This window comes from Syzygium oleosum, unplaced genomic scaffold, assembly GCF_021117445.2.
Source record: "Syzygium oleosum isolate NSW1041296 unplaced genomic scaffold, Sole_v2.1 Sole_v2.01, whole genome shotgun sequence".
NCBI classification, from domain to species: domain Eukaryota; kingdom Viridiplantae; phylum Streptophyta; class Magnoliopsida; order Myrtales; family Myrtaceae; genus Syzygium; species Syzygium oleosum.
In genome coordinates, this window is record NW_026607485.1 from 22,174,750 (window position 1) to 22,235,241 (window position 60,492).

At 41.3% G+C, this 60,492-nt stretch overlaps 2 protein-coding genes and 1 pseudogene across 5 annotated transcripts in view; all 3 read left to right on the forward strand.

Annotated features, from left to right (window-relative positions):
- The window catches only part of LOC115690664 (putative calcium-transporting ATPase 13, plasma membrane-type), a 3,661-nt gene extending 1,748 nt beyond the window's left edge, over positions 1-1,913 (forward strand). Inside the window, exon 2 of the mRNA XM_030617096.2 lies at positions 1-1,913. This exon is cut by the window's left edge and continues 422 nt beyond it. Within this exon, the coding sequence (XP_030472956.1) occupies positions 1-1,885 (1,885 nt within the window). The 3' untranslated portion in view covers positions 1,886-1,913.
- Positions 1,914-18,911: 16,998 nt separating this feature from the next.
- Positions 18,912-30,837, forward strand: LOC115690637 (putative calcium-transporting ATPase 13, plasma membrane-type; annotated as a pseudogene).
- Positions 30,838-48,362: 17,525 nt separating this feature from the next.
- LOC115690676 (protein argonaute 10) lies at positions 48,363-58,309 on the forward strand. 4 transcript variants are annotated; one of them, XM_030617110.2, is made up of 22 exons: positions 48,363-48,693; positions 49,743-50,284; positions 50,677-50,885; positions 51,125-51,274; positions 51,352-51,485; positions 51,600-51,709; positions 52,015-52,121; positions 52,239-52,377; positions 52,465-52,581; positions 53,807-53,914; positions 54,000-54,071; positions 54,381-54,503; positions 54,655-54,814; positions 54,904-55,025; positions 55,201-55,338; positions 55,434-55,576; positions 55,681-55,743; positions 56,171-56,234; positions 56,333-56,468; positions 56,552-56,625; positions 57,458-57,584; positions 57,699-58,309. In XM_030617110.2, exons 2-22 carry the CDS (start codon positions 49,838-49,840, stop codon positions 57,896-57,898), a joined length of 2,943 nt encoding a protein of 980 aa, XP_030472970.1. In that variant the 5' UTR covers positions 48,363-48,693; positions 49,743-49,837; the 3' UTR covers positions 57,899-58,309. The 4 variants fall into 4 exon arrangements, with proteins under 4 accessions (XP_030472970.1, XP_030472972.1, XP_030472971.1 ...); XM_030617112.2 differs by lacking the exon at positions 48,363-48,693 and adding an exon at positions 48,907-49,103; XM_030617111.2 differs by lacking the exon at positions 48,363-48,693 and adding an exon at positions 49,110-49,496.
- The last annotated feature ends 2,183 nt before the right edge of the window (positions 58,310-60,492 follow it).

Consider the following 60,492-nt stretch of genomic DNA (forward strand, 5'->3'; position numbering starts at 1 on the left):
GCCGCTCGCGGTAACCCTCACTCTTGCATATTCAATGAAGAGGATGATGGCAGATCAGGCGATGGTGAGGAAGCTTTCGGCCTGCGAGACGATGGGGTCGGCCACCACTATTTGCACTGACAAGACCGGTACTCTGACTATGAACCAGATGAAGGTGACTAAATTCTGGGTCAGCCAAGACTCAGTTGCGGAAAACGGGCACTCCTCTGTCTCCAAGTATGTCCTGGATTTGATTCGGGATGCGGTTGCTTTGAACACTACGGGCAGTGTCTATAGGCCATCTTCGGGAACAGAGTACGAGTTCTCGGGTAGTCCCACCGAGAAAGCAATTCTTTCCTGGGCGGTTTCGCAATTGAGCATGGACATGGAGGAGACAAAGAAGAGCTGTGAAGTCATCCAAGTCGAAGCCTTCAACTCGCAGAAGAAGAGAAGCGGTGTCCTAATGAGGAAGAGCATTGACGACACATTCCATGTTCACTGGAAAGGAGCGGCAGAGATGGTCTTGGCGATGTGCTCAAGCTTCTATGACGAGTCAGGGATAGCGAAAGATTTGGAGGAAGAGGAAAGGATGAGATTTGAGCAGATTATCCAGGGGATGGCGGCAAGCAGCCTCAGGTGCATCACTTTCGCTCATAAACAAGTCTCCGAGGAAGCGATCAAAGAAAGAGAAGACGGGAAGAAGATCCAAGAGGACAACCTGACATTACTAGGACTTGTCGGTATTAAGGACCCATGCCGTCTCGGCGTGAAGAGTGCGGTCCAAGCCTGTCAAGACGCAGGAGTGAACATCAAGATGATAACGGGAGACAACATCTTCACTGCTAAGGCCATAGCCGCAGAGTGTGGGATTCTTAAGCCCGAGGATGATGCCTTCGGCGGAGCCATCGTGGAAGGAGTGGAGTTCCGCAGCTACACACCTGAGGAGAGGCTTCGGAGAGTCGAGAAAATCCGTGTCATGGCGAGATCGTCGCCTTTCGATAAGCTCCTGATGGTTCAGTGCCTGAAGCAGAAAGGCCATGTGGTTGCCGTCACAGGGGATGGGACCAATGATGCACCAGCCCTCAAGGAAGCAGACATAGGGCTTTCGATGGGCATCCAAGGCACCGAGGTTGCCAAAGAGAGCTCAGACATCGTAATCCTCGACGACAACTTTGCCTCCGTGGCGACGGTGTTGCGGTGGGGGCGATGCGTCTACAATAACATCCAAAAGTTCATCCAGTTCCAGCTCACGGTGAACGTCGCGGCCCTCGTGATCAACTTTGTGGCCGCAGTCTCCTCCGGAGACGTCCCCTTGACGGCCGTCCAGCTCTTGTGGGTGAACCTGATCATGGACACACTCGGCGCCCTCGCCCTTGCCACAGAGCGGCCCACCCGGGAGCTCATGGAGAAGCGCCCCGTGGGTCGGACCGAGCCGCTCATAACCAATGTCATGTGGAGGAACCTTCTAGCACAAGCAACATACCAAATAGCCGTCCTCCTCACTCTACAGTTCAAGGGTCAATCGATCTTCGGTGTGGACGAGGCAGTGAAGCGGACGCTGATATTCAACACGTTCGTCCTGTGCCAGGTCTTCAACGAGTTCAACGCGAGGAAGCTCGAGAAGAAGAATGTGTTCGAGGGCATTCACAAGAACAAGCTGTTCCTCGGGATCATCTTCGTGACGGTGGTCCTCCAGGTGGTGATGGTTGAGTTCCTCAAGCGGTTCGCCGACACAGAGCGGTTGAGCTGGGGACAATGGGGTGCATGTGTCGGGATCGCGGCGGCATCTTGGCCTATCGGTTGGGTCGTCAAGTGCATTCCAGTCCCTGATACACCACCAATCTTCAGCTACTTGGGATTGAAAAGCAAGAAGCTCGGGAGGAAACTTGTGCACAGAGAACAGTAGCAACACTAATTGGGTTTAACTCGATTCTTTTTATTGTACAGGTATATTGAATTCGTTCTTGATGCAGCATGATTTTTTTTCTTCTCCATAGAAAAATAAGGAATGTGTAATTTTTTTTTTCAAGGAATGTGTAATTCATCTATCATCTTTCGGCACGGGTCAAAAGATCGAGCTCGGCTTATCTGGGCTCGGTTTGTCGGTCCAGCCTTGTAAAACAAATTGAATCGAATCAGATTGAATGGCTTGGAGCCTAAGCCTGAAACTATTCTTTTAAAAAATTTTCATTTGTACATCTCATATTTCAGATTTAAAACAAGATAATAAACACAATATATTGTGCATTGACAGTTTGCTTCTTATTATGCTAGGAAATAAGGCTGCGTTTGGTCGTCTGGATTTCTAAACAGGATAGGACTGGATAAGATAGGATAATAATTCCTGGGATTTCTTCATATCCTATCCACTATTTGGTGGACTACAGATTTAAAGTCGGATAGGATAATTTTTTTTTTTTTGCTATTCACGGGTCCGGAGGAGTTGGTGAAGGAAAAAAAGCCGAGAAATTTTTTTGGTGAAAGCGCACAAAGTGTGGGGATGAAGATGACGGCGAGTGGAGCGTAGGGTTTCTGGAAAAATAGACATTAGAAATCCTATCTCAGTCTATCCCAACCCCCTTCGGATTTTCTTATCCGGGCTATATCCGGTCTATATCCGACCTTATCCTATCCTGGACCACCACCAAACACAAGATAGGATAAAACATATCATATCCTGGCTTTTATCCGGTCGACCAAACGCAGCCTAAGAGAATTGCCTTGGATTATGAACAAACCATGTTGTGGAGTAGTTGTCGTGCAACCTCAGATATGAGCACGAAGAAACGATGAATTCCACGACACAGGTCACCTTCATATTGCCCAAATGACCAAATCAGTATGAATCACGTACATAGACTATGTCAAGGCAAGGAACTAATTCATAATGCATATCGATCATATTTCTAATTAACTCAATTCAAGTCGGGCCTTATTCTCATAATTTGGAATGCAGAAATAACAACATCAAACATACACTTCAAGTTCACGAACAAAGTCGATTGACTGGCACGAAAAGTGAGTTTAGGTGACCTGAATTTTTTGGTCTACAATTTTTTTTGTTATGGTGGACGATCATTTCTCTACAAAACTCAAGTAGTCAGCAAACAAACTCAAAAAATAAAACCTAAGTATAATTATTTATATCCATTTTCGGGACATTTGGAACTTTGCTAGGGATTGTGTGCCACCCGGACTTAAATAACACGATTTGCATGTCAAAGCGTGTGAAAAAATTTATTTTAACCATAATATATATTCAATCTTAAACTTTTCATTTTTGTCAATTGAGTCCAAAACATTTTCACGTTGGCCAATTGAATCCCTCCGGCCAATTTTAGCCGGAAATCGCTGACGTGGACGCCGGCTGTCTTATATGGTACTATCGACACTGACATAGACAACTTTTATAAAATTTTAAAAGATTTTCTGAATTTTTATTTATTTTATTTTATTTCTTTCTTTTTCCATTTTTTCTTTCAAGCCCCCACAAGGTGGCCACCCTCACCAATCACAAGCAAGGGTTGACCGACCCTCGCTGGCCACTAAGTGAGACCTAGCAAGGGCCGTGACCCTCACCGGACTTAGTAGAAAAATAAGGAAAAGAAAGAAAGAAAAAGATAAAAAGAAAAGATAAAATATTAAAAATATAAAAAAAGTTACAAATTTTTTTTAAAAATAATAATAAATTTTTCACGTTAGTGTCGGCCGTCCTACTTGGCACTACTGACATCCACGTCAGCGATTTTCCGTTAAAATTAGCTAGATGGACTCAATTGGCAAAACATTAAAATATTTAGGATTCAATTGGTAGAATTCACACTACAAAAAAACACGAAATTTGCGACGAAAATTTGCGACGAACGTTTTTCCGTCGCAAATTTGCGACGGATTACATTTTTAGTCGCAAATTTGCGATGGTTTATTTCCGTCGCAAATTTGCGACGGAATTTGCGACGGATTAATTTTCCGTCGGAAATTTGCGACGGAAAATGTAATCCGTCGCAAATTTGCGACAGAAAATTAATCTGTCGCAAATTTGCGACGGAAAAACGTTCGTCGCAAATTTCCGACGGAAAATAAAACCGTCGCAAAATCCGTCGCAAATTTGCGACGGCATTATAAGTCCGTCGCAAATTTGCGACGAAAACAACGTCCGTCGCAAATTCGTAGTTTATCAGCCCGTAATATTCCAACCCTATCTCTCTCTCTCGCTCTCTCTCGCTCTCTCTCGTTTTTCTCCATCTTTCATATGTCTGAAATCAGCAAAATCCGCGCACGCACATATTAATCTCGGTGAAGCTTTTGTACCGATAAGTGTCATAGCTAGCTTCGTGACTATTTGTCGTTGCATTGTAATTTCTGTTTTTTTAATATATGTTTATGTTTGTTTTTTTTTGTATCTGCATCACCGGTTTAACGACCGGCGACCGGCAACACCTCGCCGGCCTTTGGATGAGGCTGAACGGCCACGCCGTTTTGCGATGGAAATAGTTTCCGTCGCAAATTTGCGACGAATAAATGATAATTCTGTTGCAAATTTGCGACGGATACTATGTGCCGTCGCAAATTTGCGACGGATACTATGTGCCATCGCAAATTTGCGACGGATACCTTATTTCGTCGCAAATTTGCGACGAATAAATGAAAATTCCGTCGCAAATTTTGCGACGGATACTATTTTCCGTCGCGAATTTGCGACGGATACATTCCGTTTCCATCGCACATTAAAAATTATTAAAAAATGATTCTTAAGTGATTATTCTTTTTTGGGTATGTGCCTAATTGAAGGTCTCGCAATCCAAGTGGACGTTGCAATTCTCATCAAATTGATCACTTTCTCCTACAAATATTTCAGTCAAATATTTGGGTAAGTCTTCTTTACATTGTAATTTTTTCTATTTTTGCAATTTCATATTAATTGTTGCGTGAATAACAAAAATTATAATTTCCAAAATTTTATGGTTTTAATTAAGAACAATAGATATGATATTTTAAATATTTTACCAGAATTTTTTATTTTAATACAGACACAATGCAAAGAGAAAGGGCTTGGATGTATAATAAGAACTTACCTGGACGTTAAAGATTGACAGATGAGTTTCGTACTGGGTTGGAACTATTTTTAGACTTTGCTAGTAGTAAATATGAGTTAATGGATGGAAATAAGTTAAGGTGTCCGTGTAAAAAGTGCGGTAATGGTAAATTTCTTGTGTGTTATCAAGTTAGAGAACACCTTATTAGATTTGGGTTTACTCCAAACTATTATAATTGGACTTCTCATGGTGAACCATTTATATCTGATGAAGGATATGGAAGAAGTGACCAATTTTCAGTTAGGGAAGAATGTGGCTATTATGAGCAATTGAACCCATACGAGAGGATAGTGATTGATGCAGCTAGTTATAATTTTGTCACAGAATCAAATCATGCAAGTACTAGTTTTACTCCTACACGTGAACAAGTGGGTACTAGTCATGCTTCACAATTGGAAGATATAGGAGTAACGGGTTTTGAGGAGAATGTGTATAATGAAACTTTTCAATCTAATCGGTTACGGGATGTCTTGAAAGCAGCGAGATGAACCTCTCATGGGCGAGGTTGTGAGGACCACACTCGATTATCGGTGACAGCCCGACTATTAAATATCAAGGCGAGCATAATGTGTGCAACGGATTGCTTCAACTCTTTTGTTGAAGTAATGCGGGAATCATTGCCTCGCGATAACAACATGCCAAGTGATTTTTATGATATGAAAAAGCTAGTGGATAACTTAGGTCTTCCGGTTGTAAGGATTGATGTATGTAGTAGGGGTTGTATGATATATTGGAGAGATGATGAAAATGCAGAATCTTGCAAATTCTGTAGTCAACCTAGGTACAAGATTAACAGGAGGCCGGGTCGTAATCAGAAGCGTAAACCATGCAAGCAAATGTTTTATCTCGCCCTTAATCCCCAGATTGCAAAGGCTTTATGCGTCTAAAGCCACTGCTGAACACATGACTTGGCATGCAAATCATGAAATAGAAGAGGGTCTAATGTGTCATCCTTCAGATGCAGAGGCATAGCAACATTTTGATAGAACATACCCTGAGTTTGCAATGGAGCCTCGGAACATCAGGTTAGATCTCTGTGCCGATGGATTTGCTCCATTTGGGAGAACAGGAAAAAGTTATTCATGCTAGCCAGTTATCTTAACGCTGTACAATCTTCCACCTGGTATGTGCATGAAGACACCTTATATGTTTTTGACATTGATCGTGACAGGGCCGCAAAATCCGAAAAAGTTTATAGATGTTTATATGCAACCATTGATTGAGGAGTTACAACAGCTATGGGTTGAAGGTGTCCCTACGTATGACGTTTCTACCGATCAAACATTTGTTATGAAAGCTGCCTTTCTTTGGACGATAAATGACTTTCCAGCTTACGGAATGTTATCTGGATGGAGTACAGCTGGGATCTTAGGATGTCCGATATGTTTGGAGAGGACAAAGTCATTTAGATTAAAACATGGAAAGAAGCCTAGCTATTTTGACTGTCACAGACAATTTTTACCGCCAAGTCATCCTTTCAGAAGGAATAAGAAAGAGTTCAGCAAGAATAGGACTGAAAGAACGCGTCCACCATTGAGGTTGACTGGCAATCAAATTTGGGAGCGTGTGCAGGACTTTCCAGCTGTTGTTGAAAACCCGCACGGCACGACTTTTGCGCACGGAAGTACACATAAGTGGACAAAACGCAGTATATTTTGGGATCTACCATATTGGAAGGCCCATCTTATTCATCATAATCTTGACGTCATGCACATAGAAAAGAATGTTTTCGACAATGTCATAAATACTGTGATGGATGTCGCCGGAAAAACAAAAGACAACTTGAACGCAAGAAAAGATATGAGAGATATTTGCGATCGGCCAATACTAGCTGTGGATGCAAGCAGCATGGGACCAAAACCGAAAGCAGTTTATACATTGGATAAGGAGCAGAGGCGAGTTGTTTGTCAATGGTTGAAATCTGTGCGGTTTCCTGATGGATATGCTTCGAACCTCGGGAGATGTGTTGATTTGAAGGAATGCAAGTTGACAGGTTTGAAGAGTCATGATTGTCACATCCTGATGGAAAGACTAATTCCAATAGCTTTGAAGGAAGTTTTACCGAACTTTGTATGGGGCGCCATTACAGAATTAAGCAATTTCCTCCATGATATTTGTTCGACAGTGTTAAAAGCATCGCACATGGAAAAACTAGAGAGAGATATTCCAATTATTCTTTGCAACTTAGAAAGGATATTTCCTCCAGCGTTTTTTGATTCGATGGAGCATCTCTTAGTTCACTTGCCTTATGAGGCCAAAGTTGCAGGTCCCGTCCAATTTCGATGGATGTATCCATTTAAGAGGTAATGTTTTCTTTAAAATACAGTTCAAATGAGTTTATCATATAATATGTCCCGATAAGCTTCTTTCTATTTCAACTAGATTCTTATATCATTTAAAGAAAAAAGTGAAGAATAAGGCACATGTTGAAGCTTCAATTTGTAATGCATATATTGTGGAAGAAGTGACGACATTTGCATCATACTATTTTGAGCCGCACGTTCAATGCAAGAGGTGGAGAGCAGGCAGAAATGATGAGGGCCCCATTGATCTCAATTGCACAGAATTCTCTATTTTCAATTATCTGGGTCGACCAAGCGGCGCATGTCAGTTTCGTTACTTATCAGGCGAAGAACTTCATGCAGCCCATACTTATATTTTACTGAACTATCCAGAAGTCGAGCCATACTTCAAGTAAGTGTAAATTTGTAAATATATATTTTGCGTGTCAAATATTTGCTAATAATGATATGGTTTTTAATATTAGGATTTTCCAAACTTCAATGTTTGGACTACAACCAAATGAGTTTGACCGTTTGTGCGATGAACAATTTGCAGCATGGTTCAAGACATATGTAAGTTGCCTATGGATCAAAACCAAGTTATTAAAATTATATACATCATTTAGTTAAATATATATTATTAACTTTGCATGTGTAACCTTAGGTTCACAGTAATTATGAACACTTTGGAGGGCAAGGATTGCTACATTATCTGTCATGGGGTCCACAGTTAAGAGTTCGAAGTTGGCCAGCATATTTCATAAATGGATATAATTTTCATACTCAAGAATATGGAATGGGAAAATCCACAATGAATAGTGGTGTGTCTGTTCGGTCATCCAATGGTGACAGTTCGAAAGATGATTTTTATGGCTTGTTGGATGAAATCATAGAGATAGAGTACCTTGGACCATTAATGATGCGGGTTGTGTTATTTAAGTGCACGTGGTTCGACCCCGTCAAAGGAATGAAGGTGCATACGAAGTTCAATTTGGTTGAAATAAATCACAAGAAAAGGTATATGAAGTATGAACCATTTGTCTTGGCACAACAAGCAATTCAAGTATGTTATGCATCATATCCTAGTTTGAAACGTGACAAAGCTGATTGGTGGGCTGTATGTAAAATCAAAGCACGGAGGAAAATCGAGGAACACTGGAAAGATAGAGCCTACCAACAGGAGGAAATGTCTAACACGGTTGAAATTGAGGAATATAACATACCAACTTTACGAGATCCGTGTAGAGCAATGATAAATGTGGATCCAACTGAAATTTACGAGTTAAATGTACAAGAATGTTCAGAATCTGATTTTCAGACAGATGACAAAGACGAGGACAAGGACGAAGACGAAGACGAAGACGAAGACGAAGACGAAGATTAAAATTTTTGTCACAAAACACTACAGATGTGTAATTATTAATGCTACAAGTGCTATTTTGGTTGTTATCATTATTGTTCTTGTTATTATTATTATTGTGCTTTTTTATTATTGTTATTGTCGATTATTCTTTTTATTTTAATTGATCGTCCGAAATTTTGTCCCTAAATGCCGACAAGTCTAATATTATTAACATGCCCTAACATTTCTGATATTCTAATTTCTATTGCAACATTTGAGATGCCTAAATTTTGGATTGAAAAAAAGATGTAGCAAATTTAGGACCCAAATAAATAAGATGCTAAATTTTTGACCGAAAAAAAAAAGTCACAAATTTACAACGTTCATGTAGTATGTGCATATTTGCGCCGGACTCAAGCTGTCCGTCGCAAATTTTGCGAGAGAATTTGTACCGTTCGAAATTGTATACGGATAATTTAATCCGTCGCAAATTTGCAACGGAATTTTTTTTACGTCGCAAATTTGCGACGGATTTTTATTTCTACTGGAATTTTTTTGTCGATCGCAAAATTTGCGACCGATATAGAAAATCCGTTGCAAATTTGCGACGGAAAGTTGATTTTGCGATGAGATTTTTACCGCTCGAAATTTTCGGCGTAAAAAAAATCCATTGTAAATTTGCGACGGACTAAGATTTTCGTCGCAAAATTTGCGACGGACTAATCTGTCCGTCGCAAATTTGCCGTCAAAATTTTGCCGTTTAAATTTGCGACGGAAAAATTAATCCGTAGCAAATTTGCGACGGGAAAATTAATCGGTCGCAAATTTGCGACGGACTGCTGAGTCCGTCGCAAGTTTGCGACGGGCGGCTGAGTCCGTCGCAAAATTTGCGACGGACAGTTGAGTCCGTCGAAAAATTTGCGACGGACTAAGCTGTCCGTCGCAAGTTTGCGACGGATAGCTGGAGTCCGTCGCAAATGTGCGACGGACAACCACAGTCCGTCGCAAATTTTAGGAGGGAAATTTTGCCGTTCAAATTTGCGACGGAAAAATTAATCCGTCGCAAATTTGCGACTGACGTGAACGTCCGTCGCAAATTTGCGACGGACTTGCTCGGTCCGTCGCAAATTTACATCGTTATTACCCCTCCCCCTTCCCCGACGCCGCCCCGCCCGATCTGTGCATTCCCCCCGTCGCCGTCGCGGCCGTCGCCGTCGCCGCCCGGCCGTCGCCGCTCGTCGCCGGTCGGCCCTGAGCCCCCGCCCGTTGCCCCATGAGTCCCCGCCCATCGCGGTCGCCCCCAGCCGTCCGCATGACCCCACTGCCGTCGCCCCGCCCCGCCGGTCGCGCCTCGCCCCTGCCTCGCCGAGCCGCCCCGCCTCATCGCACCCTCGCCCGCCTCGTCGCCCGCCCCGCCTCGCCGACACCCCGCCGGCCCGTCGCCCGCCCCACGCCCGGTCGCCCCTTAGCTTCGCCTCGTCGCCCCGCCCCCGCCGGTCGCGTCCTAGCAGCGGCCGGCCGCCGATCTCCGCCCGGCCTCGCGCCATCGCCCGCCGCTTGAGCGGCCCCGGCCTGCGAGCCGGCCGCCGCCCGCCGCCCGTCGTCACTTGTCGCCGCCGCGCCGGTGCCGCCGTGCCGCCGCCGACCAGCCTGCCACCCGCCTCCCCGGTCGCCGGCCGAGGCTGTCGCCTGACGCCCGCCGCCGTCACCATTGCTCGACGCCGTCGCCGCCCCCCACGCCGTTGCCGCCGCCCGACACCGTCGCCGCCCCTAACGACGTTGCCGCCGAGCTCCGCCGTCGTTCGCCCGGTCGTGGCCGAGCACCTAGCCGACTAGTCACCATTTGAGCTCACGCTTACGCCGGGACCGCCACTGTTCTATCGGCCGATTTTTATTGTCCTTGAACCAAGTAAGCAACTCTCTAAACCCTAGTTAGTATAATTAGGTAATTAGTCGGAATTGTTTAAGAATTATTTAGGATCACTTTTCGTTGGCTAAGTTACGGGTCGATTTCAGGATTGCATGTGGCTTTGATCGATGGTCGACTGGTTAATTTGTCTATTATGTGGATGATTAAGCGTTAAATGACGATAAGGTGATTGATTAAGCGTTTTCACAGAAAATGCTTGAAAATTGAACAATTCTATAAAAAATCAAGGAAAATTACGGAAAATTAAAACAACGGTATATGTTGGCAACAAATATGAAATTTGACCGTAAAAGTTTTTTAAACTTTTTAAAAAACAAAAATTTCAGAATATCACAAAATGGCAAAAATTAATAGTGACCACCCATTTTCAATGAAATTTAGATTTTTTAACGTTCGGGGAAAAAAATATTAAAAAATTAAAAATTTCCATAACCTTATAAAATGGCTTAACATAAATGTGGTCACCCATTGTGAGGGAAATTTTTATTTTTTTAGGTGAAAAAAAATTAAAAAAATATAAAATTTCAATACTGCACAGAATTGCCTAGAAAACATATGGCCATCAACTTGCAGTGAAATGTAAATTTCTTTAGATGGCCAAAAAAAATTAGAATTTAAAAATTTTTAAAACTTCACGGAATGACTTATAATACCTGTGGCCACCCACTTTTAATTATATTTAATTTTTTTAACGTGCCCTAAAAATTATTAAAATAAATAAGGACAAAAATTTTGGAAACTTTACTTAATAGCTTAGACTACCTGTGGCCACCCAATTTTAGTATGGACAAATTTTTTTATTTCACAAAAAAAATTTATATTAAAAAATGATAATTTAAAAATGCTTAAAATTTTAAAATTTCAAAACTTTACAAAATGTCTTAGAATATCGGTGGCCACTAACTTTTAGTGAAATTTTTTTTTAGGGCCCAAATTTTTTTTTTGCAATAATAATAATTTTTTTCTTATAAAACTGTACAGAATGACTTAGAATACCTGTGGCCACCCACTTTCAGTGAAATTTAAATTTTTGTACGTTGTCAAAAAAAATTTAATCAAAATGAATGCGATTCATATAGTAATGTTTAATACCTGTAGCCACCCAAATCGTGCTCATACATTGATGTTTCATATCAAAATGAATGGGATTCATAGTATATTTGTTTGTAGGAAATTGCACGTCATAAACACTCGACATTGGCTCATTTCAAGGAAACATTTTCTCAGTCTTTCCATCAAAATGGTAAGCTTCGTCATGTACATCATTATGTGTTCGTAATACGTGTCAATAGTTCTTTACATATTCGCATAACCTTCCTACTTGTCAGTTTAAACGTGGAGGTCACATGCCTAGAAGATAAGGCTCTTCCTCGTCCTCGTCCCCGTTCCTTTCCTCTTCCCCTGTCCCGGCATCTAATCCTCAACCACAGTATGGTCCGTCACAATATGGACACGTTGGCCCTTCCTCCAACACTCAACAACATGTTACGGGACTTGGCCACATGCGAACTGAACGTTCTCCAGTTCAATCTCCTTTAGCTCCCTCTCCTTCCGTTCCACCCCATTATTCGGCGGAACAATCGAATATTGACGGAAACAGAGGTCAAGAAGATAACCGATTCTTCATATGCCCATTTGGAGATTCGTAAGTACTTCATTTTTATTTTAGTATATGTAATATTTAGGGCTTTAGATATTGATGTCAATTGAATTGTCCATGTTGCACAATATTCATATGAATGCAGATTCACGGATGCTCCGTCTGTTGTGAGGGAATTGAACAAAATAGTAAGAAACTTTTGGATGGGAGAGTATATTACTTACCAGAAATGTTCCACAAGAAGTGAAAGAAATGTGGTGGAATGAGTTCAAGGTAAGTTTTACATATTTCATTTTCTCACCAATTAAGTGTGGTGTAGTATATTGATGGTCAATAATGATGTAAAGGGACCAGAACAACTCTGTAGTTTTCGATACCTAAAGGACCAGATATTTTCCCCAACATGAACTTTACAAAATCTGTCTATATTTGTCTGGTGCATGGTTATGGATATGTAATCATCATAATAATTTTCAATTTGTGTTTTTATTCATTGCAGCGGAAGTTCAAGTGGGAGGAAGCGGAAGACAATGAAGTGAGAAGAATTTTCGATAAGAAAACAAGTGATTTTATGCGAAATGTCATGAATAGAGCGAAGAGCAAGCAAGCGAAGCCGTCTTTCTTTACGGTGACAATTGGGAGGCAATTAACACATTTTGGGCATACGAGCAGTCGGCAACTCTGTGAGCGGAATAAGAAGAATCGATCTTCTAGTTCTAGTGATAGGTCAGCCACATATCTTTGGGGCTCTATCAACATTGCGGAGCATCGCAAACGACTGGTAAGTCTGTTAAATGAGTTATAAGTTAATTTAATTCAATTACTCATGTTTACATTTTGTAGGCATCCCAATTGGGGACGGAACCGACATTTGCAGCTACATTTGAACGCACATTTCAAAAGAAAGATAAGACATGGACTGGCGATCGAGCAAAAGCTGTTAAGGTATGTAAGGTTATACTTTGGCTTATATGTAAACTATAATGAAAATCGTGAATGCTTTCAATATTTTTGGTAGATATATATATAGTGATTTTATTTTCATCTACATTGTTAATGTAGGAAAAATATGATGAACTTTTAATGAGCAGTGCTAGTGGTAGTGATGATTGTCCTGAGTCCCGGCCACCAGTTGATAATATGGCATTATGGATGAAGGTAACGGGTTGGGCGAAAAAATGGAAAATATTTGGGATGGGATCATTATCAAGGATGTACATGCCGAATAGTCCTGGAAGTTCATCATCCATTAGGACTGGTCGAAGGAGGTCACGAGGAGACGAGCAATTGACCCAAGAAGTGAATCGTCTGAATAATTTACTTGTTAAGAAGGATGAACGAATATATAACTTGGAAGAACAAATGAGAATCGTTATGCAACACCTTAACATCAATCGCAATGTCGATCCTCCTGTACCTCCAGTCAATCCAGTAGGTGATGGGTACAATGATGACCAACACATTGATGCCGAGAATGCTGCTGATGATGATGATGATGAAGATTTTCTCCGGTCTTTCTAGTTAAAATTCTCAAAATCGGGGGTAAACTTGCTTCATAATCTTGGTTTTTCATAATTTCACTCATATTCATATGTAAGAACATTTATGTTCATCCCGAAATGTATTTTTGTTAACCCTTTTGTTATTTTACACCTAGTTCTACATCCATGCATAAACGCTTTTTTTATATTCTGGACTGATTTATGTATCGACATTTCCTCAGGTCTCGACAAAAGTGACTACTTTTGGTGTCCTGCCATCGTACCAAAGCCGCGTCTTCTTCTGTATGGTTTTTTTGCGTCTTCTATGGTTGTCCCGTCTCTTAGTTCATGTTTTGACTGTATTGTAATATTGGATATCAAATAGTATCATGTCAGACTCAACAACTTTCCTTAGGTTATTTGTTTTAATTATATGTCATTGTGGCTGGTTTGTCAGAATTTATGGTTTGTTCGTTTTTCTGTTTCAATTATATATCATTGTCTCCTTTGATTGATATGGACAAGAATTTATGGCCGAAATGATATAAAAATAGCGACGAATATTTTAAGCCGAATTTTGCTATCATTAAAGTTTGTCACTAATTTGCGACGAAATTCGCGACGAATTTTCTGACGAAATTCGCGACAAATTTTACGACGATTTTGCGACGAAATTGCGACGGATAGAGTCGTCGCAAATTTGCGACGAAATTGCGACGGATTTTTGCGACGAATTTTGCGACGGACGTCCGTCGCAAATTTGCGACGAAATTTCGACGGATTTTTGCTACGAATTTTGCGACGGACAAACGTTCGTCGCAAATTTGCGACGAAATTGCGACTGATTTTTGCGACGAATTTTGCGACTGATTGAGTTCGTCGCAAATTTGCGACGAAATTTGCGACGAATTTGCGACGGATTTTTGCGACGAATTTTGCGACGGATCGAGTTCGTCGCAAATTTGCGACGAAATTTGCGACGGACGTTTTTCCGTCGCAAATTTGCGACGAATTTTTTTTCGTCGCAAATTTGCGACGAACTTGTGAATTTTCCGTCGCAAATTTTTGCGACGACCTAGTAACGACGGAAAAATTCCGTCGCAAATTCGATTTGCGACAGATTTTTTCACATTTTCCGTCGCAAATTTCGTCGCTAATCCGGTGTTTTTTTGTAGTGGATCAAAGGTTTAGGACTCAATTGGCTAAAGTGTAATAGGTTTAAAATTTTTTGGACAGTTTTCCCACCTGATATCTTCATCATTTCACAAATTTGAAAGAGTGGTGCTAGTATAATGGCACCGTTAGATAGTATTTCTAAAGATGCCGTTGAAACCGCATATTTCTTTCCGCAAAGATGGGCAAGTGGAAGTATATTTCATTTTGTCCAGCAGGCACAACTTTTCTTTCCTTTGTACTCATTGTTTCTTTTTTCCTATTATAACTTATTTCTTCTCCCATAGGATTGCATATCTTTCTTCAGTTTGATGAAATACATCTTGTACATCAAATACAAAATTTATTCAACCAAAATTAAAAATATATATAATAATTTGGAATAACACTATGACTTGTTGCGAAGCGTAAAGACGTTATGACAAAATTGATGGCTCGATATACCAACTTAGTATCGCAACCGACTATCCCGGATGCATCCTCATTTATATCTTTCTATGTCTCATCCAATTAACTAACTCAGACAAGATATGATTGACAGACGGGTCGGGTATTGGTCTAAAAGCTCTTGTCTAGAGTTGCAGTGAATACTAAATTTCCTTCGTAGAAATAACCAGGCATGAGCAAGCCCAACTAGACGGGCCAAACCTAAATAAATCGTTTATAAGATCACGCATTTGCACTTCGGACCCGGATGCTTCGTCGAATCAATGATTAGGTTGTAATCCAAACACAAGATAACGCAAAAGTTATCCTATCCTATTTTATGCCTTGTGTAAATGATAGCATGAAATCATATTATATTAATCCTATTGTAAAGTAAAATATTTTGTTCACGCGATTGGAGTTTACAATATCTTTTTGATCCCACCAAGTGGCATTCTTTTTCCTAGTTTAGTTTTTAGGGAAAAAGTCACGAAAAACCTCAAACTGTGCAAGCTGTGACATATTTGCCTTGAACTTTTTCTTGTGACACCGAATACCCCAAACTTGTATTTATGTGACATATTTACTCTTCCTCAAAGATGATTTTTCAGCTAAGATGGCGTCGTTTTTATTTCACTTAAGTCACGTGGGTATCATGTAAATACCGTTTGCTTTCCGACATCCATGCATACAGATTTTTAATGGTGCTCATTGACGGAACTTTGACGAAGAGTAAATATGTCATACAGGTACAAGCTTAGGATTTAGGGTGCCACAAAAAAAGAATTTAGGGTAAATGTATCACAGATGGCATAATTTGAGGTTTTTTATGGTTCTTTTCTTCTTCTTTTTTAATTTCCTTTTGGAGTAACTAAATACGCAAACAAGTTGTCCGGTACCCTTGGGAAAAGATGTGGTGTTGACTGCACTGTCACTCTTCCAATCCATGCGATATTAACATGCAAATAATATCAGTAAGTAGATTTACTTGAGCCCGCTTACGGTATGAAACTTTTTCACTCGTGCAAGCACGGCATCGAAATGGACCATGCCAGTCCAAGATGGTACGAGAGTTACCTATCAACACAATAACTTAGACATGGGATGTGTAAAGTCCCCCAACATCAGTGCCCCAACTTTAGCAAATTAGGTAGCCCCCACCGACCTTCCGCCAGCACGATATTCGCACCCACGCGACTATAATACGTGTTATGCTATTTGGCGGAAAATCAATGACATAATTGATGCTCAGCAATTTGAATTCATTAATTTTTTTATGAGATCAATTTACATTAGCCTAATGCTCCATACAAAATAAAATCGAGTAAACAAACACAATTTGATTCCACTCATTGTAGTGTTTTCAGCGTTGTCCTTATGTTCATGTAAAAAATGGCTCATTTTAGGGGATTTTCCGAGCCATGACTGATGTAGGATGACAAGTCCCATGTTGGTGAGCGCAATCAATTGAGTACTTGAAGAGAAATCGTGACGAACAATTGCTCAAAACGAGCAGATTCTTTAGGCATCACACCCGAAGCTTCCTAAGCATCACAACTAGGGTTTCTCAAGCATCCCACCTAAGAAAAGAATCTCCCAAAGCAAAGAATTGCTCGTCAACTCTATTCGAAATAGGAAACCTCCAAACAAGAAGCATAATTGAAACTTTCTTATAACGTTCACTTAATGAAGCCACAATTATAGGCTATCTTGTATAAATTTGATTTAATTCCTTGAGGGAAAAAAAGCATTTATCGTACGAAAATTGGTTTCATATTAAAAAAAAAAAAGGCATATTAGAATGTGGTCTATTTAGATACATTTTGGTAAATCAGCTTTAGATAAATATATATTAGGAATCATTAAATTTATACATTTTGTTATTTCAGACGTCTAAAGGTATCAACAACATTTGTTGTAAGACGATAGCGGATTTTTTGTTACTTCAAACTTTTTTTAGTAGTTGTTAGAATGATTATACATAAGATATCTTATCGAATTTGCGAGTTTAAATTCGTAGGTTAATAAATTGTAATTAAAATTTTTGGATATCTTTGTTTCAGTAGATGTTTGGGGTTATTTTCACATATTTACTACAGTATTTTACTTTAATTTATTCCCGTCAACCACAGAATTACTGAAGATATACTTGGATGGAGTGAAATTTCTTTGACATAAAATTGTTATAAGTGAAATTTGCAAAACTCGCAAATTATCAATGTCGCTCGACATGTTTTTTTGCAATTAATGGCTAGTGCAAATGCAGTGCAGAGCTTTTACCTTGGAAACCGGATAAACGAGTCGTCTAGATTTCATGCATGGTCTAGATGTTTCCGTCTCTTTCATCAAAGTAACGGAGCTGTTGGCTAGGTATTTCCCCGTTCACTATTAATACTTTGTGAATAGGATAATTAAATGTGCTTTTTAAAAAGCGTTTTCAATATGCGCACGTTCAAATATCGAAAAATAATGGCAAATTTTTCGTTTTCACTAAAACGAGAAAATAAAAGAAAAAATTCCCACGAAGCGAAGGGCCCTTAATTTCTCTTTAGTTTCCATCTGAAATCAATTAATTTTCGACGCGGCATCACTCACTGTCGCTCACTGCTCTTTTAAGATTCCATCTCTTTTGGAATGAAGCACTTTGCCATCCTTCCAATTCACGCCTCTCTCCTTTCCTTTCCATTTCATTTCGTCTGTCCCTTCGGAGAGCGCGAGGAAAGTTCCTTACGCGGAACCATCTGTCCAGAATATTGGCTAAACAACACCACCATTGCTCAACAATTTGCAATAAGAATCGAGGGTCACTTCATATCCTTATTTGATACAAGGTCCACTTCATATCCTTATTTGAGAAACCGATGGTATTTCAGGCTCTTATTTGAAATTTTCCTTAAGAATCGATACATGCAGAGCAGGTTTCAGCAGGAATATAATAATTACTTCGCTCGCTTTAGAACACGTGCATACCGTAGGGCTGTGCGTTCCTCCATCTTAGATTGGAGAGAGGAAAGTACCTTTAGCTAAAGCTTTAAATCAGCGCATTATAAGAAGGACATCACCTATAAACAAACTTCTCGAGAAATAATTGCGAGCGATGTTTATGGGCAAAAGGACACTATAAGTGCCATAACTTGTGAACGGCGCTCACTTTGGTGCCATAACTTTTTTTCGGATCACTTTGGTGCCAAGTCGGAGGAAAAACGATCACTTAAGTGTCATAACTTTTTTTTGGATCACTTTAGTGCTAAAATTTTTGAAAAACGAACATTTAAGTGCTAAAATTTTTGAAAAACGATCACTTAAGTGCCAATCTCCGGCGAGACTCCGGCGAGCCACGTCGGCTTCAGAAATTAATAAAAAAAATGCCACGTCAGATTTCCGGCAAAAAATTGTGTACGGCACCAGAGTTGGCACTTAAGTGATCGTTTTTTTCAAAAATTTTAGCACTTAAGTGATCGTTTTTCAAAAATTTTAGTTCTAAAGTGATCCAAAAAAAAGTTATGGCACTAAAGTGAGCGCCGTACACAAGTTATGGCACTTGTAATGTTCTTTTGCCGATGTTTATGTTCATCATCTACCGATCAATTGATCGAAGGAGAGATGGGAGAAAGAAAATACGACACCACCACCGTGTGTTCGGGACCGCGGGGCTAAGATTCTGATAATAGGATTCCTTCTTTGGAAAGAACGATGAGGACGATGTCCGGTTTCGAATAACCTTGATGGTTTCGGGGAAACCCGTCAGCAGACCGAAAAAGTAAACAGAGCTGGCCGCGTAAGGCAAATATATAAAGTCATGCAATCCATGATTATTCTGTATCCATCATCACTCCGCAAATTCGAACGTTTGCACTTTTCGCGGTCGACGCAAAATCAAACACCAGAGATTTTCCTTTTGTCTTGCCATTTTGCATTGTGCCACCCTGTCTCGTGATAGGATCACTAGCCTGTGTGTCTCTTCCGAGCGATGACGAGTATTCTCGGTGGCGACTGTGCCCGCTACGAGGCCTCTCTCGACTTGCCTGCTATGTGCAAGTTCGCCAAGCAATGGCGTTTGGCCTTTGCGACCATCTATTGCTTCCGAGCCATCACTACCTCCGCAAACAAAACCAAGAAATTCCCTAGAAAATTTCCTTCCCACACTTTGATTTCGATCCATGATTCGGCTCAGAGCGCTTGCTCCGATCAACCCAGCTACTTCAAGATTGATCAGTCACAGCTCACCAATCTGGTTAAGGACAAGGACCTTGGCCACCTCCAGGGATTCGGCGGGGTCAAGAAAGTCGCCTCGGCCCTTGAAACTGATGTCTTGGCCGGGATAAGCGGCGATCCGCACGACGTCTCTTGCAGGCAAAATGTGTTTGGCGTCAACTCATACAAGAAGCCGCCTGCCAAGGGCTTCTTCCACTTAGTATTCGAGGCTTTCAACGACATCACAATCATGATTCTTCTTGTCTGCGCTGGGCTTTCGCTCGGGTTCGGGATCAAGGAGAATGGGGTCAAGGAAGGCTGGTATGACGGTGGGAGCATATTCGTCGCGGTGTTCCTCGTGATCGCGGTGTCCGCCGTGAGCAATTACCGGCAGAACCGGCAATTTGAAAAATTGTCTCGGGTGAGCGGTAATATTCTCATCGATGTGATAAGGAAGGGTCGGCGGCAGCAGGTTTCCATATTCGAGATCGTCGTCGGAGATGTCGTTTTTTTGAAGATTGGCGATCAAGTTCCGGCGGACGGGCTGTTCCTCGAGGGGCACTCCCTGCAGGTATGGATGGCAATTTTTACTGGTTTGACTGCATTAGATATGCATATTAACTCATGTTGGTTTACTCCAGAAATAATTAGTTAAGTAATTGGTCCAAAGAAATGTAGAAGTGTATGATATTCACTTTAACACTGGACAGTTTGTCATTTTCATAATCTTAATTCTATGATGAAAAGGAAAAGTAATGGTTTTAAGTCCTAGCAGAACAAACTAATTGAAAGAATTTTACTGCAAAAAGTATAGTTAAAATAGAATCCATTTGTTCTTGACGGGAAGGAATTGTATCGTGTCATCCTAGCGCCACTAAATCATGAGCAACTTTTGTATTGTTAATTTAGGTTGACGAATCAAGCATGACCGGGGAGAGTGATCACGTAGAAGTGAACAGCAATCAGAATCCATTCCTGTTCTCTGGAACAAAGGTTGCTGATGGGTATGCTCAGATGCTTGTTACATCCGTCGGCATGAACACGACGTGGGGCGAGATGATGAGCTCAATCAGCCGAGACAACAGTGACTGGCAAGAGTGATCACTGGCATGAACCCGTGAACAAAAACAGGGGCAGACAAGGACCAAGAAGGGTTCACCTGTTGAGTTGCATATGGGGGACCTCCAGCTGGCTGACTGGCAACGGCGAGGCTGACTGGCTTCCCTTTGCGACCTGTAAATGCCAAAAACTCACCATTTTCTCTCTGTTTCCCACTCTCTCTCTCTCTCTCTCTCTCTCTCTCTGGAACTTCTTCATTGACTAACCCCTTTTTTTCTTTCTTCTCTATGGCTTTATAGACGGGGCGGCTACCTGCTCCCTTCCCTCTCTACCACTTGATCTTTACTCTCTGCTGTAGACTTTCGTGGCCTACCTTGCTTGGGCACCACTGTTCGCCGCCATCCGGCCAAGATGTGCAACGCACGGGGGTTCGCCGCCATCCGGCCAAGATGTGCAACGCACGGGGGGGAAAAGTCAATGCGGAAGGAGGGGGAGAAGGAAAATAGAGAGAGGGTTAGGCCGGAGGGAAAAAGGAAAGGGAAGGTGGGCTGGGCCGGCCCAGCTCGCCGGGGGAAAAAAGAAGAAAAAAGAAAAACAGGCCGAACCTCAAGGGGAAGAAAGAGAAGGCCGAGTTGACCCAACCCTAACCCGGCCCAATTCGAAATTTTTCTTCTTTTTCCTTTTTTTTTAATTTTCTTAAATTAAAGAAAATACATTCTAATAATGCAAAATACACCTAACATTTATATGCCATGCAATTTAATGAAAATATTATTGTTTAGAGGTTAAAAATTTGACATCTAGTTTTTGTGCAATAAATTTTAATTGGGTGAGCAAAATTTAGGTGTCAACAATGCTTTTATGTTTGGAGGTTCCTATTGGATGCATAGCGAGCTACCTGATGAATAGATCTTCATCAACTGCGATTGGATGATTTTTGAGTGGCCATGTAACTTTGCTTATTATTCTATTATTAGAATATTCGGTTGCATGTATTATGTTCGAGTAAATAATGGTAAGCTGGGTGAGAAGGCAAAGAAATGCATGTTCCTAGGCTATAAATAATTTGAGCAGGGTTATCGGTTATAAATTCATCTATCATCAGCAGAAAGATTACATTCGACGAGTCTCCAATACTTCTGGGTGTGAGTGTTTGTGGCGTTTATACGGATTTGGACGATGTTCAACTTAAGGCGGAGTTACAACCAAAAACTCCTAAAGTGGCGGATACTAGTGTGATAATCAATACATATGATACTTGTAACGAGGTGGAGCATATAGAGTCAAGGGTTGCTATAACGGTTGAGTTTAACAAGGTGGGTGCTCAATCTCCTAATAGCTATGGATGCAAGGTTATGTCCAAAAATCATTGTGGAATAGTTAAAAGTACACGTGGAGTTGGTGTTCTGATGAGGTTCACGGTTATGACAATGTAACATCCTGAATTTCGACCCATTTCTGGGATCCGCCGAAGTGGATATTATTTCTCATCTGATTTTAGTACGTCTCGCCCGGAGCTGGCCCCTCGCAGGATACTGACCAATGGGAAAGGCTAACTAGGAAAACGGTACGTGGACCGAGGACCCGATCGCGAATTAAGTGCAGATTTCGAGAAACGGCAGGGAAGTATTTTGGGCCAGTGTGGGCCGATCCTAGGAAGGTAACGGATTTGGTTTGACCAACGACGTACGATCGGATCGCGAGTGATTCCGCTCGACCGAGAGTACGAGTGGCGAACAAATCCCGAACCTGAACCGAATGATCGTGACCCCTGGAATAACCAATAATTCCTTGCGTTCTCCCGGTAATCAAGACCGTCACGACTCGAGTGACCTTAGGTCGATACGCGTAACCCCTAAACAGCCACCCGTCAGTGAGAGGCTCTAAAATTCTATATTGAGCAATTTTGATCGCCAAATTGGACCCGAACTTCGATGTCGAAATTCTATAGGTGTTTGCGACTATTTTGGGAGGTCGACGTCATTTTTGAGTGGCCACACACATTTGGGGTTGGTACGGTCGAAAAATGGAATTTCGACCCGGGACCGGAAAATTACCGTTTTGCCCCTGGACCTTGTACTGGGTATTCCGAATTTTGGATAATTTTGGGCAATAATTGAGGATTAAAATAAGTGAATAAGGAATTGGAATTATTGAATTACCCGTTTGCTCCTCAATTATTGGATTGGGCTAATTATGGATCGTTAGATCAAGGGCAAAATGGTCCGAGGGGTAGGATCGCGACACGTGGCACACCTTTTTGACCCATAAGACCCCTTTGACCACTCTCTCTCCTCCCATTTTCCTCCCCCATCAGCCGTGCACTCCCTCTCCCACGCTACTTCTCCTTCATTTTCATTTCCTTCTTCTCCTTCATTTTCTTCTTTGTTTGGCCGTGAGAGGCCCTCGCCGGAGGAGCTCCGCCGCGCCGCCGTGCCGTCGCCGCCGCACCACCTCGCCACCACCAGCAGTCTCATCTCTCTTTCTTCCCTTTCCTCAGCCGCGTGAGCAGCCCCCACCGTGGATCACCGTCTGCAAGCCGCCGCCGTTTGCGCCGCCGTGGAGGCCGTCCGTCGCCGCCGCTTGCGCCGCCGTGGAATCGGCTCAGCCCACCCATTTTCCCCACTTGTTCAGCCTTGTAAGGAGCTTAGGAATCCAAGTGAGTGGAAACCTTAACCCTTAATTAGGCTTGTGTGCACTTTGGACAAGTTTAGGGGTTATTAGGGTATTTTAGGAGTTAATTAGTGTGGGCTGATTTGGGGCTAAAGTTGTGGTGACTTTAATGGCCTAAGGTGATGATTTAGGGATGGTTTAAAGGCTGTGGATAATTGGATTAGTGGTTTGTTGAGCTTGGTTTGCTTGGTGATGCATATTTGTTGATTTCCGGTACGGTTACTGTTGCGTCTCCGGATTTTGTTATTTTTGGTGTGACCTGTGTGGGACGAATTTGAAGAAGTGTTCTTCATAAAAGTTGTTCCCAACATCTTTAAGTATAACATATTTTAATTTGGGAATTTTTGGAAATCATTTGATGCCATTCGGAAGTCCATCTTTGGACCGAAATAAAACTGCCCGATTTACTGTTCACCCGACCTTCGGGTCTGTTCAAATTTTTATAAAATTTTTCAGGCCTATTTTCAAAATACTTCCTTCACAAAAATTGTTGGGGACATTGGTGGCTATAACATATAAAAATTTCAAGGTTTTCCAAAATTATTTGGGTACCGAATGAGTTGAATTTTGATGGCCTGAGGGGCTGTCCGAGCGAACCGGATTTCGTCTGACTTTGAGTGTCAAAACGAGGTATTTACGGTTAGAACTGGGTTTCGAGTTCTTCATGAAAAATGTTCATCGAGATTTTTTGTACAACATATCTAAATTTCATAATTTTTGGAATTGATTTATTATTTATTTCAAATGGATTTCAGCCACTGTGTAACTGCCCAGTTTGGACCCGATTTTGTTCACTCTCGATTTTTATCTCTCTCGGACTGATTGGTGGCTGTCCACATTGAGGCGTGACCGGATTTAAAATCGACAATGTGAGTATAACCTTCTAAACCCGGTCTAAGACAGTGTACATTTTTAGACGGACCCGGTTTAGTTTATTAGTGATACGATTTGAGGAGAATTGATATTGATAGTTCGAGGCTGAGGTGAGATCGCGATTAATTTGATGGATTATTGTGGCGATCTAATAGCGAATTGGAGGTCGATAATAGGGTGAATAGTGGCTGTCCCCAATAATGGATATTCGGATTGGTGTCATTAAATTGGAGATTTATTGGCTGAATTGCCGGGTATGCCCGAATTGACTGGCTTATTGATTGTCGTGCTCAATTGTTTAATGCCATGCCGCCTGACTGCTTGTTCAAGCAATGCGGTGTGTGATTGGCCAATCATTGATGTGAATGTTATTGCCCAAGTGCGTGAATTATGTTTTGGGCCACATGGTACTAGTTGGCCAAGTGCGCATGTTATGCGAATAAGTATGGGTAATTGATTGGCTATTTGAGCACGTTGATTTGGCATGTTTGTTGAGATGCCGTGCTGAAATTGAATGCTCATGTTGCATTGTACGACATTACATGGCCACGCATTGTGTATGCCGAGAATGGGGCATGATATGAGATTATGCGAGAATGCGTGCCTGACATGAGCATGGGATCACCTAATTGCCCTGATGCGGTTACGCGGGGTTCAGATAATAACTGGCCGTGTATATGTGTGATCACATTTCGCCCTGATGCGTGTTACGCGGGGTGTGCCGTCCTCATGCACTTTGAAGCAGGACGATGCTCGGTACGTCCGGAAGACGACCATCCTGATGCGTTTTACGCGGTCTCTGGTTCGTGGCGAGATCAGTGTTGCGTCTCATGCACTTTGTAGCAGGCTAGAGACACTGGGCCAGATCGGTGTTGCGCCTCATGCACTTTGTAGCAGGCTAGACGCACCGGGCCTGGAATTGTGATGACTCGAGTCGTAATGAATAATAATAATGGAGCATGAGCCAGTGTGCAGTGTGAGCCAGAATGAAACATGGCATGATGATGACATTTGCATGCATAAGAATGCATGGGCCAATGTGCGAGTATGCAAGACTCGGTGAATGGCATGCGAGATGAACACTTTGAGTATGAGCATGCGTATGGCGTATGTGTGAAAATGTGTGCCACGCATGTGCCGTGATTATTATATCGAACTATTTAACCTGCAGGGTCAGCAAGGTAAGCGATCCGGGCTCAAGGGCCTAGGTCATTTGATTGACATCATTGTCGGTTGTTGTGTTGATTGCTTGTCAGGAGGTGCATGTTAGCCTAGTTTCGGTTTAGGAGGCCTACTCACTGAGATTCGTCTCATAGTTGTTTAAACCCCGTTTTTCAGACCCCTATTAGAGGATACCTGGTGTACCCGATCAATATAAGGATCTGGAGCCCATAGAGCAGGATCCCGAACAGGTTGGCGAGGTCGAGCAGAAGGATTCGGAAGATGAGATAATCGAGGCTGAGTCCGTGTCATCAAGATCCGATCCCGATTAAGTTTCCTAGGATCAGTCTTAGCCTCTTTTAGGTCGGGCCGGTAACCCTTTGATTGTAGCCCCACCTTAGACTGCCCCCTTGGCCACTTAGTCATTTTGTTAGTAGTGGCCGTCGACCCGCTTTTATTTGGAGATTTGTATTGGTGTATCGTGGACATTGTATATGTTTTGAAGTTCAATGCAAGTCTTGATTATTAGGCTTTTAATTGTTCGTCGTTCCTGCTACCCTTGGTCATGTATTGTTTTGTACGGGTGTTGTAATTATTGCTTCCGCATGTGCCTTATGCTCTGTTTTGGGAGTTGGGTCAGCGACGCGTCCTGGGACGTCGCATCAAAATCGACCGGTACGTGGGTTGATCGCGCTTCGAGGGGTTCAGGGCGTGACAGACAAAGTTCGAGCGATGCTTAGAATTGGAAGATGTCTGTGATGGTTAAGCCTGTGAAAGGCTATATGAGATTAGCAGCCAAGTTTGGATTCCAGTGAAGCTATTGTAACTTAGCTCAAACGTCGAGTAAAGGTGGAGATTGTTAAAAATATATCTCGAGTTTGAGCCCGAAGAGGAAACTTTCGTAATTTGAATAATTTCCTAGATTGAATCGGTTCCCTGTTTCAGTTGTTTCTTTGTATGATGAGGTTTCCCAAAAAGGGGTTTTCTATTTCGGATCAAACTCTTATCTATTTATAAGAAGGGTTTTCTTTGTAAAGAGTATCGAAAAGGAGCTTGTGTTTGTGAATTACATCCCGAGAGTTTGAAGCCAAGAAAATTTTGCGATAAGATTTTGTGTGATTCTTTCATGAGATTGAGAGATTATGTTATGAGAAATTATGAGAACTAAATACTACGTGGGTAATTGGATGTAATTGGAGAATGTGAAACACAAAGAGTGTTTAAGTGACGAGCATGTTGTAATTTATGTTGTATCGTTTAATCTATAATGGAATTCCGTACAACTCTCCCGTGAACATGGCTACACCGATGGAACCACATAAATCCGGTGTTTGATTTATTTTCTTGTGTCGTTCATTTTATTGGTTGGTCGCTTGCTTTCCGCAGCATTACATGTGTAAGGGATCAAGAAAAACTTTCTCCTTAAGCCGGTTGCCGTGTTTGCTCTGTCTCTTCGAGTTTCTTTGTTTTTGTTCGACGATCGTGACATGCACGACTCGAGTTCTTTACTTTTCGCATTATTACATCTTGTGAGTTCTTCTTACTAGGGTTACAGAACTGGGGGTTATTCCAGGAAAGCCCGCGATGGAGTTCAGTTGACGGGCTTGGGACTCCAAGGTCAAAAGATATGGCATCTGGGTCTCCCCATCTCTGCAGATCTGTTTGTCCTTTCGTTGACTCCCCGTTCCAAGCCCCTCAACTGAACTCAATCGCGGGCTTTCCTGGAAACCCGTTGGCAGCTTCCATGTCCCAAAATTACGCTGTAACCCGGCTCGCCGCTTAAGCATGTATATAAACCCCATGTAATCGAGGGGTATTGTCTCAAACCAACCTTCATTCCACAAATTCCAAGATTGCTTTTTCTGTTGCTATCACAACACGATCGAGTTTATTTGCTTTTTGTCTTGCCATTTGCATTGTGCGGCCCTATCTGTGCATCTCTTCCCAGCGACGACGAGCATTCTCAGTGGCGACTCCATCCGCTCCGAGGCCTCTCTCGACTTGCCCGCTATGCGCAAGTTTGCCAAGCAATGGCGTTTGGCCTTTGCGACCATCTATTGCTCCCGAGCCCTCCTCACTACCTCCACAAAGAACACCAACGAGTTCCCAAGAATATCTCCTCCCTCCACTTCGATTTCAAGCCACGATCAGGCTCCTGGCGCTGGCTCCGATCAACCCAGCTCCTTCCAGATTGATCAGTCACGGCTTACCAGGCTGGTCAAGGACAAGGACCTCATCCACCTCGGAGAATTCGGCGGCGTTAACAAAGTCGCCTCGGCCCTTGAAACTGATGTCTCTGATGGAATTAGCGGTGAACCGGATGACATCACTCGCAGGCAAAAGGCATTCGGCGTCAACGCATACAAGCCGCCCGCCGAGGGCTTCTTCCACTGTGTGCTCGACTCTTTCAGGGAACTCACACTCTTGATTCTTCTTGTTTGCGCTGAGCTTTCACCCAGGCTTGCGATCAAGGAGAAGGGGTTCAAGGAAGGCTCGTACGACGGCGGGAGCCCAATATTCTCAGTTTTACTCGTGTTCATAATGTCGCTTGTGAGCAGATACCGGCAGAACCTGCAGTTCAATAAATTGTATTGCGTGAGCGGTGATATTCTCATTGATGTGATAAGGAAGGGCCTGTGGCAGCAAGTTTCCATATTCGATATCGTCGTCGGAGATGTGGTTTGTTTGAAGATCGGCGATAAAGTCCCAGCAGACGGTCTGTTCCTTGACGGACACTCCTTGCAGGTATGGACGAGAATTTTTACTGGTTTGTTCGCATTAGATTCGCGTATTAACTCATGTTAGTTTCCTCCAGAAATATATATTGTTAGTATTACCAAGTTCAAGCCCAGGTAGATTAATTAGTTAAGTAATTGTTCCAAAGAAATGTAAACGTGTACGATATTCTGTTTGACACTGCACAGTTTGTCATTTTCATAATCTCAATTCTATGCCAAAAAGGAAAGGTAATGGTTTTAATTCGTAATTCTAGTCGTAGGAGAACAAACTTTGTTAAAAAAATTTACTGGAAGAAGTACACTTAGACATTATCCATTTCTTCTCGTGTTAATACTTGTTCAGGTTTCATTTTCTTTGTTTCAACTTGAGACCGGAATGCATCCTATCGTCTCATCCTAGCGTCACTAAATCATGTGCGACATTTGTATTGTCAAATTTAGGTTGACGAATCGAGCATGACCGGGGAGAGTGATCACGTGGAAGAGAAGAGCAATCAGAATCCATTCCTGTTCTCCGGAACAAAGGTCGTTCATGGGGATGCTCAGATGCTGGTCACATCAGCCGGGATGAACACACCAGGGGGCGAGATGATGAGTTCAATCAACTGCGACAGCAGCGAGCAGACCCCTTTACAGGCTCGGCTCAACAAGCTCACCTCGTCGATTAGCAAAGTCGGCTTGGTGGTCAATTTTCTGGTTCTTGTGGTCCTGCTAATTCACTACTTCACGGGAAAAAAACAGGACGAGAACTTGAAAGGGGAAATCATTCCAGGCCAAACGATAGGTGACAATATCATGAACTCCATGGTGGGCATCATCGCAGCCACAACGGCAATCGTGGAAGTCGCGATTCCGGAAGGCTTGCCGCTCGCGGTAACACTTACTCTTGCTTATTCGATGAAGAGGATGATGGCAGAGCAGCCGATGCTGAGGAAGCTTTGGGCATGCGAGATAATGGGGTCGGTCACCACTATTTGCACTGACAAGACCGGCACTCCGACGATGAACCAGATGAAAGTGACGAAATTCTGGGTCGGCAAAGACTCCGTGGCGGAAAACGCGTACTCCTCTGTCTCCAAGTTTGTCCTGGATTTGATTCGAAACGGAGTCGCTTTGAACGCCACAGGCAGCGTCTGTAGGTTGCCTTCAGGATTGGAGTACGAGTTCTCCGGTAGTCCCACCGAGAAAGCGATTCTTTCCTGGGCGGTTTCGCAGTTGAGCATGGACATGGAGGAGACAAAGAAGAGCTGTGAAGTCATCCAGGTCGAAGCCTTCGACTCGCAGAAAAAGAGAAGCGGTGTCCTAATAAAGAAGAGTGCAGATGACACGGTCCATGTGAACTGGAAAGGAGCGGCAGAGATGGTCTTGGCAATGTGCTCGAGCTTCTACGACGGGTCGGGGACAGAGAGAGATTTGGACAAAGATGAAAGGATGAGATTCGAGCAGATTATCCAGGGGATGGCGACGAGCAGAATCAGGTGCCTCGCTTTTGCTCATAAACAAGTCTCCGAGGAAGCGATCAAAGAAAGAGAAGACGGGGAGAAGATCCAGGAAGATGGCCTGACATTATTAGGACTTTTCGGTATCAGGGACCCGTGTCGTCCCGACGTGAAGAGGGCAATCCAAGCTTGTCAGGATGCGGGAGTGAACATCAAGATGATAACAGGAGACAACATCATCACCGCTAAGGCCATAGCCACGGAGTGCGGGATTCTCAAGCCTGGGGACGAGGCCTCCAACGAAGCCATCGTGGAAGGGGCTGAGTTCCGCAATTACACGACTGTGGAGAGGCTTCAGAGAGTCGAGAAAATTAAGGTCATGGCGAGATCCTCGCCCTTCGATAAGCTCCTCATGGTTCAGTGCCTGAAGCTGAAAGGCCACGTGGTCGTCGTCACAGGGGACGGCACGAACGATGCAGCGGCCCTCAAGGAAGCCAACATCGGGGTCTCGATGGGCATCCAAGGCTCCGAGGTCGCCAAAGAGAGCTCGGACATCGTCATCCTCGACGACAACTTTGCCTCCGTGACGACCGTGTTGTGGTGGGGTCGATGCGTCTATGATAACATCCAGAAGTTCATCCAGAAGTTCATCCAGTTCCAGCTCATAGTGAACGTCGCGGCCCTATTGATCAACTTCGTGGCCATGGTCTCCTCCGGTGACGTACCCCTAACGGCCATCCAGATCTTCTGGGTGAACCTGATCATTGTCACGCTTGGCGCCTTCGCCCTGTCCACAGAGCGGCCCACCAGGGAGCTCATGGAAAAGCCCCCCGTGGGCCAGACGGAGCCACTCATAACCAATGTCATGTGGAGGAATCTGGTGGGACAAGCAATTTACCAAGTGGCCGTCCTCCTTGCTCTGCAATTGAATGGCGAATCGATCTTCCGTGTGGACAAGGCGGTGAAGCGGACGCTGATATTCAACGCGTTCGTCCTGTGCCAGGTCTTCAACGAGTTCAACGCGAGGAAGCTCGAGAAGAAGAACGTGTTCGAGGGCATACACAAGAACAAGCTGTTCCTCGGGATCATCTTCGTGACGGCAGCCCTCCAGGTTGTGATGGTCGAGTTCCTGAAGCGGTTGGCCGTCACGGAGCGGTTGAGCTGGGGGACAATGGGGCGCATGTGTCGGGATCGCGTCCGCGTCTTGGCCTATCGGTTGGGTCGTCAAGTGCATTCCGGTCCCTGATACACCAATCTTCAGCTACTTGGGATCGAAATGCAAGAAGCTCGTGAGGAAAATTGTGCACGTAAAACAGTTCATTAGGTTTAGGAACGCTAATCGGGTTCAACTCGATTCTTCTCATTGTACGGGTTTATTGAACTTCTCTTGATGCAGTGTGATTAAACAAGGAATCTGCAATCAATCGATGTAATTTTTCCAATTCAAAGAGAGCACTCATTGAAACAGCAACACTACAATTGGATAGATTTTTTATTCCTGGAGAGCCACTCCCAAAGCCCGCAGCATCGTAGTCACTAGCATTAATGGTTATTAGAAGACTAAAATGGGAATCATAGGATGTGGGCTTCAAATTTGACCTCCTGCAATGGGTCGACCCGACTCGACTCGACAATTCGACCAAAGATCGAAATCATCTTCAATAAGAAGTACTGAAGTAGGGCGGCCTCCTGCTCAACTCACCCCCACTCCCGTAAGGAAGGCAGTCGACTCCCTTATACACCGGAGAAAAGGCGAAGTTTTCGGCGCACCTTTTGCGGGTCATAGGCTGTTGGAATCGACTCCTCGCTAATAGGGATTCATCCTCTCCCGAGTAGGAAATTCATACTAAACAATTATCGGCTCCGAAGATATGTGTTCTCTTAACTATTGTCCTTAGTTTTCTAAATCTGAATCAACATGGTTCGAAGTAAGGTCGCAAACTAGGCAGGCGGGTCGTGCCTAATGTGTTCTTTTGGCACGTGTCGGCAGATCGTGTTCGGCTCATCTGGGCTCGGTTTGTCGGCCCGGACTTGTAAAAGAAATTGACTCAAATCAAGCCCAAGCCCGAAACTTTATTCTGCATTAACTGTCGGCTTCGTTCAAGTGTTCGAGTATGCGTGCAACTTCAGATGCGAGCAAGAGGAATGACGAGAACTCCATAGGACGAGTCACCTTCACATAGCCAACAACGCGAAGAGGAAAACCAGGATAAAAATGTGAAGCACGGAAAGACCGAACCGGTATGAACTACGCGCATAGACAATGTCGAGGCGAGGAACAAATTCATAACGCATATCGGTCACATTCCTAATCAACTCAATTCAGGTCGGGTCTTAATCTCAGAATTTGGAATGTTAAACATAACAATGACAAACATACATTGCGCTAACTAACAGAGTCGATTGAATGACACGAAAAGTGAGTTTTGGTGACTTAAATTTTTTGGTAATAAATATCTTGCACTTTTGTCAATTCAATTATAAACCTTTCAATTTTGCCAAATTAAGTCATAAACATGTTCATCTTTTATTAATTGAGTACATCCGGCCAATTTTGCCTGAAAATTGCAAACATGAACGTTGATCGTGCCACGTAAGCAAGCCGACAGTGACGTTAACAAATTTTAATAATTTTGAATCTATTTATTTATTATTTTCTTTTTCTTTCCTTTTTCTCTTTTCCCTTCTTCCTCCTTTAGCCGGTCGCCGGGCATTGGCGATGGCTGACGATAGGCCAGAGGCGAGGGCGAAGCCGAGTAAAACAAAAGGGGTTTGCAAAAAAATCAACTAAATTAAAATCAATTAGAATATAAACGAAAGAGACAGAAAGGGCTACACACGTACGTATGTCTCCATCCCAAAGTTGCATGAAAAGACGCAAGCGCAACCCCACCACCAGTCAAAGGCAAAGGTGAAAAAGAAGATGAAAGGGGATAACGTTGGTCTTAACACGACCGCATTTGGGTCCAATTGCTCCCTAACAAAAACAAAACCAAACCCAACTTTTGTCATCTCCAATGGCAATCTAAAGCACGAAAAGCCAACCCCCCTTCAACATTTGCAACTTTTGACGACAATGAGGTGTCGAAATTCGCCGCCCACATGATCCCTATTCTTAAAAAAAAAAAAGCTCGGGATATGTTCGTCTCACAAAAAATGAATGATTTTTTAAAAAAAAATGATCGCTTATGTCGCCTACAGGAATGAATGAATAAAAAACATTTTCATCGTCCACGAAAAATGTTTAGACATATACTGTCAATGACAATGGACATATTTTTCATTAGTTAATTATTTCAAACGATACAAGCGGTCATTTTTAGGACAATATTTTCCAAATGGTTCATTTTCTGCGAAATAAATGGAGCCTTATGGTGCGTTTGTTTCACGTAAACTCAAGATTTGTAAAACATTTTCGAAAAATAATCGCATATGTCTCTTACAAAAATGGATGAGTGAAAAGTTTTTTCATCACCCATGGAAATAGTTAGCAATAAATTATTGTCGATAATAAAAACATTTTCTGTCGGCTGATTTTTCTAAACGATATAACCAATTAATTTTCAAAAAATATTTTTTAAAATATTGAATTTTCCGTTAAACGAACGCACCTTAATTTTCCTTTTTTTTTTTTCTCGTGACCATGAAAAATCTTTAAGCTCGGAAGCATTTTTGTTTCTTATTTTTTTTTCTTTACTTAAACGTCGTGTCGTTTTCAATAATCCCCCCCCCCCCGACAGAGCAAAGCCCCACGAAAGCTGGCCATCATGAACGTGAGATATCACGGTCAAAAAAAGTTCCTTATTTTTCAGCAAAGCCGAATGGCCAGTCCTCTTGAAAGGTACAACTCGGGCCTAGTTTCACACTGTACGGACGGATATGGAAACTAGGAGGGGAGGGAGGGACACATCGGGTGTAACACGAGGCCTAGGCGTTCGGTGGCAGTGCGGGGCCCCCGCGTAGTCCGGCTCGATCGGGTCGAGCAAGTTGATCGGGTATCTTCGGGACTATCACGCGGACGACACTCCTGCATCGATAAGAGACCGCCGGATCGGTGAGACCTGGAGAATACGACGAGGGTCACCCGACTCGAATCGGCATGGAATATTAAAAAAAAAAGTACATTAGGCCATGCAATTTTGACATCATTTTGAGTCGGGGAAGATTTTTTTAATTGATATTTGTAAAAAAACAGATTTGTCTGTCTTATCTCTAACTCTCCTCGCTCTATGATTTTTTGCTCTGCCTCTTATAGAGCGCGGGAGTCGAACCCCGCACCTATAATACAAGCATCCCGACCTCCTCAATTCCTTTCCCATCGGTGATTTTTAAGGTTAAAAAATTAGATTTTGGGAGGGACTTGAGATTTTGCAGGGATTGGTGGGGGCAGATCACATGGGCCCCCACAAAGCAACACTCATTAGCCCATGGACTTTGGTGGTGATGAAGTGGCCGCAAAAAAGACCACTACAAAACAAAAACACTTTTTTTCCCCCATTTTTCTAATTTTCGATTTTTTTTAAAAATGCCCAGCCTTTTTTTTTATTTTTTTCCTAATTTTTTTTTGGGGGGGGGGGGGACAGGGATGTCCCTTTGTGCCTTTTGGCAAGTAAAGAAAAAAACATTAATTTAAGGTCAAAAAAGAAAAAAAAAAAAAGAGAGAAGAAAGAAAGTAAATAAAAACAAAGGAAAGGGTATGATTAAAGGGGGAGATGTGAAAGTACTTTGTGCGCTTTAAAAAGAGTTCTGACCGTTCTTTGTGCTTTTGGGGTGTGTGTTGAAAGGGAAGGGTTTTGCTTTGGGGGGGGTGGCCTTTTGATGCCCGCCTCTACCATGTTTTTCCTTCTCGCCCCCGGAGGCGGTGGCCGGAAATGACCGAAATACCCTCCCGCGTCGGGCACGTCGCGACAGGATTTCCCAAAGTGCTTTTGTCCAATTCGGGAAAGAAGAGGAGGGGGGGCAAAATATGATGAGCCACAAGGTGGTGGTGGTGGTGGTGATCTGCAATCAGCGCATAATAATTCAAAGTTGGTGTGCAATGATGGAACGAGGCATTAACCCCCCATTTGCCCCTCTCCCCAATCTCTCTTGACTGCATATGCTTTGCGAGGGGGGTGGGGGCACTAGCAATGATTTGCCCTAATTTTTACCATGCAATTTGGAAGTCCTTATGGTAATGAGTACGACCTTTTGAAAACATACCTTAAAGGCGCTCGGGACTGTCCTCCTTTTTGACCCTCCATCTAATCGGTATCGACCGAAACTGGGTATGCGGCGCGTTCGATATGTAAAGTGAATTTCCGTTTACTCGGATTCGACGACGATTGTGATAAAGTGAATTTTTACGACAAGTACCATGTGTTGGAGCGTGGTTCATACTCCTCATCAACAGGAAGACACAGGAGTCCAGGGAGTCTGCCCCTAACGGGAGTCGTTGGGGGCAGCGCCTTCGCAACACCAAAAGACTTTTATAGTTTGGTAGTTTGGGTTTTAGCTCATAAAAAGCTATTGACTATATATAATTTATTTTTCTTGTAATTGAGAATTGTAACAGAGAAGTAGGAGGTAATAATTATAGTGAAATTTTCTGTTAGATGTAACTCTAGTTTAATGATAAACCAAGATAAAACTTTGTATTTCGATTTCTCTTTCTCGCATTTACTCTATATTTCGTTGTGTTTGATACTATAGCTGATGTAACATTGAGGCACTTTACATGGATGATCGTACTTGATTTTTGGCCTATAATGTCATATTTTCATGGTGCAAACGACAGCTCCATATTTTAAAAGCAATATGGATGATGTTATTTGCACTTTTTTTATAGAACTGATGTATTGACGATTATCTTAATTGCTTGTGTCCACATCATGTTCATCCTTGCAGTGATGCTACAATAACATTCAATTCATTTAGACTTATAATGCCATATCACCTTGCTTTATAAAGTGATAGATAACCCGTCTAAGTCATGTGATGGACTGATATAATTTATCAAGATTAGGTATAAAAACGATTGATTTCGAAAGGGAAAACAAGCAGACCCATAGTAACAATGTTGTTGCGTTTATAAGCGATCAAACAATTATATAAAGAAAATAAAGGAAATAAATCGAACACCAGATTTATGTGTTTCGGTCAGTGTGAACTATATCCACGAGAAGAGCATCACAAAGTTCAATTATAGATCAAGTGATACAATGAAGATTACAAACGCATTCGAGTTACTCAAACACTTTCAATATTTTACGGCCTCCAATTACATCTAATAACTCACGTAGTATGTAGCCTCATAATTTTTCACAAAATAAATTCTCAATCTCACAAATGAATTAAACAAATCTTACCCAGAAGATTTAATCAGCTTACACATGAAATTTTGGTGTAATTTCACGAGGAAAAACCACTACCAAGCACTCGTCAAACAGCGCTTCAACAAGGCACATGCCTAATCGTTTTCGCGGCATAATTCGTTGTTGTCTCTCCTTGAAGCTCACTCGGGCCATTAAACTTAATAACTCTCATTATCACTAAGGCACCTCGAACAACCTTCAAAACTCTACCTTCTGAAATATACCGACACCCAGCTAAATCTAGGACACTTGAGGAAATCATATTCTTCTTCAATTTGGAACGTGCCTTACTCCAGTTAATATCTTCACGATACTGTCATACATTCTCGCTCTAACATCACCGGCACCTACAACATCACACTTAGCATTGTTCCCCCACTGCACTTAACCACAATTCAAGCATTGATAAAAGTTAACCAGTTCCTGCTTGGTGAAGAATTCATAACTCAAACGACGAATCGTTAGTAATAGGTTCAACATAATCGGCACTATCCAAAATTATTATCAGCTATTACAATAATATCATTAGCATACTCAGCTCTAATTCGCTCACCATTTTTGTTCTTTAACTTAAGGCAAACCTTTCTAAACTGCCTCCTCTTGCCACAACTCCAACAGACAACACCATTAGTCTTAGATTGACTACATCCATTCGAATTTTTACTACTCTCACTAACACGAGTACTACCTTCCCCTATTAAAGCAGGATCGGGCTCACTAGATTCTCTCATGTGGAATCAAATCGTAAAGCCCATTGAACTTCAAATTTATTGATCTAGAGGAATTATTAACAACAGTAATAGTGGTATTCTAACTATCTAAGCAAGTTCTAGCAGGATCCAACTTTACCATTCGTGGCAACAAAATTGGGGCCACAAGCACATCTTCAGGATAATTGAGCTTAGCTAGAGGTGCAAGATTTTTGCGGACAGCCCTAGCTTGGGTCTTCCTTTTCTTGAAAAATTTATCTGGTTAGGTTTGATTTTTGCTTTTTACCCAAGTGACATTGCACCTATTTTCCCACCCAGCAGAGAGACATAGTTTTTGTGGCAGAACCCTGCTGAAACCCTAACTGTTTAGGAGAAAACCGACACTACCAAACGCCAAAACTTTTTCCTCTGTGGCTCGTTTACTCATTTATATCTTCTTCTTCGTTTTTTTCCTCCCCTCCCCCAGCCAAATATACAATAAAAACAATCCAAAGAAGGGAGGACACGGATTTGTCTGTCTATATTTGTTTTTCTTTTTTGGCATTATTTTTCGTATAATTTGATGGGGCCTTTCTTTTTTCCTTTGTTTCTTAATTTGAATCTGTCCAAGTTTTGTTTGTCGTTGAGTTTCAATTTAGCTTGTGACTTGTGAGAGTCCTTTGCCTCTTGGTATCACCGGTTAGGTAGCAACTTGCCTTTTAGCTCTCGCAGTGTTTAGCAGACAAGTTGTTTTGCAGAACATGCTCTTAACAAGGTTTAACATTCGCGCAGTATACATAATCCCAACGAGACTTGAGAGTTTGAGAGAGAGAGAGAGAGAGAGAGAGAGAGAGAGAGAGAGGGAGGGAGATGAGTAGTGTCTTGTTGCCTTTTGAAAAATGGTTTCGCTATGATGAAAGAGATTGCATGCTTCTGACAAGTAGGTGATCCCTCGGAAGCAAAGGGAAAAGCGAGAGCACACTGTTTCAAGTTTCAAAAGATCTTGCACGATTGCGGTAATAATAACGACCATGAGGACTGCTGATAATATCAAATGATGATCTTTCTCCATACTTCGTGTAACATAATGATGACAAACGCATCCAACGAGGTCATAGTTTAAGATTTTAGGGGATATTATGACGCTGAGTTTTGTATTAGGTCCCTTCCAAATAGCTAGCTGATTTCGATTGTGCCCTTAAATTATGAGAAAAACCAAAGTATTTACTCCCTTTGATGATTGCTGTGAGACTGTGAGAGTTTCACGCATGCTGCGGATTGTTTGAATTTTGTACTATGAAAAGATTGTGAATCGATATCATTTGCGACCTATTTTGGTAGGACGCATTCCTGTGAGGTAGGCTCCACGAATTCGTTCCTTATTTTTAACGTGTCAGTGTCTGCACGCTCTGTACTCCCAATTTCTACCATATCTTTTTTCTCCCTGATGAGAGGATATACCCCTGAAAGTTTCACTTCCTAATGATTTCAAGATCAGGGTCAAGATGAAACATTTTAAGCACTTGCTTAGGTCCTGAGTTATCGTATTAGGTGCCCTCTAAAGAGCTAGCTGATTTCAATCGTCCCCTTAAATTATGAGAACAGCCTATGTAACTCCCTCTGATCATCTAATTACTAAACATCATCGGCAAAATCGATTACATGGATAATTAAAATTCATGCAGGAAAGAAGTAGTATAGCAACTTAAAATTTAAACTATTTGATAAATCTCCAAAAATAGGAAAGATTGGAATTGAGAGGGAAACTAAATAGTCATTTTATGTACTTAGTCGTATTTAATCCATGGAGGGGAAAACCTATTAAAATGTACGCTCCGTTTGTTTCACAAAAAAAGAATTATTTGAAAAATATTTTTCTAAAAATGATTTAGGACTGCTAGTAATGACTAGACTGCCACATTAACGATTTCTGGTGAAAATTCACCAAAAAAATTACATTGAAATTTTGCACCAAGGTGTAGAACTAAATTGGCAAAATTAAAAAGTTTAGGATTGAAATGGTATTATAAAATAGGTTTATGACTGATTGGGTAATTTTTTCCGTGCCATCCCTACGTGTACCGCTAGATCACGTACCACCACCACCAATGGCATCTAGCGGTGAACCCTGTTACCTTTTAAAGCGGCACAAGAGTAAAATATTAGTGTACTCCAGTGAAATATACCCACACTTACACAACGGATTGAAAAGATCAATTCCATCTTTATAGACAACTATGAGTAATTACAAATACATTGCCAGTGTAAAAACCTTTTTCCTCGAGCGGGGCTCTCATCCACCTTTAATTTCATGGCTAGTAAGAGGGTGAATAGTTAAAACTCCCAAATCAATGGTAAATAAATCCATCAATAAACTCAATCGACCCAAAAATTTCTTGCTTCATGATTCAAGAATTATTCTCATCCTCTGCTTTAAAAACTGTAAAACGATACACCTTCGATTTTTTTTTTGTTTTTTTTTCTTTTGGCCCTAGAAGATATTTTAATGGCATGTGGACAAATTTTACATCGGATAGAGTTTGCCACGTCATTAAATAGTCAAAGTTTCGGTATGTCACTTATAAAGATATACAAAGTATGGTCAAGGTGTCATTGGCTTGGTGCAAGAGCCATGTGGACTCTACTTCGGTCCGACTACACATAGTTTCACGTGTAGGCACGATTTGAGCTTTATATGACTTGAAACTCAAGCTTTAAGGGGTGTAAAAAAAGGGGCGTGATTATTGTAATATTCATTTGAATGCTCGATTATAGTCTTTTTCATGTTCATTTAGTACATCGATCTCAATATATTTGATATTACTTGAGCCTTACTTAGTGTCATCCCTAATCTTTTAACCACAGAAGCACAAAAGCCACAAAGAGCCATCCCCATGTGCAACTGAGCTGCTTAACATTACTTGAACACAAAGAACAATCGAAAGAAGCTCCAAAAATTAAAAGGGGTTGGCCCTAATGAGAAGCTAATCACCTCCCCCACCTCCCCCTAGTGTAGACATGATTAAGATAATCACACACATGCGTACCCAAGCACGGACGATAGACATCGAAACGGAATGATGGAAAGGGATTAAAGAAATGGTCGCGAGGAATAAGCGACGATACATGCGTGCATCGACAGACCAAATAGATATAAAGAACGTAGCAACAGGATCGAAAAGCCACCACATCGTGGGCATCAGTCAACATTATACGAATAGAATACCTTATTGATCCCATGATGCAAGAATCAAGTACATTCTTTTTCTTAATCCTTTTAACCATAACCCTCGCATTTGACTTCACTTTTCCCTATAACACTACTTCTTCCCCCCAACATTCCCAAGAACCAACTTTCGAGTTGTTTATACGAATGATTTTAAGATCAAATGTGGTCATGTAAAGCAGCCTCTTGAAGCGTATGGAGGGTGGTAAAAGTGTCCCCTTAGCCTATATGCAAACCACTTTTCTTGGTCACCACTTTTGATAATTCCGATTCCTTTAGGGAGTTCAATGCAAATATTATATCCACAGTGGGTGAATATCATATTTATGGAATAAGGTTTGTCCAATCACCAATGATTCCATTTATTGCTTCAAAACCCACACAAAGGATTGGTTCCCCCACCTTCCCCCCCTTTTTTGCCTTTTTTTTTCTTTTGCCTTGGCCATACACATATACCAGAGTTAATATTAGTTGGTAACATAAATTTGCCGCGATGGCAATGTAGGAGTCAGCAATCGGGTTGATTCATAAGGGGACTAGTCCGATTTCCCAGTTCCAAAAACTGGAACCGATCTTGACCGATTTGAATTCCGATTTCAGAACCTGGAACCGATCTTGATAAGGTAGATTTCAAGTTTAAAACTCACCCATACTGAAATCGATTACCCACATCGTGATCTTCTAATCTCTTTTATAAAATTGAACAGGGGATGCACCCAAGGTAGAGATGGGTGGAATCATACCAGCAATGGAGCAGTGCAAAAAGGGAAGTGTGGGATGTTGGGATTGGGATGTGGAGAGAGACATGACTAAATGTGCACTATCTTGGAGATGGCCCCCACCGCACGCACTAAAAACACTCTCCCCCTGCTTGGGGAAGCTCAAACCAAACCTCCTCCACTCAAATAATTCCCGAACGCCCGCTTTTGTCCACGAGCTTGCGCACTATTTTATGTAAAAGATGGTGGAAACCCTTGTTTACTTGTCAAAAGATGGAGAAATCCTATGTTTTATCGAGTCCGAATCACGAAATTGATACATTAAATGATGCCGTAAGTCGTTAGAAAATTTGGAATATGGCTTGTTCACTTACTTAATCATTCATTTACAGTCTACCACATCACAATGTACCAATGTTTATATCGATCTCAATATACCTAGCATTTCTTAGAAAGAGATTCTCCCGCCAAAATCATACCACCCGTTTCTTGCGGGGAAAATCTTCTCCGCTCGAGTCAGTCCCCCGCGGGATGACGAGGCCCAATGTCTCGTGCCCATCGCTACTCAATTACCAAAGCATGCTATTTTAGTGAAGAAGATCGAAATCCTTATTTACTTATTAAAAGATAGAGAAGTTCTATGTTTGCAAAATCTAGGCCACATAATTGGTGTACAAATTATTGTCGCAAACTATCATTAGGTTTTAAATGTGGCCTACTTGCTTAATCAACCACTCACAATCGGATACATCACCTAGTATATCAATCTCGCATACCAAACTTAGCATGCCTTGCGCTGTTAGAAAGAGAAATTTACCTGGTATAAAAAACAAATGTCATTTATGAGTTTGCCGTGTGATAAATGTGTTAAACTTTAATTTCCTTCTATGATTCATATTGGAATTGGCCCATCTACACAAATGCCTATATGCTAATTCTTGATAGGCATGAGATGGAGACCTAGCACACTCTATGGGTATTACTAGTGCAATGATCAAAAGCCTCGAGCACCCCTGTGAGAAAAACCTAAGGGAATGGATACGGAGACCAGTTCAATAAAGTGGTTCAATCAATAGTGTTTGAGATCGAATTTGTTCATTCTTTGCATTCGAAAATGAGAAAAACTTTGGGGGTGCATGAGCTCAGCAAGTTGCTTTCAAAAGAGTACCCAATTTTGATTTGGCAATTACATGTCACTTCAGCCAATGCACATGGTGGTAACATGAGATTAAAGTCTCTATACGATGGGCCCTGTATGGATATTATCATTATTGTTTTTCACTTTTGCAACATTAACTTTTTTTATTCAATTGGGGGGGAAAAATCCAAAAACTTTTTTGTGGATCAAAACAAAACAAGCCCATGTCCCCCCACCACTCACTCCCCTCCAACTCTTTTTTTCATTTCTTTTATGTACTCTTTTGGATCTTTTTTTAATCTTAAAGATGAGTAATGATATGGTGCATTAATGGTGCCATGGAACTTTGTGTTTGATGGCTCCAAAACCTCCCAACAAAGGGTACATTCTCCATTTATGCTCCTCCTATGGATCGTCGCTAACATATCTCTGCATGATTCTCTAACTCATTCCTTCTCCCTTCTTGATCTGCTTGAATCTCTCTCTCTCTCTCTGGTCCCTCTCTCAGGTCATTTAAGTTGAATGGCCACACCTACTGGATTTTGCGTAGTAAAGTGTCAAACTAGCGATATAGATATTGATGTCGTTTGGACTTGAGTAGGAGGAGGAGAGTGCAACCATCGATGCAAGAGCGAAAGCGAAAAGATGGAGGGTAGATTTGCCATTTGCTCAATGAATGAAGAGTACCTTTATTTTGAGAAAAATGAACGGTTTAAAAAATATTTTCCTAAAAATGATCTTTTGTATCGCTTGTCAAAAATTAATGAACGAAAGATATTTTCATTGCCTAACGAAACCTTTTAGACATAAATTGTTACCAATAACTAATTATTTTAAGCGGTAGAAACGATTATTTTTCGAAAATGTTTTTAATATCATTCATTTTTCGCCAGATAAACGGAGCCGAAGTCTTCTAATAATAATTTCTCCTTAATAGATTGGTAATAATGAAATGACGGAAATAAGAATGCATTTTGCATATCAAGTTATGGAAGAAACGTGTACTTTTTCGGAAATATCACCACGTTAGATCTCTTGTCATTTAAACAATTACCAAAACGGAAGAATGTGTATATAAATTGAATTTATGTACTTTATATTTTGCACGCGCTCTTTCGACAGCATTAATTTGCAACTTAATCCCTCCTAGAGCAAAATATTTTTGGTCGGGGAAAAAAATTAAACCCTTTTAGTAAGAGCATGTTAAATTACCTGTTTCTTGCTAATGTAGTTACTAATATCATATTAGAAAAAATTGGACAAACTTGCACCGAGAGTTATCAATCTTATATACCACATGCAATCGAGTCTTAAATGTATATTGAAAACTGCGATCGAGTCCTAAACAAGTCCTAAACTTTTACCAAACAATGCAACAAACTTATATTAAAAAGTGCAATTTAAGAATGCCACTTATGCGATTTTTTAGATTCCTCCCGGTGAAAATGAGTCGGTAAGGCTATGAATGTTTGAAAGGAAAGTAGTAGAAATTAAATCAAGCAATCATCATCTAGTCATTTTGCTGCACAAAAGTAAAGATCTCGTAAATTTAATGAAGAAGATAATATCCCGGTCATTTCTCAAATCAAATATTTCATTTAATTGAAAAAATTACATGGGTATTTCTATTTGTTAAATAAATCTATGAAACTTAAATATTAACCCTCATGAAAATCTCGATTCTAATCTATTGAAGGTTATTGTGATAATCTCTCTCTCTCTCTCTCTCTCTCTCTCTCTCTCTCTCTCTCTCTCTCTCTCTCTCTCTCTCTCTCTCTCTCTCTCTCTCTCTCTCTCTCTCTCTCTCTCTCTCTCTCTCTCTCTACCACCCACATTGGTTCCCTTTCCCATCCTTTTCTTCTTTCTTTTTTTTTGGGTTCAAATACATTATTATGTGCTTTTATTCTAGTTCCATATTTACTCTCTTGAAATTGAATTCCATATTTGATCGTACGTGAAAGATCCTTTCATTTGTAAAGAATGATTAAAAAGAAGTACGTGGAAATGGATGGGACACAAAAAAAAAAAGACCAATTTAATAAATTAGTGCCGATAAATTGCGAAGAAATGAACCTAAAACTTTGTTATTGTGCTCTAGTGTCACGTCGAGGCTTTAATCTCGACGTTTCATCGTCCGGATTCCGTGGCCGGATAGGAGAAGAACAGAATACTGAGAATAGGGTTTCCTACATCTTTTACATTGTTAGATAGAAGACTATAAGTTAATTAGTCAAGTCGTTTATTCCAATCCGTTCGCGGGTCGATGATACCCGAATCCGGTGCTCACCCTTATTTCCTTTTCATCTTCTTTTTCCCTTGCATTTATGCCATTTGATTATTATTAGAAAAGCAAATCCAAATTTCCGAAACAAACCACCCGGAGCAGCAGAACCCCAATGAGGAAATCATCACTGCTCATGATGGCTCACGATTCATGATGACTCTTAACGCTGCATTCATCACCATTGAAATTTTCAACAAAAAAAAAGACAAATGAAAAGGGGCCATAATCACTCCTTCTGAATCATTCCATAATTACACAAAGGATCTAGTACAGCGATCCTCCTTTCGGGGGCCGTACCCTTTTGGATCCGGGAGCGTTGCGTTAAAGAACTCCGGCTGTCTCGTCGATCGTTGACTCCTCCTCCATTTAAACTGATTGTTGCTGTTGCTGATCAGGGCCTCACCAGTGACGATGTTAATGCTGTAATCCATCATCAGCAGCATGCGATCCTTTCGAAGCATGGGGTCCAATTTGAGTCCATGCTGCCTCAGATGACATTGGAACTTCAACTGCCAAGAAAATCTTTTCATGCAGGTACTTCACCTTTTTCCCTCAGAAAAAAAAAAGAAAATTTACGTCACGTGAAAGATGAATGATGAGATGTTAAATTGTTTTTTCTTGCCCTGGCTAGGGTTTTTTTCAAAGAAATGAATCATTACCGTTGATGAGGGCATGGAGTGACTTGTGGCTTTTTTACTGTACTTTGCTTTCAAAACCAAAAAGAAAAGGTATGTGTGTGCAATGTGTTTCTCCATCATGGGTGCATAAAACCTAGGAGTGTATAATAGTAATTCAGCTATTTTGGTAGATCTTCAACTTGTTTGAGTTTAGTATTTAGATGATCATCTTGAGCTCGACTAGTTTTAGTTTCGAGCTACTCTGACTTGATTCGAACTTGAAAAATAGATGAGTCAAGCACAACTAATTCAACTCAAGCTATTCGTGATTTGAACTACTTAAGCACACGATTTATAGTTTAATTCGATTACATTTCAAGCGGGCGAAAAACCTGCACTTGTCCGGTTCTTGAGACTTGCGGGACGTTCCATAAGTCTCTAAGTAACCGAACTCCTATATTTGTACCCTTGATTTATCACCCAAAAAAAAATGATTGCATCTCAAAGACGTGCAAATCCCGTTGACATCATGTGCTATCTTAGGCCAAAATCTTATATTATATAGTTAAGAGAGGATGATTTGAGATTTTAATATGATTGTTGGGTTTCTTTATCCTTTGTTTTCTTTTATTACATGGAGTGTCAAAAACTTTCGGCTTAACTAATCTTTAGTGGTATATCTTAGGTAAGGCTCCATCCACAAGGTGATAAAAGTAGCCACTAGGTTAATATGAGCAAGAGACGCTGTAATTAGGGATGATTGGTTCCCGGGTGGGTAGGCTTTAGACCCGGAAGGTGGAACTTACCTTGTTAAAACCGGTTCCCGATTTTGAAACTTGCAACCTACTATGTTTGCCCTAAAACCGGCCTTGGAACCTGTCATGTTTTTCCGATCCGGTTTTAGGGTCTAACCAAGAACCCTTTTTTCTTTTGTTCCTTTTTTGGGTTTCATTTCTTACAACAAAATAAAATTGAGCAACAAAATGGTTCAAAGTAAAATATGAACGAGGGTGAGCGAGGGTTCCGAGGCTCGAACAAGCGAGGGCGAGCCGCGAGTGAGCGAGGAGGAGGGTGAGTCCCAAGCAAGAGAGAGAGTCATGAAGTGTTTGAGTGAGATTAGAGAAAACAGAGAAAAAAAGAGAGAAAAAAAAAGATGCCAAGAAAAAACCTAAGGCTTTTAGGCTTTATGGAACGGTTCTAAATTCGGTCCAATCAATCCAGTTTGCGGGCGGTTCTTCACTTGGAACTAGACCGGTTCCTAACGGTTCCAAAAATTTAGAACCGGGAACTTGGAATCGAACTGTCTTTCAAGGAGATCCGATCCGGTTCCCAAATGGAACCAGTTCGATTGCACAGTCCTAGTTGTAATGTGAATTGTCCTGTTTAAATCTGCACTCTACCATTTAGCTAATCGCTTGAGAGTGATTCCTATACTTTTCTATGCTTTTCAGTGATTGTTAATGTCATGTTCTCTATTTTGTCTTGCAACGGTCTTGTTTGGGGACATTTGTTCCGCCATTTCTACTTCTGACTAATATGACTTTCGATGTAACAAGCTGTTACGTTAAAAGGCAGAAGTAGTATTCAAGAGCTCGCTCATGCGGAACGGACAAAAAAGTTCAAAACCAAAATTTTATATTAAGACTTGTCTCGGAGATGAACTAGTCGAAGTGCGCATGATCCTTATACCCAAAAAGAAATAGTTTTTTTTTCTAACTTTAGGCCGATGCTTTTTTTTTTAATGGAAATACACAAGTTAGAATAATTTAAATATTATAAAGCAAAGTATTACCATGTCTGACCTGGTAGCTCCATTGCTTGTCGAACGATAATGGGTCACAATGGCGACAATATCCAATTTCCGACCTTCAAAACCTCTAAAGACAAGACAAAACATTGAATGAATGTTAACGTGGGAGGGAACACTGAAAATCGAAAAACCACAGTGAAACTCAACAGTCCAAATCGAAATATTTACTTTGCATCGCCGTATGAAAGGCGCAAGGAGCTTCGGAATCTATGTTGACATAAATTGGCTTGGCTAAGGTCGTGCTTATTGTCAAACCCCAACTCGATCGCCCGGCACGAACGGACGAGGTGTCGCGGGACCCAACCACCTTCAAGTCTAGCCTGCAATCATGCGCCATCACTTGTCTTCCTCTTATTTTCCATCCCACGACGCGTCCCCCACCGGAACGCGGAGTTCTTTCTATATAGACAGATGGGTAGGATCGTTACTTAGCATGATGTGATATATTGAATTCACATATAAGATTTACCGAATTTAGAAAGATAGATGGATCGATGGTCCGGAGAAAAGAATTGCTGTGACCGGATCGAGGGTGCTTCCGCACCTTGGATACCACGAGATTATTTGCCATTAACAAATGATTCCCATTTAACACGGGTTTTTGTCAATATGACGGTCTCTCGTCGCATCGTATCTAGTGACCACTGTGGTAACTACCTCGACGGTGATCGCCATCGCCTTAAGACAGTGACGGCCATAGCTATGGCCATCATCTAAAGGGAAGAGAGAGAGAGAGAGAGGGGTCTAAGCGAGTGGCGGAAACCACCGTCAGCAGTGCCCTCTTCTTCCGCCTCCTCAGCCTCTCCCCTTTTTTTTCCAATTTTTTATGATCTCGTCATGAAAGTTTTCTCACCTGATAGGATATATAATTATATCTAGACTAATCCAAACACATCTCATCAATACCATCTAAGTGTTTGTATGATAAAATATATCTCATCACTCACATAAAAGCTCAACCAAAACTAAGATCGTGTCTCACAAAGTGGTAGTAACTATGTTTAGTAATTATCCTCGATAATTGTTGTTTTCCTATATATCCCGGTATATGACAAATTAGTAACCATCTTTTACATAAAATAGTTTACCTAAAAGTCTTCAAAAATCGAATATCTTAGTGTCAGTAACTTTCTACGAGAGTCGTAACCAACCTGAATTGATCGTGAATATTCTTTTTCCTATACTTAGTAACTCGCCTCTATGGCTATAATATTCATTCCTAATTCGTAAACTTGAAGGCGTCATCAGTGAGTAATTATCGTTACATGATGTAATTTATCTTAATCAATAATAAAGTTGACAAAATTATAATAAGCAATTTTCTTCTCAAAATTATTCGACCATTGAAATTTTTATCCTTTTGATCCAACAGTCCATATTACATACGGTATCGATCCCATAAATTATCGGACCAGACCACATAATTTTCATAAAAATGTGCCCTAAATATGCCTTCAGTGATAGATTAACTTGACCCCAAAATTACTTAGAAAAGTTTTTGACCTTGGCAGCGGGCCAATCGCCCGTTACAGGTCGCCATAGCTCTCTGTTTAGATAAAAGAACCAAGTGTGCAAGGCGTACATACAAGAGTTTCTTACCAACGTGTGAGAAACAGAGAGAGAGAGAGACAGAGGCTGCAAACTTCGAATTATTCCTCCTCTTCTTGGTATGACTGCTTTTGCAAAACCCCAGAAGATAATTCCTTTGGACTATTACTCCCTTCACATGACCCCTCTCCCTCTCTCTCCCCGTTAGACGTCGGACAAATTTTGTTTCTGGACATGAACATTGCACAAATTATGTGACATAACATAGCCATACATGTACATGAACACACGTAAGCGTATGGAAAGCACCGTAGAGAGAGGGTTTAAACGAATAGTTTTATAATTTCGGGGTTGCAGAGAAAAATGAATTTGCTTTATTGATCACACTGTCATGTTGGCTCCAGAGCCGAAAATGGAAGAGAGGGGAGAGAGGCTTTTTGCAGCATCTTTGTGTGGAAAGAGAGCGTGAAAAAGCAAAGGTTTCAAGGATGGGAGGGAAGAGAGAGGGGGGAGAGAGGGGGGGCAGGCCCTCCCAAGGCTCTTTTACACGTGATAAAGAAAGCAACCCCAAAAGCACTTGCATGCGTGTATAAGATTCATCATCGCCATCATCAACCCATTTCATTTCCTCTTTCTAATCCCCCCACTCTCTCCCTAACTTTGAATCTCTCCAGTTCCCACAAAGACCAAACTTTTGCCCCCCCTCCCCTCTCTCTCTCTCTCTCTCTCTGCCTGTGTGCGTTTGAATCAGGAGCATCTTATAAATTCTCTCTCTACTCTGCACCTACGCATTGTGAGGCCAAGTTCTCTGCTTTCTTCGTGTGCTAAACCAAGAGAGCTCGTTTTGCTGGGTTGGCTGGTTGGTGAGTTAGTAAATTTTTCGGCTTCTCATGACTTATTAATAATGGTGTTGTCTATTTGTTTCATTTGTTTATGTTGAGTCGCTCTTTGCTTCTTAGCATTTAATTTTTGCCGTATCCTCCGGATAGTGATTTCACTGCCCTTTTCAAGGTTTATTCCTTGTGCTTCATTTTTGTTCTTTTCTATGTGTTCTCATTCTCTCTCTCTCTCTCTCTCTCTCTCTTTCTCTCGCTCGCTCACACTCCAACAGACTCGTCCTTTCCAATTTTTTTCTTTCCTGGCTAAAAGTATATATTTTTCGAAACAAATCATGTTGGTGTTTTTATCTGCTTGGTCTCACTCGATGTTTTCCCAACACAAATTTTTCGGTTTTGGGTAGGGGACAGGATTGGATCCCAGTTTTGTCTTCTGGGTATTTCCCGTTTACTAGGTTCTATGGAGAAAACCAGAGATTCTTTCGTATTTCGCCTTATTTTTTTGGGTCTTCCTGCCTTGTGATTCTCGTCTTCGACGATTCATGATCATTGGTTTACCGCACAGAAGAAGAATCTAAAAGAAGTTTTTATTAGTTTCGGGGTTGACTGTCAGCTTTGTCTTCGCGTTCATGAATTTAGTGCTCTTTGCACGTTTTCGTTTCAGGTTTCTGTTCTCTTTCATGCTGATTCTTTTGCTGGGTCTTTGAAGATTTTCTCAGCTGATATTACCGGGGGCAAAAGGAGAAAAATTGTGTTTTGTAGCATTAATTTGTCCTCACTTTTGCTTGAAATTTTTTATTTTTTGGGATGTTCTATGTGCTGAATCAGAGGTAAAAATTGACTCTGTGTTCCAATCTTGCGAAGAAATAGTAATGCTTGTAATCTGGAACAAAGGGTGGTCTTTGTTCCACCTCCCTTCTTTTGAACTATTGCGTGCCGCAGCTGAACCCATGATTTCACACACTCATTGATGAGATTTTCCATTCATTCACTGTTCTGCAATTGTGATCACTTCTCTGACATGCAAGATTTTGCCTTTTTCTCATATTCTTTCTTCGACTTTGTTTTCCTCTCAGCTGAAACAGTTCTGAGTCTCTTGACATAAGCCGAGGCCAAGAGGAGCCGGTACTATTTGGGACATCAGTTTGGAGTTTTCAGTTATCCCAAGCAGATGCCTACGAGGCAAATGAAAGAGAGCACAGAGCAACACCACCAACACCTTGTCATCAAGACCACCCACTTGCAGAGTCCCATGAACAATCAGCCCCAGAAGTCTCCCAAGACCACGCAGAACGGCAAGGGCCCGCCGACTCCGTCACCTCCTTCGAAGAGCAGAGGGAGGAGGAGGAGGGGGAGAGGTGAGCGGAAGTCCGACCAAGGCGACGTCTGCGCGAGGCCGAGCTCTCGGCCGTGCACCGGAGAGATTGTCGTGCCGAGGGCTCCGAACGGGTGCGCCCAGAATGGTGGTGGGACTGGGAACCGGGTGGATTTCCCGACCTCTAGCCGGTCCTGGAGCTTGGCTCGCAGGCCCGGGTTTGGGCAAGTTGGGACCCGGTGCATTGTGAAAGCCAACCATTTTTTTGCAGAGTTACCAGAGAAAGACTTGAACCAGTATGACGTAAGTAGCTCTGTTCTCTAAAATGGGGTGATTTTTTTGTGTTTTTCCTTTTTCTTTTTTTCTTCTCTGGGTGTTGAAAACATGTCTGCTTGCTGATTTTTGCAGAAGATAAATTTGAGATAGTTCTTAATCTGTGACACAACAGTTGGGACCCTCAATCTGACATACAATGTAGTTTGATGTCATCACATGGGTGTTTTTTTCTCCTTTATCTTTTGTGGTCTTTTACATTTGGAGCTGACAATGAAAGTGGGTTTCAATTTGGCTTGTCCTTTTCAGAGGTTTTAATTTGATTAGCTGTAGATAGATACATCTGCGCTTCAGAGTTTTGTTCTTATTGTTTTGCTCAGCTGTCTGATTTTTTCCTGAGGCTGTCTCTGTGCTCATGGCAGGTCAGCATTACACCAGAAGTGGCATCTAGGACCGTGAACAGAGCCATCATGGCAGAGTTGCTGAGGCTGTATAGAGAATCTGACTTAGGAATGAGATTGCCTGCCTATGATGGGAGGAAGAGTCTTTACACTGCTGGTGAGCTTCCCTTTGCTTGGAAGGAGTTCAACATTAAGCTCTTAGATGAAGAGGATGGAATTAATGGACCCAAGTAAGTCTTCGTAATGTCGAAATCTGTGTTTATTAATCTCTTTATAGAGTTACTTTTTGTGTAAAATTCACTTGGAATCTGGATTGAAAAATGTAGGAATGATAGGCTTTCAATCATTTGCTTCGCGTGCATTAGGCAGTACTCTAGATTTTGAATTGCTTGTTAACTGAATCGTAGAGAGTTACATTGGCGAAAATGTTTCTTATGCTCAAGTCTTGGGCATTATTGCAATTTTTCAGGAGAGAAAGAGAATATAAGGTGGTTATCAAGTTTGTTGCCCGCGCAAACATGCACCACTTAAGCCAATTCTTAGCTGGTAAGCGTGCCGACGCGCCTCAGGAAGCTCTTCAGGTACTTGATATCGTTTTGAGGGAGCTTTCCACGAAAAGGTAAATAATATCCTCTTATAATAGAATTTCCACCTCACCCTAATGAAATGACTTATTTGAGGATGCAATGTATGCAGGTTTTGCCCCATTGGTCGATCATTTTTCTCACCCAATATAAGAACACCCCAACCACTAGGTGATGGCTTGGAATCATGGTGCGGTTTTTACCAGAGCATTAGGCCTACCCAAATGGGCTTATCCCTCAATATTGGTAATTAAAGCAAATTGATTGCACTTATTAAACCAAACCAACTAGTCGATTTGGTCCCTTGATACACCAAGTTGCTTCCTTTTTCTTCTTTGAAAATCCTCTTGTACATCACAGATATGGCTTCGGCTGCATTCATCGAGCCTCTTCCGGTGATAGAGTTTGTGGCCCAGCTTCTAGGCAAAGATGTCCTATCGAGGCAATTATCTGATTCTCATCGTATCAAGGTATGTTCTCTTACATGATGTCTATGAATCGACTTTGCAAACTTGGGGTATTATGACGTCTAGATATTGGAGAAAGTATATTATGGAGTGACATGATGTGGACCAAATCAATCAGCTGTTGAAATTATATCTATTAATAGGGTACTTCTCACAATAAGTTGCCGAGGCACTCCATGATGTGTTTCCTCTTTGAGATCAACACAAAGTGGGCTCAGTGCCTGGCTGATCTATTGAATATGGATGATTATATGTTAATGAATTCGTGATGGTGTACTTGCTCTCTCTGATGAAAAATATTCCGCCAGATTAAAAAGGCTCTTCGAGGGGTAAAAGTTGAAGTGACACACAGAGGGAGCGTACGAAGAAAGTACCGTGTCTCAGGCTTGACATCTCAGCCAACGAGAGAGCTAGTGTAAGTTTTCACTCTTTATTTGTCAGATGAAAGTCAGACAGTAAACTGAAGCCATCTATTGTTGGAAATAAGCTAAATCTCTCCGTTATTGGCATGTTTCAAACTTTTGGTTTCTAGATTTCCTGTTGATGACAATTTGAACATGAAGTCTGTCGTGGAATACTTTCAAGAGATGTATGGCTTTACAATACTGCATACACATCTTCCTTGCCTCCAAGTAGGAAATCAAAAGAAGGCAAACTATTTACCCCTGGAGGTAACAAGTTTTCACAAATTATCAAACAATTTCCCTCTGGGGAAACTTTTGCTAATGTTTTCCTATTATAATCTACATTACTTTCAGGCATGCAAAATTGTTGAAGGGCAACGATATACGAAAAGGTTGAACGAGAAGCAAATTACAACCCTGCTAAAAGTTACATGCCAAAGACCTAGGGATCGTGAAAATGATATTCTCCGGGTATATTTGAATCTATCGTTTGTTAACTTATCACTATATATCACTGTCATCTCTAGCATGTTATTAGTGCAATCATTGAAACAAGAACAATCGCTTTAAGACTAAAAATCAAGACTTTTGTCTTATCATACCTTGGATGCATCTCATCAATCACTAATTGTTTTTGGCAGATGCGGTCTTCCTCGTTAATAAATTCGGATAGAGTCCGTTTTCATTTTGTTCATGACATGAATTCTCAATTGCTTCTATCTGTAGCAGACACAAATTGATGAGGCCATCCTTTTGGTCAGTGCGGGCTTTTTCTTATTTTTATAGCGTGGAAGCTGCCTTAGCAAATTCCAATCCATGAAATATACTACTTAACTTTTTAGATTAGATAAGACCATAGCCTAAGTCTGGGTGGATGGCCCAAAAGTTTGCTTGTTAGCACTTGATGGTTTGGGAATTCCAACATGCCTCACATGGCTGCTCCACTCTCCCATCTTTGATATAGTTCCTAGATAACTAAGCCCACCTAATGGGCTAATAGGAATGGCAAATGTCCTGTTGGAGTCCACCCTGCTTGTCCTGGGGGTGGGGATGGAATTTCTGCCTCAGAGTTGGGACTTCTGTGGCCTCGCCCTGGATATGTTACTTTTTCGTTTTTGGGTAATCACAAAGCAACGTTTGTTATTTATACTATTGCTGGTATAATTGCTAAATTACTCTCTTTTAGAATGTCTTGTGAGTATTTTTGTATTCCTTTAAGAAATCTTAGTCAAAATCATTGTCTTATTAAGTTCAATTTTTAAATTTGATATACAGAAATCTCTATCAGAATGTCTAAATTTAGTTCCTAAAGAAAAGGGCAAATGGGGCAGGCATTCCAAATAGTTGTGCTAAGTGGAATGGGGAGGAGTGTAGGGGTGCAGGGCGGGACGGGGAGTGTAGGGGTGCAGGGCGGGCGCTAAGTGGAAAGGGCAAATGACTCACACCCCGTCCCATTGACATCCATATTAGGACAACCTTTTCTATTGCAAAGGTTAAAAAGAAGAGAGACGTATATCAATATCCAATTTCAATATTCTGGTTTTTGAGTTGGGCTCGATGGTCGCGTGTTTCTGGTATTTTCTATCACGCTGTATTATTTAGAGTAGCAGCTTTTTTCCCCACTTGAATTTTTCTGTTTATGTCTTGATGACCTTGTTATTCATTTAATTGTTTTAAATTATGTAAACACATGCAGACTGTTCAACAAAATGCCTACGATCAAGACCCTTATGCGAAGGAATTTGGGATCAAGATCAGTGAAAAGCTGGCATCCGTCGAAGCTCGTATCCTTCCAGCCCCTTGGGTAATATTTTTAAACTTTTTCTCCTACGTTGCATCTGATGGGCAGGAAGTTCATACGTTTTCCTTGTAATGACACGTACATGCAGTTGAAATATCATGAAACTGGAAAAGAGAAGGATTGTTTGCCTCAAGTTGGTCAATGGAATATGATGAACAAGGTATCTCAGCACCCCTATAGTATTCGTTTTTATTTATTATGAATTGAATATAGTAGGGACAGTTGCGTCATAGTTTATAACCACAATCATAAAAATGTGATGACCTGCGTGTATTGTTATGAAAATAAAGAGAGTTTTTCATGTCAATCAGTGAAAGTTTGTAGAGGTGAAATAAGAAGTCTTCACTACAGATTCATTTCAACTCGCGTGGTGCTTTTTTCCTTACGTTTTATCCGTCTAGAAGTTGTTTTGTGTACCTTTGAAGCTTGTACTGCTTCACCTTGATGTTGTTCTGTTCATAATTTGCAGAAAATGATAAATGGCATGACTGTTAATCGGTGGTCATGTATCAACTTCTCTAGGAGTGTGCAGGAAAGTGTTGCGAAGGGGTTCTGCAGTGAACTCGCTCAAATGTGTCAAGTTTCTGGAATGGTAGTACTCTTTTCCTTATCGTTGGTCATAAAAACTTGCAGAGGACTCTTTTATTATTTGTTTTGATGTTCCTTTCTTTTTCTTTTATTTTGTTCTGGTTTTATTCGTTTTATTCCTTTGACTAAAGTTTCATTACTTTTGCTGTTTGAAGGAATTTAATACTCAGCCCGTCATACCCATCTATAACGCAAAGCCAGAGCAAGTAGAGAAAGCTTTGAAGCATGTTTACCATGCATGCATGAATAAAACCAAAGGAAAAGAACTAGAGCTTTTATTGGCAATTTTGCCCGACAATAATGGCTCCCTATATGGTAGGCCATAAAGCGATCTGGTTCAATGTTGGGTCAGTGAAACTAGTTTTAAACTATAAAACTGACGCTTTTCCATTGATATTTTGTAGGGGACCTCAAAAGAATATGCGAGACTGATCTTGGTATAATATCACAATGTTGTCTCACAAAGCATGTTTTCAAGATTACCAAGCAGTATTTGGCAAATGTATCCCTGAAGATCAATGTTAAGGTGATTTGAACTCCTGATCTTTTAATTTATTCTATAAAAAATTTCTTGCAATTGCTTTTTCCCCAACAATGGAAAGATCTGCACAATTTACTTGCTAATTTCATATGTTTTAATGGCAATTGATTATATGCTACCTTCCTCTTCAGACTTTCATGTAAAATTGGTCTTTGTGCAGATGGGTGGCAGAAATACTGTTCTTTTGGATGCAATTAGCTGCAGAATTCCATTAGTTAGTGACATACCAACTATAATATTCGGAGCAGATGTGACCCACCCAGAGAACGGGGAAGACTCTAGCCCCTCAATAGCTGCTGTATGTATGCTGATTAATTTACTGCATCCTTACAGTCTTAAGAGCATAAATGTTAGTAACACAGCCTTTTCTTATAAATGATGTTCTTTATGTAGGTAGTAGCATCTCAGGACTGGCCCGAAGTTACAAAATATGCAGGACTGGTTTGTGCTCAAGCTCACAGACAGGAACTTATCCAAGACTTGTACAAAACATGGAATGATCCAGTTCGTGGAACTGTTAGTGGGGGCATGATCAGGTACAAGGATATCCTGAGCATTAGATTCTAACTTGGTTAGAACTGCTTTTCTTGCATAGCACAAAGGGGGACTCTAATCCTTATGTCGTGCATTGTCTTCACAGGGATCTTTTGGTGTCCTTTAGAAAAGCAACGGGGCAGAAGCCGCTGAGGATAATATTTTACAGGTTCATATCATCCTTAACCCTGTTCATCATATGCGCTTAATTAAAAAAGGCTAAATTTGAATCCTAATTTTGTACCCAACTAAACATGTTATAGATCCTCGGCTTAGGGAGTTCGTATACAGAACTGGTAAGAAGAGGGATGATCCAATAGTGTGTTTTCCATACTCTAATTTCTCTTTCTGCTATTGTTTTGTAGATTGAGTGAAAAAGTTTACTCTTGAGTATGTGTCTTTTTCATTGCTGCTGGTGATGGGGGCGTATCTCTTTTCCTTTTTGTTTTTTGGAGAGAGAGAGGGAGAGAGAGAGAGAGATCTACTAGCCTATGTTCTTCCAGTACATGTTATGCAATTGTTTTTTATGTAAAGGTAGGTTCGTCCATTTTGATATAGCTGTTTGATGTTCTCATATTCCTCTATGGAATGCGCAGAGATGGTGTGAGTGAAGGGCAGTTCTATCAAGTTCTCCTGTATGAATTGGATGCAATCAGAAAGGTGAGGGGATTTTTGTATATGTACATATATCATTTTTTTTTATCTTTATCTACTTCATACAGAACTAAATCTACTGTCCCTTGGAAAATTACTTGCAGGCTTGTGCATCATTAGAACCAAACTATCAACCGCCTGTAACTTTCATTGTGGTGCAAAAACGACACCACACGCGCTTGTTTGCTAACAATCATAGAGACAGAAGCAGCATTGATAAGAGTGGGAATATTATGCCCGGTAAATGAAAAAATTTCATTTTCACATACCACACAATTTCGCTTCTTTTTGGAAATGTGACATGATCAAATTTGTTGTTCTAGGTACCGTGGTTGATTCGAAGATCTGCCATCCCACAGAATTTGATTTTTACCTTTGTAGTCATGCTGGAATTCAGGTAAATTTCTTTGCTTGATCCTTTCCTATTTATCAAGTGCTCGCTTTTTTCATTTGCAAGTGTCCACCATTATCTTTTCTTAAAAGTGAAGGAACAGATATACTGGGAGCTTCAAAAGTTTCCCCTCACAATGTTTAAGACAGAAACTCAGAGAACAATATTTTCTAAGGATTTTTCAGTAGGAACCAGAGCTTGGTATATATGATCGGTTTCTTGTGAAGTGAGAATATGCTAGGTGAACACTGATTATACCATTGGAGAATAAGGTAACAGGAAGTTTCAATTTTATGGCCCAACATGTGGACAATATAGTTGCAGCGAGGCTGCGATTTTTTGGTGTCCTGCCATTATTGGGTAGGAATTGCAGAGTATTCTGATGTGAACGGGTTATGAAACTGAACCATCTAGGCAGTTGACCTTTCGATCCTCCTGTGACTGGCAATTGAATTTGCAGCCAGGATCTTAATTTGATGAGGGGACCATCCGGAGAAGACTTGCATACTATTTGACCTAGTGAGTAGGAAATTAAAAGTTCAGGGAAGCAAATTCTTATTTTGATCAATTTATCCTTATTTGACTGAAATGTGACACTATTGGTTACTTGTATGTGAGATTTGTTCCTTGGACCTCAAATTGTCATTTGGAAGCAAGACTCGAAGAAATGTCGAGACATTACTTTCTTTAGACTTTGAGAGGATATGATCAAATTGTTTGTACATAGTTCTTCCAATATGGTTCTAAGTCCAAGTGCATGGTCATAGAAGATATACATTGTCTTGTCTTTGTGGAATTTCGAGGACATTGAATTTTGCAAATCCTTGCTCATTGATAGGGAACAAGTCGCCCAGCTCATTATCACGTACTATGGGATGAGAATAATTTTACAGCCGATGGAATCCAGTCATTGACGAACAATCTCTGTTACACATATGCAAGATGCACGCGTTCGGTCTCAGTTGGTGAGTAACCCCTTCTACTTAAGTTAGCCATAGCGCAACAGAGGTGACGATGTAGAAGTGCATGTGATCAATTGCATTACCATGTTTTCAACTGGACGCCTGGATTCATTGCAGTGCCTCCGGCTTATTACGCCCATTTGGCTGCTTTTCGAGCCCGATTCTACATGGAACCGGAGGCCCAAGAGAACGGATCGACGGGGAGCGGCGGCGGCGGCGATCACAAAACCAGAGGCGCGCGCGTAACCGGAGAGACGGGCGTGAGGCCACTGCCGGCATTGAAGGAGAACGTGAAGAGGGTGATGTTCTACTGTTAGGACGGGGCCGAGGACAGCGGCAGCCACTAACTTCCGATCTTCGAGTCTCGGAGTCTTAACTTGGTAGGGATGTGTACATGCTGTGTTCATAAGCTGTAGATGGTTTGCCCCAGAAAAGAGTAGGGAGAAGTGCAGGAGGGTGTGTTTTAGGCTTTTGAAGTGGAGGATGAGAGAGTTAAGTTGGCAAAATAGACCAGATAGTCACGATCAGATAGGGAGATGATAGAGGGAGGGGTAGTTTCTCATCCTTGTAACCATCAGTTCTAGGAAGAAGAAGGGGGGGGGGGGGGGGAATTTGGTGAATCAGACTAGGCTTTGTAAAGAATGTTTTTTTTTTCTTTAGTGTAGTCAAATCAAATCTTAAAGTCAGCACATCTTGTCTCATTTTGGCTCTGTGTGCTCATGTCTTTTTCCCGGTTTCTTTTTTCCCTTAAAAAATTAAAAAAAAATTTAATGAAATGTTCAGACCAATTTAACTAATTATTTTCATATGTTGGAAGATAAAAAAAAAAATCGATTGAGGAAAACATATACAAGCGCTCATTCAATTAAGTAATATTAGAAACCAACGATGGTGCCTCAGGGACAATAACACATAAATTGCATCAGATAGAATGTCTAATGGTGTTTATGATGCTTACCACAACCATTTCTTAATTTTTCCCTGGTCGACTTTGATAGTACCGCGGATGCCTTTGGAGTCGATATGTCACGAGTCAGGGAAAATTGTCTAAAATTTTTTTAACTTATTGCACTTTTGTCAATTTAGTTATAAACCTTTTAATTTTGTCAATTAAATCTTAAATTTTTTTCAAGTTTTGCCAATTGAATCTATCTGATCAATTTTGGCTAAAAATTGCTAATGTGGAGACGACGTAGATAATTTTTTTAATATAATATTTCAATATTTTTTGAATATTTTTATTAATTTTTTTTTTTTAACCCTTTGGCTGGCGAGGGCTAGCGAACCTCACCTGGTTTGGGCGAGGGCGTCACGGCCATCGCTGGCCATAGGCAAGGGCTAGTGACTCTCGCCTGATACGCCCTCGCCCAGATCCAGGCAAGGGTGTTGCGATCCTTGCTTGGTCTGGGCAAGGGGGTCGCAACCATCATCAGCCACAGGCGAGGGCCGTGAGCCCCTCGCTTATGACCAGCAAGAGTGTCGCAGCCCTCACCTAGATCTGGCGAGGGCATTGGCCTCGTCACAACCCTCACCTACACCAAGCCTATGGCCGGCGACTTCACCAACTAGAGGTGTAAAAAAAAAAAAAGGAAAAAGAAAAAAATAATAAACAATTCGAAAAAAAAAATGAAAATATTATTAAAAATTGTCCACGTAAGCGTTGGCCATGCTACCTAGGATGGCCGATTTCCACGTCAGCGATTTTTAGCCAAAATTGACGAAATAGACTCAATTAGAAAAACGTGAAAATGTTTATGACTCGATTGGCAAAATTAAAAGGTGTCAGCGATTTTTAGCCAAAATTGACGAAATAGACTCAATTAGAAAAACGTGAAAATGTTTATGACTCGATTGGCAAAATTAAAAGGTTTAGGACTGAATTGGCAAAAATGCAATAGGTTTATGACCTTTTAGACAATTTTCCCCACGAGTCATGGTAGAATGAATCGGAAAACGGTGGCTCTCTTCTCCCACCATTTCAGGATATCGAGTTGTCTTCACCAAAACTCTATTTATATATTTGAAATAGTTTGTTCCCAAGTACGTCTTTAACTCTTTGCTGGATGAAAAGAAGACCTCGCGGAAGGCTTTGGGGTGTTCTTCTTACGAAATAAAGACCATATAGATTTCTTGGCACTACTCAATAAAGAGGCCATACACTCACCAGATCGAACCAATTGGCGAATGCAGCATACATATTTTGTAGCCAATAAATTCCTCACCATCACCAATGTCCACTTCACTTGGAACTCTTAACCCCATTCAAGTTTTCGTACTATGGAAATAGGAGAGTTTCAAGTCCCCGAAACTTGAACCTCAGATCCAAGACAGTGGACACCAAAAAACAAGCGACTGTTTTCACAAGTTTTAATTGTTGAAAGCGGGATTTAACTGTTGGACCAGGCTAAGTGTCGCGACCTAAATTTCTCAGGCTGCACCACCTAGGGGTTTGGCTAATGGATTGTTAAGTCTAGGCCTAACTCGGGCTCTCTCAAGTCCTTACCAATTCGCGACTTAAGGTTTAAGTTCTTAATATGCAAATCGTTTCAATCGGAAGTCGCCACTAATCTATTTTTTTGGTGGGTCGATTAGAAACCCAAGTAAAGTATCGGGAGAATTACTTTACTCCTACGAACCAGAGATTATGGACTCGGGGACTTGGTTACACTAGATTACTCTAATGCCCTTTCGGTACCTTTTCTCTTTTATTAAAAAAAATATTTGGCAGGCAGCTTGGATTCATTTTAAACCTATTCACTAACATGAGAGGTGATCATGCGAGTGCGCAACCATTAATAAAACACCCAATAAAGCAAAGCAATAAATAAATCGCAAGGATGGATAGAAAATACTTACCTTAGAGCAACGAAAATTAGAAAATCACATCAACAACCCTAATATGATTTCTAAT

Bases quoted from the DNA above. Each gene is read 5' to 3' on its own strand.
- LOC115690676 (XM_030617110.2), top strand. From the start codon at position 49,838: ATGCCTACGAGGCAAATGAAAGAGAGCACAGAGCAACACCACCAACAC. The intron at 52,122-52,238 runs GTAAGTTTTCAC...TTTGGTTTCTAG, and splicing joins CAGCCAACGAGAGAGCTAGT to ATTTCCTGTTGATGACAATT. The intron at 54,072-54,380 runs GTATCTCAGCAC...CATAATTTGCAG, and splicing joins AATGGAATATGATGAACAAG to AAAATGATAAATGGCATGAC.